Below are 72,089 nucleotides of genomic sequence, written 5' to 3'. Positions count from 1 at the left end.
TGAAAATCCTTACTTATAATCATAAGCAAAAAAAAAAAAAAAACCACGGTTGTTCCTTCTGACCTATATCTATTAACAACGCAAGCAGATAAATTGTAAGGACACAATTCAAATTCCCAAACCACGACTGGGAGGAAAATGGGCTTGAAAGGCCTTTCTTCACAATGAATTTGTAGAGGATGGGTTTGTAATTTAGATTTCAAGGATGACTTAGACAATCACTAAAAGAATGGGCTTTGGGCCCAATGGAATAAAACAAAGAATCGTTTGCAAAAAAGTAAGATTGAGAATTCCTCCTCGGACTGTTTCCGAGGATAGTTTCTAATAGTATTTCTCAAGTTTGGATACAAATATTGATTATCATATACTTTTTCTTTCTCAAAATGCCTCTCCTCTCTTCGTATGCCTTCCCTCCTATTTATACTCTTCCTCTTCTCTTCATCACCTTCCACTTTACGGCTGCAACCCTCATTTTTGGATACTTGTCCCATCCATTCTTCCCTAGAGTCCGCTGGGATTTGGGACCAAGTTCCAAGCTCTATGCTCAGGTCCCATCCTCCCATCTATACTGTCAGCGTATCAATTACAGAGTCTTTAATATATGGGCGGTGGTAGCAGCTTTACTTTAGACATTCCACCGCTCTTTCTACTGTCCTCCACGTGTACTGTGTATCCTCGGCTTAACATTCCGAGGACAAATTTACTCCTCGGACGGTATGGGACACTTAAATACTCCACGATCATTTTGATGTTTTCGGATTTGGGTTTCTAGCCCAAAAGGCCTTGTTGGGCCGTCCATTATAAATTACTGGGCCCAATACCCCTACAATAGCCCCTCGAGATTCTTTATTTTTCTTTCACCTCGGGAGGAAAATAGGATCTCGACTTAAAAGACCCTTTCACCCTGCAAAATCCTGGAATATTACTAACGGAAATAACTTCTGATTTACCCATCGCGCGGTCCCGATGCTTCGGTATGCGAAACGCCCCTGAATTTATTATTGGCGCTTCTATGTCCCCCACGTTTCATTGATACGACACATATCCAACGGTCGAGAGCGATTCCTGTGTTGAGGCGGAAATTCGCCCACTTCAAAACACCTTTTGACATATAAATACTAATTTTCTTCAAACTTCTTCACACTACAGAAACCTGATAACGTACCTGCCACACTTTCCATCTCCCCGTACTCTCTCTTTCTATCAAGTACTCTGTCCGAGGTGACGTGCTTTCTTCTTTTTTAAAAGTAAGTTCTTCAATACTCTTTGCCCTCCTTATCATCTTTTTGTTTCTTTTGTTTCTTTTCCTTCCCGTCTTCTCTTTTTCACTGTGTCTTCCATCCTCGGCGTAGTTAGTTTTCTTCCCACCCCCCCTTTTTTTTCAAAAAAGAATGGGTAGGTTTGCGTCCCTGGTAGATTCAAACGAAAAAATAGAGCAGTTTAAGGTTAAGTACAAAATTCCCTCGGATGTATCCATTAGGTACTGTAACGAGGAAGAGTATTATACAAAAATAAAAACGGGGGTAGTCGTAATCCCGATGATTGTGTTCATCGAAGGGGGAATGAAAATCCCCATGGGAACCGTGACTAGGGATTATCTTAGGGCTTTTAGATTAGCTCTGACCCAGTGCGCCCCAAACGTTTTTAGGATTCTAGGTTCCATAGATGCCTTAAATGAGAAGATGAACTTAGGGCTCACTCACCACGACGTGAACTGGGTTTACAACCTCCATTACCTAAGCAAAAAAGATGAGCATTACCTAAAATCTAGATACCCAGAAGTTAGGCTAATTCAATGTACGCTTTGAATCAAATAAGGGCCTAAAAAACGACTTCCTGATCATATCAGGAAATTGGCACGACGGCCTCCCCTGTCCGACAAGGGAAGGGACTCCAGGTGAAATTTCTTTTACATACTATTATCCTCTGTCTTTTTACTTTTTCTTACCCTCTTTTACTTGGATAACTCTTCAGATCCACACGCCGCGGATCGTCATCCCAATCTCGTTGACTTCGGACGGTTGGATAGGATCCTGCAAGCTGAGGTTTTTGTGCATACGGACGGCCAACTCCGAGCAGTTCATCTGATCCTCGGCTACACCCCAATATCCAAAGCTTTTCAGGCGCCGAAGTGCGTGATCAAAGCCCACGATCCTCGTCTTCCTCGGATCAGTGTTGCTGTTGAAGGTTTCTTGCTACCGGGGGGGACTACTATTCCTCAAGGCACCTTGGTCACCCAACCAATCCAACCACCACAATTCGTTCCGGTTGGGATTCCCACAGTTCCTTTCTCCACAAAATTGACTTTTGGTGAAGCCGCGTCTTCCCACTCCACTGTAAAGGAAGAAGAAGAAGAAACAGTTGAGGTATCAGATTCCGAGGACGAGTTTGAGGTTTTTAATCAACCCTACTCTCCTAAAGATTCAACTTCCATCCTCGGCACCTCTACCCAAATTTCAGAGGCTACTACTGAAGATTTTGACAATATGGGCATTCAACGAAAGGCTAAGCCCAGTTTGAAGGATGTCCTTGAGGGCACTGATAAGGCCCCTCGAGTCCAAGAACCACCCAAAGAGGTGCGCCCTCGGACTCAGGAAAAGGGTGCTGACAAAGGCCCTGAAGCTAGGCTTCCTCCTCCTCCCCCATTCTCCCAAATCCAACGTACCAATATAGCTGATCTCAAAAGAAAAAGGGATCAGCCGAAAGGAAAGGAAGTGGTGGAGGTAGGAAAGGGCTCTGTTTCCAAGGAGCCCGAGGTGGAAAAGGGTGGAAAGCAGGCCCGCACCATACAGACTAGGTCGGAAAGAAGAACTGACCAACAGGTGGCCGTGCGCGCCCCTGCATGGCTCCCTGACATGTCTATGGACGACGAGTTCATTACCGTGGATGCGTCCATTAGAAATTCCGATGAAGGGACAGCTGCATGCGTCGCGGATGCATTGGAGCAGGCGCTGTTACTCCCCGAGGATATGGTTGAGCTGAGAAAGAAAAGGGACCATACCGTCTTCATGACTTTGAAGAAGGAGCTTGCAATGGTAAGTTTTCTTCCTCTAAAACCTTGGCTTTCTTTTTTTTATATACATATGTCTAATTTTTATATGTTTTGTTCGTAGGCCGTTCAATCTGCCCATAGGGCAGAGGAGATTGCCATCAACTCCTACAAGTCTCTGAGGGCCGAGGAATCCAGGCGTGAAACCGCCCAGAAGATCTCGGACCTTCACAAGAAGAAACTGCAGGAGGTCACAGCAAAGTTGGCCAAGGCAGAGAGTGATAAGGCAGGCTTGGAGGCTGATCTGAAGACAACGACTAATCAAGCCGAGGATCAGCGCCTAAAGCTCCGTGAAGCCGACAACAACCTCTTAGTAGCACGAAGGCTCGTAGAGGATCTCAAGAAAGATGCGAACGAGTCCGAGAAGGCCAAAGAGGAAGCCATCAAGGGCAAAGAGGAAGCTATTGAGGAGAAGAAAAAGGCCGAGAAAGCAAAACAAGAGGCCGAGATCTCAAGGGACCAAGCCGAACAAGACGGTTATGATATAGGCGTGAAGGAGGTCACCGAAACCTTTAAGGCTCAGGTTCCCGAGGTATGTAGGCATTACTGCCTCCAAGTGTGGAATGAGGCACTTTCCCAAGCTGGGATTGATGCCTCTTCCACTCTTTGGAAAGCAGAGAGTGTCTACTATCCTCCCGCAATTCGCGCTTCTTCCATTCCTGAAGTTGCCCAAGAAGCTGTCCATGGATCATCTGAGGATAAGGGGGGTGATTTGGTTGAGGATTCAACTCTTCCTGAAGATGCTCCTAAGCAAGCTGATCCAGTACAAGAAAAGGCGCTTGAAGACGTGCAACCCTCAAGTGACCTTCAGGAACCTTCGAAGGATGAGTTGGGTGATCAAGCTAATCCAATACCCTTGATAGATGATCCCAAAGGCAAAGGAATTGCGGTTGAGTCCTCGGTCCAGCTTCCATCTCCTAAAGACCCCAAAGGCCCTCTGAAGATCAAGCTGAAACAATGAATGCCTGCTGCCTTCCTTCTTTTTTTTTTTTTATCTCTAAGTGTAATTTCTAAATGTGATTGAAAAAGTACTTTATTTTGAATTTAATATAAGCACGAATGTTGTTTTACTTGTTTAGATGACTCTTACTTTTTGCTCTGTTTTGATCATATCATTCCATAAATATCATCTCTTTGTCTTTTACCAAAGTTATTAGCAACAACTTGAATTGAAATTGATACTCCAGGAGGGCTTAATTATGCCGAGAACTGCATTAAGTGATGCATTTTGAGTATTTGATTCTTCGTTTTGGATCTCTAGTTTGAACTATGTAAAGATAAGGCATATGGTCTATGCAAATATCTGATGTTTTTGACAAAGAAGAAAAGAAGTATTAATTTTTCCCAAGTAAATGATCTGAGGATCCAGGCATACCAAGCTTCAGCTTGGTACTTAGGTAAATAAATTCGAAATGTTAATTTTCCCAAAGTAGATGATCCGAGGACCAGACGTGACTTTGGTTCTGTTTAACACTTAGTAAAGAGTATCAATTTAGACGAGGTATGTGGTCCGAGGATCCAGGCATACCAAGTTTCAGCTTGATACTTAGACGAATAAATTTAAAATGTTAATTTTTCCAAAGTAGATGATCCGAGGACCAGACGTAACTTAGGTTCTGTTTAACACTTAGTAAAGAGTATCAATTTAGACGAGGTATGTGGTCCGAGGATCCAGGCATACCAAGTTTCAGCTTGATACTTAGACGAATAAATTTAAAATGTTAATTTTCCCAAAGTAGATGATCCGAGGACCAGACGTAACTTAGGTTCTGTTTAACACTTAGTAAAGAGTATCAATTTAGACAAGGTATGTGGTCCGAGGATCCAGGCATACCAAGTTTCAGCTTGATACTTAGACGAATAAATTTAAAATGTTAATTTTCCCAAAGTAGATGATCCGAGGACCAGACGTAACTTAGGTTCTGTTTAACACTTAGTAAAGATTATCAATTTAGACAAGGTATGTGGTCCGAGGATCCAGGCATACCAAGTTTCAGCTTGATACTTAGACGAATAAATTTAAAATGTTAATTTTTCCAAAGTAGATGATCCGAGGACCAGACGTAACTTAGGTTCTGTTTAACACTTAGTAAAGAGTATCAATTTAGACGAGGTATGTGGTCCGAGGATCCAGGCATACCAAGTTTCAGCTTGATACTTAGACGAATGAAGATAACGAATATAATGTAGTTTACAACAAGAAACGGCCGAAGTGCCTTTTATTTAGTAATAGTACCTTCGTAGATTATTTACATTCCAGGGACGTTGTACAACATTTTCGTCCAAATCTTCCAGATTGTAGGCCCCTATTCCTGCTACCGAAGTAATACGATAAGGTCCTTCCCAGTTGGGCCCCAATTTTCCCCACGCAGGATTCTTCATCGTGCCCAAAACTTTCCTTAATACTAAGTCACCTGGTCCAAGAGGTCGAAGTTTCACATGAGAATCATACCCCTGCTTGAGCTTATGTTGATAATAAGCTAGTTGAACCATGGCGCTTTCTCGCCGTTCCTCAACTAAGTCTAAGTTTCTCATTAATAGATCATCATTGCTATCTGGAATAAAGGAGCTTTTCTTCAGGGTTGGGAACCCAGTTTCTAAGGGGATTACTGCCTCGGCTCCATAAGTCATGGCGAAGGGTGTTTCACCTGTGGATCTTCGTGGTGTAGTTCTATACGTCCACAAGACATGTGGCAGCTTCTTCCACCCACCTCCCCTTGGCGTCACCCAACCTCTTTTTGAGTCCGCTCACTATTACTTTGTTGACGGCCCTCGGCTTGCCCATTTCCTTGGGGATAAGCCGGAGTGGAATATCTATTCGTAATGCCAAGATCACAGCAGTATTTCCGAAAGGCTTTGCTATCAAATTGTAAACCGTTATCTGAAATGAGAGTATGAGGGATGCCGAACCTGGTAACGATATTCTTCCATACAAATTTTTTGCTTCCGTGTCTCTGATGTTTGATAATGGCTCAGCTTCAACCCATTTGGTAAAGTAATCTGTTCCCACGAGAAGCCACCGTCTGTTTCCCGTTGCTTTGGGGAAGGGTCCAACAATGTCCAAGCCCCATTGGGCAAAAGGCCATGGGCTAGATAGAGGATTCAGGACTCCACCTGGTTGATGTATATTTGGAGTGAACCTTTGACATTGGTCACATTTCTTTGCATAATCTTGTGCTTCTCTCTGCATATTTGGCCACCAATAGCCCTGAGTAAGGGCCCTGTGAGCTAAAGACCTTCCTCCTGTGTGACTTCCGCAAATCCCTTCGTGTAACTCTTCCAAAAGTAGCTCCGTTGCCTCGGGTGTATGCACAGCAAATATGGTCCCGAAAAGGAACGTTTGTACAATTTTTGGTCCTCGGACAACCAGATACGAGTGGCTTTCCTGCGAACTTTATCCGCTTCAGCTTTTTCTCCAGGCAGGATGTCATTTCTGAGAAATGTTACTATTTGATCCATCCAACTAGGCCCTGTCCTAATTTGAAGAATTTGAGTGGAGTTACCATCCGTCCCAGTGGGTTTCAACAGATCTTCAACGAGGATAACTCGTGGTAGACTTTGTGCCGAGGACGTCGCGAGCGTGGCTAATGAGTCGGCATGGGTATTGCCACATCTGGATACATGCAATAGTAGAAAAGACTCAAATTTAGATTGCATATACCGACACAGGGTTAGGTATTCTCTCATTCGGAATCCCTTGCTTCTAGCTTCCCTTCTACTTGGCCTACCACCAATAGTGAATCCGAGAACATACGCACCGTCTTTCCTCCCATTTTATGAACCATGTTCATCCCCGCGAGGACGGCTTCATACTCGCTTCGTTGTTGGTGGCCGAGAATCCCAATCTCAAAGATTTCTCAAAAGTAATTCCCTCCGGGGATATCAAAACTAGTCCGATACCCGATCCCCTCTCGATTTGCCGCTCCATCAACATGGACTTTCCATAATGGAGGCCCTTCACACGAAATCATGCCTACCGATTTTTTACCCATGCCTTCTTGATAGTCTTCTAACGAAGGCTCGGCAAATTCCGCCACAAGGTCCGCGATGACCTGTCCCTTTATAGAGGTGCGGGGCATATACTTGATATCGAAAGCTCCTAGGACAGTTCCCCATTTGGCAATTCTTCCCATATAATGCGCACTTCGCAGAATTGATTTAAGAGGGAGCCGTGTAAGAACAACAACCGTATGAGACCGGAAGTAATGGGGAAGTCTTCGTGTAGCATGTACCACCGCCAAGATAGCTTTCTCCGGTGGCAAATAACTCGGCTCGGCCTCGTACGAGAGATTTGCTTACATAATAAACCGGTCTCTCGGATGTTATTGTCATCTCGGATAAGAACCAAACTAACGGCATGGTCGGCCACCGCAATATATGCAAACAGAATCTCATCAACCTGCGGTCGAGACATAGCGGTGGTCGCGAGAGATATTCTTTTAGCCGTTGGAAAGCTACCGCACACTCCTCGGTCCATTCAAAACCCTTCCATTTATTTAATAATTGAAAGAAAGGCTCGCATACGTACGCGGACCGAGATATAAATCGGTTGAGAGCGACGGTCATACCGTTAGCCTTTTCACCTCTTTAGGATTCCGAGGTGGGTGTAAGCCGTTTATTGCCTTAACACGAGCGGGATTCACTTCAATTCCCGGTGAGTCACCATATATCCTAGAAACTTGCCCGACCCCACACCGAAAGAGCATTTAGAGGCATTGAGCCGCAATTTATACTCTCTTAGCTTCGAAAAGTGTTGCTCGGATCTTCCGGATGTGCGAAACTTCTTTACTCTTTACCACCATATCGTCCACGTATACCTCAATAGTTTTTCCTAGCTGTGCCTCAAACATCCTCGTCATCATCCTTTGGTAGGTAGCCCCTGCGTTTTTCAAACCAAAAGGCATTACCTTATAATGATAATTTCCCGTAGGAGTGACGAATGCAGTCTTCTCCTGGTCCTCAACGACTAAATGTATCTGGTGATAACCTTGGAAAGCATCAAGAAAACTCATCCGAGGATGTCCAACAGTAGCGTTAACCAATTGATCAATCCGAGGCATCGGGAATGAGTCCTTTGGGCATGCTTTGTTTAAATCTGTGAAGTCTACACAAACTCTCCACTTCCCATTCTTCTTCTTCACCACTACCGTATGGGCTAACCATTCAGGATAAAACACTTCTTTGATAGCCCCTGCCGCTTTGAGTTTGAGCACTTCCTCTTTTACGGCTTCGGAATGTTCTTTTGAGGACCTCCGAGGTGGTTGCCTCCTCGGCACTACAGTTGGATTGACCCTTAAATGATGACATATGAAGTTCGGATCAACCCCAGGGGCCTCATACGCGTTCCAAGCAAACACATCCATATTTTTCTTTAAGAATAAAATCAGCTCCGTCTTCTCTTCTTGCGGCAATTGAACTCCAACCTGGAAGAACTTTTCAGGATCATTGTCTATGATAACTTTCTCCAATTCTTCACATACTGCTTCATCTACCTCGGCTATGGGAAGAGACTTTGATTGCTATGCTTCACCGTTAGCCGGGGACGGGGAGTTTGGTTCTGGTCGACGCAGAATTGCAGCCGTGACACACTGTCGAGCCACAGACTGACTCCCAAGTAACTCCACCACCTGGTCTCCAGAATGAAATTTGATTTTGACATGCAAGGTTGAGGAAACAGCCCCTAACGCATGCAGCCAAGGTCTCGCCACAATAGCCGTATAGGGAGAATAAGCATCGACCACGATGAAATCTACGTCTACCACCTCCGGACCTGATTGCACAGCGATCTAATCTGTCCCTTTGGAACGACAGACTCTCCCTTCGAAGATTATCAAATGTGAGTCATATGGCATAAGATCTTCAACTCTTAACTTCAAGCCTCTAAATAGGTCAGGGTACATGATATCTGCACCACTACCTTGATCAACCATTACCCTCTTCACATCATAGTTCCCTATTCGAGGGTTACCACTAAGGCATCATCATGAGGCTGGATGGTCCCCATCTTGTCCTCTTCGCAGAAACTTAGGATGGCAGGGATACTTGCCTTAATCCTCTTCGGCCGATCCCGTGACTCCTCGGCCAAAGTTCGAGCAAGCGACATTACCACGAAAGGAGCCGAGCCGGTCCTACCGGGTGCTGCAAAAATGACGTTGATAGTACCTAGAGGAGGTACGGATGAAGGACCGTCGTGGTTTGCCACTCTGATTGGTTTCCTCGCCCGTTGGGTTGGTACGAAGCGCTTCGGCTTTCCCTCTTTAACCAATTGTTCTAGATGATTCCACAAAGCGCGACAGTCCTCGGTGGTATGACCTCTCTCCTGGTGATAATGGCAGTGGAGATTTTGGTTGCGTCTCAAAGGGTCCCCTGCCATTTTATTTGGCCATTTGAAAAAAGGCTCATGCCTTATTTTCTCCAACAGCTGCCGCACCGGCTCCACGAAGACGGTGTTGACCACTTGTGGGGGTATGTGACCGGCCTGCTGGAAAAATCCCGCGTAGGCCTATTGTTGTTGTATCGGTCCGACCTGAAATCCCTCCTTTCTTGTGGGATAACCTTCACCTTGCCCTTTCCCTGCTGCTGATCTTCCTCAACCCTTTTGTACTCGTCGATGCGATCCATTAGTCGACGTACGCTTCTGACAGGTTTCTTCGTTAAGGATTTCCTCAAGTCATGCTCCGTTGGTAGGCCGACCTTGAAGGTCCTTATTGCTACATCGTCAAAGTCTCCGTCAATTTCGTTGAACATTTCCCAATACCGGTCCGAATATGTTTTCAGGGTTTCCCCTTCCCTCATGGCCATGGATAATAAAGAATCCAATGGACGAGGAACTCTACTGCACGTGATGAAGCGAGAACCAAATGCCCTAGTAAGCTCTTTGAAAGAATCAATGGAGCCTGCCCTTAAGCGGTCAAACCATCTCATGGCTACGGGCCCTAGGCTAGAAGGAAAAATCTTGCACAACAAAGTTTCATTCCTGGAATGCACTGCCATTCTTTGGCTGAAATGGCTTACGTGCTCCACAGGATCCGTCCGACCATTATAAAGAGTGAAGGCCGGTTGTGTGAAACGCCGAGGTAACCTCCCTTCTTCCAATCTGCGCGCGAAGGGTGACCTGGAGATTTGGTGTAACGCTCTTCCCATTGCGTCATTTCCTAAGCCCCTAGGGGGGTAGTCTCTGCCACGCCTCCCATGCAGATTGTCTTCCTCGGAAGAGACATATTCACCTGGGGGAGTTCTGGATCTCCTCTCGTAATTGTCATCCTCGGATCCTTTCGAAGAAGGGTCAGAGACCGGAGGAGTTCTCCTTCGCCTTTCGTGGCGCAATCTCCTCTTTAGGCCGTCAATCTCCTTCTGCATGGCCCTGGCATTTCTTTCATAAGGATCTCTGCTTCCTCCTTGCGAATGACTTGCACTTCTGATGGTATGTGTAGTATGTACACTTCCCTCTCGGTTCTCTCCGTGATCAGGATGCAAGGAGTGATCCTCACGCTGAGAGCCCACGGACTCCGCACTGCGTTGTGGTCCTGATCCTACCATGATGTCCTAAACTTCCTTAAAGACTAAATTCCCACAGACGGCGCCAATTGTAAGGACACAATTCAAATTCCCAAACCACGACTGGGAGGAAAATGGGCTTGAAAGGCCTTTCTTCACAATGAATTTGTAGAGGATGGGTTTGTAATTTAGATTTCAAGGATGGCTTAGACAATCACTAAAAGAACGGGCTTTGGGCCCAATGGAACAAAACAAAGAATCGTTTGCAAAAAAGTAAGATTGAGAATTCCTCCTCGGACTGTTTCCGAGGATAGTTTCTAATAGTATTTCTCAAGTTTAGATACAAATATTGATTATTATATACTTTTTCTTTCTCAAAATGCCTCTCCTCTCTTCGTATGCCTTCCCTCCTATTTATACTCTTCCTCTTCTCTTCATCACCTTCCACTTTATGGCTGCAACCCTCATTTTTGGATACTTGTCCCATCCATTCTTCCCTAGAGTCCGCTGGGATTTGGGACCAAGTTCCAAACTCTATGCTCAGGTCCCATCCTCCCATCTATACTGTCAGCGTATCAATTACAGAGTCTTTAATATATGGGCGGTGGTAGCAGCTTTACTTTAGACATTCCACCGCTCTTTCTACTGTCCTCCACGTGTACTGTGTATCCTCGGCTTAACATTTCGAGGACAAATTTACTCCTCGGACGGTATGGGACACTTAAATACTCCACGATCATTTTGATGTTTTCGGATTTGGGTTTCTAGCCCAAAAGGCCTTGTTGGGCCGTCCATTATAAATTACTGGGCCCAATACCCCTACATAAATGATTATGAACTTCTCATTGAAATCCTTCCCTAGTTGCCAGTGACATGTTTGCTATGTGATTGTAAATTGGTTTCGAAAAAGTGGTGTAAGATTATTTTTAGTTCTTATTTTAAGGACCTTTTAAGAAAGAGAAACACCACCAAGTTAGAAGAAAAAAATTTAGGCGTAAATGCACTTTTGGTCCCTACATTTTGGGGTCATTTCTATTTTGGTCCCTATATTTTATTTTTACCACTTTTAGTCCCTAATCCAATTAACGCGTGACATTTAAGTCCTTACCGTCATCCAACTAACAGAAAATGCTGACGTGGCTAACGGCACAGTAAAATAATAATTAAAAAATCTATTTTGGTATTAAAAAATTGCCACGTCAGCGTATAAATTAATTTTAAATTAAATAAAAAAAATTAAAAAAAATTGAATATAAACATCATCAACAACAAACCAGAATCAAGAACATGAACATCAAACCCAGAATCAAGAACATTGCCACGTCAGCGTATAAATTAATTTTAAATTAAATAAAAAAAATTAAAAACAAAAAATTGAATATGATCATCAACAACAAACCAGAATCAAGAACATGAACATCAAACCCAGAATCAAGAACATGAACACCAAAGAACAACACCACAACAAATAAAAACAAACCTCTAAAATTCCACACCTAAAACGCACAACACCACAAACAACAATTCACAAACCCAAACTTTAGGAAAAAAATTTAGCAATGAAAACAAACCCAGAATCAAAGAAATATCCAACTAAAAACTTCATCAACAAAAAACCCATATCCAAAACTCAAACAAACACAGTAACAAAACAAAAATTCACTCACCTGAAATCAATCTCATTCACTCACCTGAAATTCACAAAACAAAAATTCACTCACAGTAACCCATATTCAATCTCATACAGAGTCCCAAACCCGAAATCAGTCTCATCCACCTCCAATTTCAAACCTTTCCACTCATACACCTCCCTCACATTCTGAAACCCTCCTAACCCCACAAACCCTAGCGCCCCAAACTCCTCCTTCGCCCTCCTCAAAACCCTAGACTCCACCGCGCTCGAAAGAATTTTCTCCGGCTCGGCCATGCAGTCTCTTCTGATCAATGGGTCCAACGGTTCCTCGTCCTCCTCGACGCGGCTGACGCCGTCGACGATGACGGCTTTGGCCTTGAGAGTGACGACGCAGAGAGGGTCGTTGTCTTCTTCATCGTGACCTGCGTCGAGCTCTGCGACTCCGCCACCGTCGTCGATGTTTACCTTCTCATCCAGTACGACATCTCCGGCGCCCCTTTCGGATCTCGCCTCGCCAAGCTCAACCACCACGCCGGCTCTCTCCACTTCCCTCCCGGCGCCGATCTCTCCCGCACCGTCCTCATGATCCCAGTCTGCGACCTCAACATCACTTTTCTTCAAGGTACTCATTTCTTGATTTTGGGTTTGTTTTCATTGCTAAATTTTGTTCTTGAAGTTTGGGTTTGTGAATTGTTGTTTGTGGTGTTGTGCGTTTTGGGTGTGGAGTTTTAGAGGTTTGTTTTTATTTGTTTTTGGTGTTGTTCTTTGGGTTCATATTCTTGATTCTGGGTTTGATGTTCATGTTCTTATTCTGGGTTTGTTGTTGTTGAGGTTCATATTCAATTTTTTGTTTTTAATTTTACTTTTAATTTTGTTTTTAATTTTTTTAGTTAATTTAAAATTAATTTATACGTTGACGTGACAATTTTTTAATACCAAAATAGATTTTTATTTATTATTTTACTGTGCTATTAGCCACATCAGCATTTTCTGTTAGTTGGGTGACGGTAAGGACTTAAATGCCATGTTCAATTTTTTGAGGTTCATATTCTGTTAGTTGATGTTCACATCAGCATTTTCTGTTAGTTGATGTTCATGTTCTTATTCTGGGTTTGTTGTTGTTGAGGTTCATATTCAATTTTTTGTTTTTAATTTTACTTTTAATTTTGTTTTTAATTTTTTTAGTTAATTTAAAATTAATTTATACGTTGACGTGACAATTTTTTAATACCAAAATAGATTTATTATTTATTATTTTACTGTGCTATTAGCCACATCAGCATTTTCTGTTAGTTGGGTGACGGTAAGGACTTAAATGTCATGCGTTAATTGGATTAGAGACTAAAAGTGGTAATAATAAAATGTAGGGACTAAAATAAAAATGACCCCAAAATGTAGGGACCAAAAGTGCATTTACGCCAAAAATTTATTGGTTAGGCTTCTACATAATTGGGTTAGAACATGCATTTTTACCTACTTCATCTCTGGTTCAGAGGAATACTACAAATCAATGTAAAAAATCCGTTCTACGCAGTCGTTCATTTATTGCTTCTTATATGGTATGTTCGGTAACAAGGACAAAGCCAGGATTCCTAGTTAGGGGCAGAAGTTTAAACCAAAAAAAAAAAAAAATCATGAAAATCCGAATAATCATTTATTTACTATTAACAAATAAAATTATCAATTCTTATATATTATATTTCAATCATATATGAAAAGAGAATTGGACATTCTTTTAAATCTATAAAATCATCAATGATTGAATCTCACGGAACGAATAATTATAATTACTAAGTAAAAATGAATATAAGAATGTGAGCAATATGCATAATGTATTAATTATAATTTTTTTTTTTTACTTTTCTAAAGGTATAATTTCATTACTTGTCAATTTATAATCAATTAGTCTGCAATTTATAAATTTATATGTTATCAATTTATAAGCTACGACTATGAGCCAGTAATGTGGATAGGTGTCACAATTTTATTCAGTTAAGTTTATGTGATATTTTATGCAATTGTTTTGTTTTTTTTTTTGTCTAATTATTCAGCGACACTTGCCCACTACCCCACATCAATTGAACTATTACCCCACTACCAACCAATCAACTGCTTCTACTAACTTTCCACTATTTTTTTATTACCAAATCATCACTAACTTTAGTAACTATCTATATATAATATAAGCTATAAGAGTATTCACATCCGGTATTTTTAGACTATTTTATTTTATCATCTTAAAAAATTACTTTATCAATTATCTCATATCATTTTACAATATACCCAACATCCTAACTTTTATTTTCCTATTCTACTCATTAAAATAATATATTTACATATTAAAATAATATAATGTTGCTACAGTACCATCATATATTTAAAAAAAAATAGCTATAGTACCATTAAAATAATAATTTGTGATAAAGAAAAGTTGCTATAGTGCCATCCTAATATACGATGGCACTCTAGTACTATGCCAAAAAAATTTGGCATATCCCATGTTTATCAGTCCGGCTGTGGGCTGCTTTTGGGCTGAATTGTAAATTAGAGATGTGAGGTTCTGAGGACCCAAGAACCCGAAGACCCGAAGAGAGGAAGGCCGACATGCATTAGGTAAGATGGAGCAAAGGAGTAAGGGAAGTTACCTGAAAATACCCGAAGATGATGTGGCATGGGCATTGCTGACATAAGGGTTACAAATATCCGAAGGTGTTAGGCTAATTTAGAGGGATGCATTAAATGCCCGACAACAACCATTCTGGCCGCATTAATTGGAAGATACCAGTTCAATCCGTTGCATTAATGTGGATATGACCTGAACAGTGTTGAACGCAAAGTTAGAACTCTGCTCATTTACCGACAGACAGGTGTCAGAGGGAAAAACATAGTAGATTGTGAGGTGTAGGGCCATGATGAAAGGAGCAAATAGTATAAATAAGAGTCGGGACACTATAGTGGAGGACTTTTTGTTGTTGAACCCTCTCTACCAAATGTATTGTATGAGGACCTTAAGTGAATAAAGAAGCAGCAACGTTTTTAAGCTGGTTTTATGAGTTTTTGGTCCTTACAATTGGCGCCGTCTGTGGGAACAACAACAACGTAACACATTCCATTTAGAGGTGTATGGCGGAGGTGTATCTAGAAGGGGAAGAATCAGTAAGTTCACGAAGCAGGGACGTAGCTGTAAGTCTCCAGCGTGACAAGGGGAAGGGACATACTTCGGGGGTGGTGAAAGCATATGATGGCGGTCAGGGGGCTGAGCAACGATCGTTAACTGAGGGGCATATGTCTCGCGACGATGTATTGCGGCAGATGCAATCTGAGATAGCGTACTTACGCAAGTGCGTGAATAGTAAGAAGCGAAAACGTAAGGGTAATGCTAGCTCTTCCAGTGACAGTTCGGAAGCAAACCCAGGGGGAATTCATCCCCCAATGTTTGAGCCTACTCGAAGTGTGACCCATGCCAGTGTGTCTTCGGGCGTTAGGGCAAAGCAGCAAAAGGAGACGAGGATGCCCGATACTGATGGGATATATCGCGATGACGGGAGTGATGCAATGGGTAAAGCCCTGAGACAAATTGCCAAATCCCCTTTTATGGCAAAGATAAACAGGGCAAAGCTACCTCGTAGGTTTTCTCAACCCATCTTTACTATGTATAACGGGAGGACTGACCCTGTAGAGCACGTTAGTCATTTTAGTCAGAAGATGGCCGTTTATTCGAATAATGAGGCATTGATGTGTAGAGTTTTTCCCTCCAGTTTGGGGCCCGTGGCTATGAGGTGGTTTGATGCTTTGGCAGAAGGTTCCCTGAGGTCTTTTGAGGAATTTACTAGGGCATTTGGAGCAAGGTTCATAACTTGTACTAGGATTCCAAAACCTTTGGATGCTCTACTGTCTATGTCTATGAGGGAAGGTGAAACACTCAAAACCTATTCTGACTGATACTGGGAAACGTATAATGAGATTGATGGGGATGTGGAAAGTGTAGCCGTGAGAACTTTCAAGGTGGGTCTTCCCATGGAGCATGGGTTAAGGAAGTCTTTGACAATGAAGACCGCGATAGACATGCGTCAGCTTATGGACCGGATAGATAAATATAAACGGGTAGAAGAGGATCAGATGCAAAGTAAAGGCAAAATGAAAGGGTATCTGGAGAGGAAGGATCTTCGGGTAGGGGGGTTTCAAGGTATTCGGCCCAGACGAGACTTTACAAACCATCCGAGGACCGCCGAGTCTCCTCTAGTTAACTCACTGTTTAAGGAACCCGTGCATCACATACTGGAGAAGATTCGGCATGAGCCATATTTTAGGCCACCAAACAAAATGAGTGGAGATGCATCCACGAGAAACCAAAACCTTCACTGCCATTACCATCAGGATAAGGGACACACCACGAAGAAGTGCCAGACACTGCGCGACCATTTAAATCAATTGATTAGGGCCGGGAAGATCAATCACTTATTGGCAAAGCCGAATGGGAATCAGGAACAACTAGATACTCGGAAATATTGGGGTCAGGCCCCTCAACCATCTCTAGGCACTATTAACATCATCTTGACCCAGCTGAGAGGAGACTATGGGAAACCTTCTCGGGTCATGACCGTTCAAAACAAGTGTGGGAAGGAGGACGTGGAAGAAAATCATCAAACAAACAAAAGAATGAGATCCTCGGCGAAGCCTATTTTGGGCTTTTCTGATAAGGATAAAGAGGGAACGTTTCAACCCCACGATGATGCCTTGGTCGTCACTGTTCGTATCGGGGGATATGATGTAAAACAAGTCTTGGTGGATGATGGAAGTGGTGCCGAGATTATGTATCCGGACCTATTCAATGGATTAAAGTTGAAAGAGGAGGACTTGGAAAAATACGACCATCCGTTGGTCGGTTTTGATGGAAACCAGGTGATCCCGCGAGGAATGATTAGGCTGCCCGTGCAGGTGGAGGGTTCCGAAGTATAGGTAAACTTCATAGTTGTTATGGCATATTCTCCGTACACGGCCATTTTGGCTAGACCATGGCTGCATGCAATGGAGGCAGTTTCATCTACTTTACATGTGATGGTGAAGTACCCTATACGAGGAAGCGTGGGAGTATTACATGGTAGTCAAATGGTAGCCAGGCAATGTTTAACGTCTGCCACTATTCATACAGGCTGAGGTTCGTTGGACGGAGAAGTTCTTGGGACATCATAGCAATTAAAGGAGGTTGCTCGGGAAGTCGGCCTAGTTGAGGGTGAAGGCCTAGTTGAGGGTGAAGGCCCTGCCGAGCAGCTAACCAAGGTAATTATTGGGGAAGATGAAGAGAAATATTTTCAAGTCGGATCCAAGCTGCCGGTACAGGAAAGAGAAGAGTTGATTCAATTCTTGCGGGACAATATGGATGTTTTTGCATGGACGACTTATGACGTACCAGGAATTAATCCAGAAGTTATCTGCCACCATTTGAATATTAATCCCCATGCGACGCCTAGACAGCAGCCTCCTCGGCGAGCATCTCAAGAGCACGCCGAGGCAGTTAAAGAGGAGGTTGGTAAGCTAAAGCAAGCTGGTGCGATCAAGGAAATCTTCTATCCTGAGTGGCTGGCCAATACTGTTGTGGTAAAAAAGAAGAATGGGAAATGGAGAGTCTGTGTTGACTTTACAGATCTGAAGAAGGCATGTCCCAAGGATCCTTTCCCTATACCCCGAATTGATCAATTGGTGGATGCAACTGTGGGGCACCCCTAAATGAGCTTCTTGGATGCATTCCAAGAGTATCATCAAATCCCTTTGTCATTGAATGATCAGGAGAAGACGGCTTTTCGTGCCCCTAATGGTAACTACCATTACCGAGTAATGCCCTTTGGTCTAAAGAATGCAGGGTCCACTTATCAACGAATGGTAACCAGAAGGTTTGATGCGCAGTTGGGGCGTAATATGGAAGCGTATATTGATGACATGGTAATCAAAAGTAAGAAGACAGAAGACCATTTGACAGATTTGCAGGAGACCTTCTCGGTGTTAAGAAAGTATAAGTTACGCTTGAATGCATCAAAGTGTTCTTTCGGAGTGGGCTCAGGAAAGTTTTTAGGGTACATGATTACTCATCGGGGAATTGAAGTTAATCCTGATCAAATTAAGGTTGTCTTAAGATTGCATCCCCCTCAGAACCCGAAAGAAGTGCAGAAGTTAGCTGGTATGATTGCAGCCTTGAACAGGTTCATTTCTCGGTCCGCAGACAGGTGCCGCCCATTTTATCGCCTCTTGCACAAGTGGAAAGATTTCCGGTGGACTAACGAATGTAACTTGGCCTTTGAGGACTTAAAACAATACCTATCTAGTCCACCGATTTTATCAACGCCCGAGAAGGAAGAAGTGTTATATGCTTACCTAGCCGTCACAAATCAGTCCGTAAGTCTGGTCTTAATACGGAATGACGATGGGATCCAAAAACCGATATATTATGTCAGCAAGTCTTTACAGGAAGTAAAACAAAGGTACCTGCTTTTGGAAAAAGCGCTTCTAGCCGTGGTGCATGCGACAAGGAAATTGCCCCATTACTTCCAAGCACACACTGTAGTAATACTTACTCAGCTGCCTTTACAAGCTATCATGAGGAAGTCAGATTACACGGGTCGTGTAGCAAAGTGGGGAACCAAACTGGGAGCCTATGACATCAAGTATATGCCCCGAACGGCTATCAAAGGGCAAATCCTTGCCGACTTCGTGGCCGAGTTCATAGAAGGACAGACTAACCACGAAGGTACAATGATGACAGTAATGTCCATTGGGCTGGAAAACGTCACTCCTTGGGAAGTCTACACGGATGGGGCGTCAAATCGAAAGGGAGCCGGGGTTGGAGTTGTGCTAATATCTCCTGAAAAGCTTGTCATTGAAAAGTCCTTGAGGTTAGGATTCCCAGCCACTAATAATGAGGCCGAGTACGAGGCTCTCTTGGTGGGCGCCCAAATGGTTAAACACTTGGGAGGAAGGGTAGTAAGGTTGTATTGTGACTCCCGATTGGTAGTAGGGCAAGTTAATGGAGAATTTGAGGCAAAAGATGAACGAATGAAAAGCTATCTTAAGCGAGTTCAAGGGGTGTTGGGTTTATTTGAAAGTTTCAAGGTACAGCAAGTCCCGAGGGGACATAACTCTCATGCTGATTCATTAGCGATGTTAGCCACCTCATTGGGTTCGAAATTACCACGTATGGTCATGGTGGAGGATTTACTGACCTCTAGTTTGACCAACATCTCGGCAGTATGGGTTCACAGCATCCATGTTGGTCCAAGTTGGATGGACCCAATTGTAGCTTTCTTGCAACATGGAATACTACCTGAAGATAGAACAGTGGCCGAGAAGGTACGAAGAAGCGCTCCCCGATACTGGCTATCAGAGGAGCAAAAACTCTATAGACGTTCCTACACAGGGCCGTACCTGCTTTGCGTACATCCTGAGGCCGTGGAACCTTTGCTGGAAGAATTGCATGAAGGTTTGTGTGGAAGTCATACTGGAGGAAGATCACTAGCTCATAGAGCCATGACCTAAGGGTATTGGTGGCCGAGCATGCAGAGAACCTCTCAAGATTATGCCAAGAAATATGATCAGTATCAAAGGTTTGCGCCTAGCATACATCAACCAGGGGGTACCTTAAACCCGTTATCCAGTCCATGGCCCTTCGCTAAGTGGGGTTTAGATATCGTCGGACCTTTTCCTCGGGCACCAGGTAATAGGAGATGGCTCATTGTCGGCACAGATTACTTCACGAAATGGGTGGAGGCCGAACCATTAGCCAATATAAGGGATGTGGATGCGAAGAAGTTTATCTGGAAAAATATTATAACTCGCTTCGGAGTCCCTCATACTTTGATTTCTGATAATGGGCTTCAATTTGATAGCAAGGCTTTCCGGCGATACTGCGCAGAAATGGGAATAAGAAATGGATATTCAACACCGTCTTATCCTCAAGGAAATGGTCAGGCCGAAGCAACAAATAAAGTCATCTTGGCAGGTTTGAAGAAACGATTGGATGATGCTAAAGGAAGCTGGGTAGAAGAATTGCCTCATGTATTATGGGCTTATCGCACTACACCCTGAAGATCGACAGGCGAGACTCCCTTTTCAATGACGTATGGAATGGAAGCTATAATACCAGTAGAATCAGGCTTTCCCACCCTGAAGTCCGACCAATATGATGAAGCGAGCAATCATGAGAGGATGTATGATTGTTTGAATACTATTGAGGAAAGGAGAGAAGTAGCCAATGTGAAAATGGGCAGTTATCAGCAAAAGCTCAAGTAGTCATACGACAAGGGAGTTAGATCCAGACCACTGGTACCAGGTGATTTGGTGCTAAGAAAGGTAGTGGGGGTAGCAAGAAATCCTGCTTGGGGAAAGTTGGGCCCTAATTGGGAGGGGCCATATAGAATTACCTCATTAGCAGGAATAGGGGCTTATCGTCTAGAGGATCTGGATGGAAGGGTGATTCCTCGCCCTTGGAATGTAAATAACTTACGACGTTATTATTATTAAGAAAAGTGTTTCCTTTTGTGCGTGGTTTCCATTCGTATCAATTCTGCATCACTTGCAAACGTTCAAGTGTTAAACTGACCTTAGTTCTTGTTCGGCTCCTCGGGCCACAAGTCTAAGAGAAATTAATCACTTGCGAACATTCAAGTGTTAAACTGACCTTAGTTCTTGTTCGGCTCCTCGGGCCACAAGTCTAAGAGAAATTAATCACTTGCGAACACTCAAGTGTTAAACTGACCTTAGTTCTTGTTCGGTTCCATGGGCCACAAGTCTAAGAGAAATTAATCACTTGTGAACATTCAAGTGTTAAACTGACCTTAGTTCTTGTTCGGCTCCTTGGGCCACAAGTCTAAGCGAAATTAATCACTTGCAAACACTCAAGTGTTAAATCAACCTTAGTTCTTGTTCGGCTCCTCGGGCCACAAGTCTAAGAGCAACTAATCATTGGCAAAAACATAATCATTAGGCTGACCTTAGTTCTCACTCGGCTCCATAGGCCACAAGTCTAAGAGAAGTTAACCACTGGCAAAATGTAAGTGCTAGACTGATTCTTTGTTCTTCTTTGGTTCCTCGGACCATAACTCAAGAGTTGTAAATCCAACAAGATCACGACTAAGGAATCTCAAATATCTAAAGCACTAGCATAAAACAAATCACTAAGCCTTGTCGCTCAGTAGCATATTGAATCTCAAACCTTCCTTTTCGAACGTAAAAAAAGGTCAAGTGGTGAAATTATGGTGCCCAGGTTAAGTTTTTTTGTGTTTCTTAAAATCACTAGTATAATGAACAACTTTGTAGTGATATTATGATTGTTAATTAAAGTAAGCTTTTATCTAGATGCATACAAAATGACAAATAAATGGCAGCGCATTGTAATAAGACTTGTATATGAAACAAAAGAAAAGAGCTAAGTATTAATTCCTTAACAAATATCTATTACAAAACTGGGGCAACCATATGGCCCCTTACATCCGTAAAATAAAAAATAAATAAGGCAAAAAACTACAGAATGACTAAGCAACAGGTTGCTTGTCCTTTCTTTTTTCTGGGTCTTTTTCTTTTTTCTTCTTTTTTGGCTCTTCAGCCAAATCACCCTCAGTCACTTCGTCCACGGGCTGAATTGGGGGAGAAGGGTCCTTGGTGACTGGGACATCAGAAGGAATAGAAGCAGGGATGGGTACTTCAGGTTCATTTATTGGCGTTGGCGGAACAGGAGCTAAGCGCAATGCTGGGGGATAGTAAATATTGTCGGGAGTACGGAGTACTGCGTCAGCATCTACTCCTGCCGCGTCCAAAGCACGGCCCCACACCTCCGAGCAAAACGTTCTGGCGACCCCTCTAAGTTGGGCAGTTAAGCTGTCAGAAGCTTTTTTCATCCCAGCATCATACGCTGTTTGCTCGGCAGCAGCCTGCTCCTGCTTCTTCTTAGCCAGCAGTTCCTTCGCTTTTTTGAGTTCGACAACGGTGAGGGCAAGCCTGCTTTGAGCCTGTTTTTGGGCCTCAAGAGCAAGATTGGCCTGCGACTCGTAGCTTTTCAGGGCCGACTCAGCATTCTTGTGAGCTTTCTCTACCTCGGACAGGCGAGTGAGGGTTTCTTTTAAGTTCAGCTCGGCCTCTTTTTGTGCCTTCACTGCCGCCTCGGCATTTTGATCGGCTTTTCGGGCAAGATCCAGCGAATGATCCACCCACTCCTCAGCCATAAATGAAGCCTGGACCGCCTATAATATATTCGAGTTAATGAAGTTAGTCATAATAAAAGTTAAACTCATATATGGAATATGCAAAGAGTTAGAGAGTACCTTAGCTAAGTCCTGCTTCAAAGATAAGAAAACTTCCCTCTTACGGAAGGACCGCAACTCTGCCATGTCTTCAGGAAGGCATAAAGCCTTCTCTAGACACTCGGCCACCAGGCTCGAGCTTCCCTTCTTCGGGTCCCTCAAGTTAGCATCATCCATGACAAGGCTACTCGAGCTAAGGGTAAAGTTGGGCCGCCAGGCTGACGCCTTCTTTATAGACTCACTATTGGGGTCCTTAGTCGAACCAGTAGGAGCAGCTTTCTTAGAAAGGGCTTTCCCAGCCCTGGTATCTTTAGTGGAAGGGTCAAGATTCTCCCCTTCCTCGATTTCTATCACATGTTTGCTGCTTTGGCCCCTCTTCCATTTTTTATCTGCCACCTCCGAGGAAGGTGTATGGGTAACAGCCGGAGTGACTGGGCGAGGTGGTACCGGAATCGCCGGTGAAGAGTCGTCTGCGTGCGCCTGTAGTAAGGCTAACAAATCGGGCTCTTTCTCTTGAAAACCCATTTCGCTGGCTGATGGATTGGAGCTTGAAGGGGCGTCTGGACGGTAGAACACCTCAAAGTCCTTCTCGGTCACCTCGGGAGGATTTGGCTCGGGCGTGGCAGCTCTTTCCTCGGCGACGAGGTTGGCAGCTTGGTCCAAAGGGGGATAAATTAACTGAGCGGCAAGAGGAGCAGGAAGCTGTGCGTCTTGAGTTCCTGCAGGAGGAGGTGCGAGCAGTAGGAACCCAGGGGCCGCAACGTCAATCCGAGCTAATCGAATATCTCTTGCTCTGATTACGTTCTTTGGGCTTTGGAAACGTTTGGTGGATGGAGTGTACCCGAGGATGATGTGGGCTGCTCGGAGTTGTCTGTCCCGGTGCACAAATATTTCTGACCGAAGAATCCGGTTTAAGTCAACTCGGTTCACAGCAGATAAGTTCGGAGCGGTATGAAAATCGTCTGCAATAAGGAATGAAATTGTTAAAATGAATAAGTTAAGAAAAGCAGAACATATGAAACTTTTGGTCATTCCTAAGTGCCAGGTCAGTCTTCGGGAGTACTACCTGGCGTCCCTTCTCGGGTAGGGCAGTGTAAGCCATCATGCCAGTTGCCCGAGACGACAAGGTAATCTTCGTCCATCCCTTTACTCGAATCGGGTAAGCAGGAGATCAACCTAACAGAAGGAAATCTACATTTCATGTAGTATTTAGTCCTATCCCCTTTTTGGCAGTTGTACACCCAGTTTACATCTTGCCATGTCAAATTGGTCCCCATCTTTCGGTTAAGCGCGTCTACGCATCCTAAGATTCTAAGGACGTTTAGGGAACATTGTGAGGGGGTAAGCCTGTGGTTTATTAAAAAATCTCTGGTTACCCTACCCATAGGAATTTCCATACCCCCCTCGATGAACGCAATCATGGGAATTAAAACGGACTCAGGGGGGCGAGGTGTGAGTGGAATTTCTTCTTCCTCACAATACGTGATGTTTACGTCATCAGGGATCCTATACCGGTTTTTAAAGGCAGCCTTTGCCTCATCCGTGTTTACTAGCTTAGCGTACCTACCCATTAATCCCCGCGGTAAGAGAAGAGAAGCAAGCAAATAGAGAGAAATGAAAGGAAAAAGAACACACCTCTGAAGATCGCTTAAAGATGGTCCTCGGGAGCTCACTCTTCTTTCAATCCTTCAAAATGCCAAAATGAGCCACATCCAGCCAAAGGGTGTGCTTTTATAGGGGAGGGGTAAAAGAAATAAGAGCGGTAACTTTCCCGCTCATAATTGAAAGCGGGATCTGAACCGTACATTACCCATCTAGCCGTAGAACGTGCGCGGGAAAAAGAAACGCCAGGTTCCATAAATGCTCCATCGTGGGATACGAGGCGCCAAACGCGGGTCATGGGGCAGCGAAAAGACGGCTATACGTGTGAAACCAAAGGGAAGGTAAGAAGCGTGTGTAAGGTGTTAAAACTTGATTATTAACTAATCGTTACTAACTCAAGTGTTAAAGGGGCTGTTGTGAGGTTCTGAGGACCCAAGAACCCGAAGACCCGAAGAGAGGAAGGCCGACATGCATTAGGTAAGATGGAGCAAAGGGGTAAGGGAAGTTACCTGAAAATACCCGAAGATGATGTGGCATGGGCATTGCTGACATAAGGGTTACAAATATCCGAAGGTGGTAGGCTAATTTAGAGGGATGCATTAAATGCTCGGCAACAACCATTCTAGCCGCATTAATTGGAAGATACCAGTTCAATCCGTTGCATTAATGTGGATATGATCTGAACAATGTTGAACGCAAAGTTAGAACTCTGCTCATTTACCGACAGACAGGTGTCAGAGGGAAAAACATAGTAGATTGTGAGGTGTAGGGCCATGATGAAATGAGCAAATAGTATAAATAAGAGTCGGGACACTATAGTGGAGGACTTTTTGTTGTTGAACCCTCTCTACCAAATGTATTGTATGAGGACCTTAAGTGAATAAAAAAGCAGCAACGTTTTTAAGCTGGTTTTATGAGTTTTTGGTCCTTACAAGAGATTATATATGGCATATCCAAGTGCCAGTGCGAATGCTCTAACAGACCACACACGCTTGATACCACATAATTTACAACATATCTCAGCAAAAAAATACTATCACACATAAAAGATAGCCTCTGAGATAGAGATACAAAAGTCAAAACACATAAATCAGTATGAAGAGAGAAGAAATACTTGTAATGATGATGGAGATCTAACTAGAAACAATATTTGTAATGATGATGGAGATCTAACTAGAAACTGTGAATGGGCGAAGTATAAATGCGTGGCAGCTGGCGATGGCGGTGAGGTGCCAGCCAGCGAATTCTCTTCGACTCTTTCTCTCTCTTCCATTGGTATTTGGGTTTTTTTTTTTTTTTTTTTTTCTGATTTTCTTCTTGTGAATTTCGGGATAAGCAACGATATTAAATGGTTTTTATTTTGTTACCATAGGCTAAAAGTGGGCTTACTTATCTTGTTAAGTTTTGGGTAAACTACATATTTAGTCCTTAACCTTTACACCATATTTCAATTTGGTCCTTAACCTTTCAATTGTGTCAATTTGGTCCTTAACTTTTTAATGTCGTCTCAATTTAGTCTTTGCCATTATATATTAGATGAAAATTTTTTACATAGCAAATAACCAAAATAAAATTTTAGTTTATTATCACGTCAATAGAAGCTAATTTTTTATTTTGGCCATTAGACATGTCATTAATTTTCATCCAAAAGATAATTGTAAGGATTAAATTGACACGGTAAAGAAAGGTTAGGGACCAAATTGACACAATTAAAAGATTAGGGATCAAATTGAAATATAGTGTATAAGATAAGGACCAAATACGTAGTTTACCCTTAAGTTTTTTAATATTGTCTGGGTTGAAATGGATTTTATTTGGGCTAATTTATGGTGCTGTTTGGGGCATTTTTGGGTTAAAGGGGCAAGATTTTGGGGCTGATTTGTGTTGTTGTATGAGCATTTTTTTGGGTTAAAGGGCCAAAATTTTGGAGAGGGAGGCTAGGTCTAATTTTTCTTGGGCCTAACTTTTAATTCAAGCCTGTTACATATATATATATATATATAAATTTTTTTTTCAAAATCTCAGGGGGGCAATGTATATATATATATAAATTTTTTTTTCAAAATCTCAGGGGGGCCATTGCCCTCCAAGGTCAAACTGTAGCGCTGTCCTTGTTCGGTAATCGTGACAAGCAAATCTACTATCTTGTAATGCCACAAGTAGTCGAACACGTATTTTCCTTTTCCATATTGACATATTGTCCATGCTTACTCAAAAGCTGTAATGGGATTTCATTTTGATTATGTGACTCAAAAGTTTGTGTATATACAAGTTGCCATGCCAGATCATTTTAAAATACTTCTTGAAGAAATATAGCCCATACCACACCACACTGAACCCAAGAGAGCCATTTAGTTGGCAGACATGATAGCATTCACAGGCCACATCGTGGGGTGCTCACAATTATACACATTCAGTATGAGTGTGCTTTAATGTTTTTATTTTATTTTACTGATATGTAAATTTTTGTTAAATTTTTTTTTATATTTATAAATAGCCCAATTAATTCTAACTTCTTGTATAATTTTCATACAATATTAGAAATATTGAATGTTTATAAAAATTAAATATTATTTTTTAGTTGATACTTATGTAAAAAACATCTTAAACTTAAATATAAACATAATAATATTGTCTTTGTCTTATTTTAAGCCCATAGACATATTTTAATCTTTATTTAAATTTGAGAATAGGGAAATATGGAAATTGAAATGCCAACATATGAATTTATTAGGCTATGTATACTTCTTCATCCTTTATTTTAAAATGTAGATTAGTCTTTATATCTCTTCATCCTTTGTGAGAGGCGCTTAAGCTTCAAAGTCTTCAAGCTCTAAACAAGTTTTGGTATCAAAAGATAATTGGACATTATTTTGGCGCTTTTTTTTCCACTTACTATTGATTTCATTGACTCTTATTTCACTGCAATTCTGTTAGGTATAAATGTAATTGTCCAAACAAACAAATGCGGCTTTAGGAATGTCTTGAAGTGTTCGGAGAGCCAATTCTCTCACACGTATTCAAATACAAATGTATCTTTAAGCAATTTTTAAAATATAAAAATCTACATTACACATTCACTATGTATATTTAATTTTATTTATTTTCTATTTAAAATTTATTTATTATTTTCTTTTTATTGGTAGCTAATGAATTCCAACTTATTGTTTATTTTTCATATATATATATATATATAATTTAATAAAAAAAACTGAACTAAAAAAAATCAAAGTAATAATAATTTTCTAGAATATAACATCAATAATATATGTCTATGAACAACATAATTAGAGCATAATTTTTTTTTTCATCTTGAAATTCTAACAATAACCAACATATTAATAATTGTCCCAACTAAGATTAAACTTGAGGTCACTGCAAAACACTTTCATTGCTGTGGATTTACTTGCCAAGTTGTAGTATCCTTTGAATTAAACAAAATATTGCTGCACCAATTAAGACACCCTTACTCACATTCATGATATGAAACAAACCAACCTTCTTATTCATATTTTTCCCCAATCCCTCTTTCACCTTGTATAATACCTACAAAGGTCTTTAACAATTCAATCTCCATTTCTACTTCCTCTAATGAAAGCAACTAGGAATCTCTTTGTTGGGAGAAATGAATTATTGTGATAGGAAACTTTAAGTTACCTATATGAATTACTCCATCCTTTCTAAATTGTTACTCTTGTTTAGAAAACTCAACTTTTTAAGGAAATATAATTTATTTTCTTTTCTGCTAATTAAAAAGATAGAAGTTTCCAAAATTACTCTTAAACAAAGTTCTCAAAAAAATTTCCGTTTAAAGTGCTTGTCTTTGGTAGGGGCACAATAGAAAACTTAGAAAATTGATGGCTTTTAATTTTAGAAACTAGATAAAATTTTGGGAAATCTCAAAATGGAATACATGAACCTACAATTTGGGATGGAGGGAGTGTTATTTTATATATGATTAATTTTGTCAATATATTTGTAACTATATGAATGTTCTTAGTTGCATCTTCTATTATTTGGATACTAAAATTTCATAGACATAAACATAAACATTAACCTAACAATATATGTTAATTTTTAATTCATATTAAAATGACAATAAATGAAAAATTCTTATGTAAATTAGTGAATTTATTAGGTTTTTTGCACCTCCTTCTCATTTGTTTTTAATATATTAAATAAAATTTAAAAAGTATTTACAAGACATGCGTAAGAATAACATTCTTCAATGTCCAAACAATTTTCGGCACTTAAGATATTTTGGCCTCAGTTTGGAGTGTCATTCTTTGTTGCTTTTATTGATTGAGGTAAAACTTGTGGTAATTACCCGTATCTATTCCTAATTATAAGGATACGTATTAAGCGCTAAAACTTGTGTGTCAATATATATATATATATATAAAATTTTGTGTTTAGATTGAATCAAATGCAGTTTTGGCCATTAAGAACTTTTATATTTGTTTTAAATGAAGAATTTGGAAATCAAATTGTCAAAACTATATCTTTTCTTTATAATACTGTTCTTTTTTTACTTTTTCATGTTCATGTGTTTGTAAAGAATAGAAGAGCATGTAATAACTAGCCCAAAGCATGCCCAGACGTTCATTTGGTTGGGTGAATTTTATGGAAGATAGAAAAAAGAAGAAGAGAGAAAATGGAAGATAAAACAAATTTTGTGGGTGTTTGGTTGGAGGGAGGAGAGGAAAAAAAATTAGTAGGGCCCACGTGTTTTCTCTTTGAGCCTACCAAAATGTTATTTTCCCAATTGGGGGAGAAAATAGAAAGAAGAAGAGTATTTGTAGTCAAATTACTAAATTACCTCTCCTCTCATGTTTTAGTTGTTTCTTACTCCCCCTGCCCCCCCCCCCTCTCCCTTTTTTTCCCCCTGTTTGGTTCTTCTTTCTTTCTTTTTCTTTTTCTTTTGTATTGGACATTTTTTGTTGGTAACAAACTAGGATGATTGCCTTATTTTTTTTGGTTGGTTGTTTGCCTTTTTTTTTAAAATTGTTTTTAATAAAGGCATATGAGTAAATATATACAAACTCTACTTTCTATATTTTAATTTTTCTTCTCAACCAAACAAATTTTTTTTTCATCCTTCCACTTTTCCACCCTTCCAACCAAATATAAATGAGAGAAATTAAAATATTTTCTATTCTCCCACTTTTCTATCCACTTCCCATTTTCTATCTACCCAATCTTCCATCCTTTCAACCAAACGGACTTGAGTGCAGGGGCGGAGTCAGGGGGGGTCGAGAGGGGGCACTTGCCCCCCCTGACCTGCCAAAAATTTTCCTTTGTTATGTGTGTACTAGCAGTAAGATGTGGAGATTTTATTGAAACTGTGATAAATAGCGTGTGAGTAATTGAGTTGTATTGAAAACCCCTTCAGCTACACATTTTAAAATGAAATTGTAAAGTGTAGAGCCACAGTAAACCACGTACATCCTTTTTTTTTTTTCTTTGTGTGTATATATATCTCCCTATCTTTTTGAAAAGTCAAACTCAATTGATATATCATATATTTTCATATCTTTTTTTACTTTATCAATATTTTTTAAAGTTCAAAATTTATAAAACATAAACAATGATAAAAAATAAACTTAAATAAAGAAGAAAAAGTCTTAATTGAAGAGACAAAAATACCACCCAAAAAAGAAGTTCCTTTCAAAAGTATTAAGATATAAAATTTGGAAACAATTACATGACAAATTCCATAAAATATATTAGGGGATTATTTTATTGGCTATATATTAAAAAAAAAACTAATAAAATATACACAATATAATGATATGCAATGATTTTAGGGGATCTTTCAATATTGAATGATCACTTACTATTCATATTACTGGCATTTAATTGTCAAGTTTGGTTAATATTTTTTATATATGATGCATATGTTGCATGTTACATACACAATATGTATTTGTTTATAGATACAAATGTATATAAGTTATAAATTTTGCCCCCCCTAAAGTTGAATCCTAGCTCTGCCACTGCTGAGTGTGCAAGTGTGACACTGATTGAGCTTAAAAATTTTGGGCTTCAACGCTCTCCTCCTTCTATTCTCCACTTTTCCATCCACTTCTCATTTTCTATCTACCCAATTTTCCATCATCTTAACCAAACGGACTTGTGTAAGTGTGACACTGATTGAGCTTAAAAATTTTGGGCTTCAATTCTCTCCTCCTTCTAAATTAATTTTCTTTTGTGTCAGAGGTTCAACTTTACCAAGCCGAGATTCGAACGAAAAAGCTAAATAGCCAAACCTCGCCCCAACATTTGAAACTTAGAAATTAGAATTAGTGTATGCCTATGATTACATCTAATCTAAGTCAAAATGTAAAAGAGACGTGATTGCATATATTCATGTTGCTTTTGCAAAAGTTGAGTGCTTCTGTAACTGATTCAAATGAATTAATTCAAACTTCTTTTTAATTAGCAACATGGCCTATGAGCTTTGTGTTTGTCACACATGCATTGAACATTTTTTAAAAGCAATCTTTAGGGTGATCTCAAGATGTTGGCAAGATGACATGTACATATTACACAATGAATGATATAACCCCACAATTACAACAACTGAACAACACCACCACCATGCACATCAACACATCCATGTACAACAAAGTAAATTATGAATCATCTCGAAAATTAAATCCCAAAAAATAAAAGTAAAAAGCAATTTAATCCCACAATTACAAGACCACCACCACCTTGCACAAACCCACAAAAAACTCAACAGTTGTGTAATTGAATGAAAAGGGTCTACCTGGTTAAGCGGGAGTTGAGGATGCAAGAAAAAGCAAGACGTAGGATAGGCTCTAGCGTAGAAGCTCCTCTATGGTCTTTTTGTGTTAGGACTCAGGAGTAGAGTGCGTGTTCTCTTTTTCCTTTGTGAGAGAGGAATATCATGTTTTTTTTTTCAGTAAAACTTTTTTTTATATGATTTAAAAATAAAACTTAAATTAGAAAATGTAAGTGCACAATTGCACCTGGACCCAAAGACAATCACGGGCTCAGGCCCAATGAGCCTTAAACAATAAAATTTGGAGAGTGTGGGCTTGAAACCTAGGTTAGAAGTACTGGGAGCTTGATAACAGGCTTTTATAAACAAATACAGGTAGATAACGAACAATAATTGCAATGAATCTCCTCGGACTCGAGCCGAGGACTATTTCTTTATTATTTCTCTTTCTTCCTTAAAGATTACAATTTCTTAATTTCTTTCTTAGTTACCGACCCCCCTTCTCTTTGGCCTTTACCTCCCTTTTATACTTCCTTCCCTGATACTTTTTGAACAGTAACTAGAAGTTTCCACCTCACTGTTCAAGGGTCACCTCCCCATTAATGCGGCCAGGGAGGTAGGTGCAGAGCCTTTAATGCGGGGGTGGCAGCCTTTGCTCTTGATATTTTCTTTAATACTGATGCATCTAGAAGATTTAGGGTGTCCCCTTTTAACCATTATTCTTTCCAGAGTTGTGCCTTAACCTTTATAATGAAATCTTGAGTTCTCTTGGATCTGTTTGAGGTGAAACTCTCCCTCGGCTGTATCCTCGGACCCTCGGCATATGGGCCAACTCATAGAATTTAATCCTGGAGCAGGTCGGCCCTCCATGTTACAGCCCAAAGGCCCATATGCCCACTTGAGTCCTTTTACTCCCCACAGAAAATAATAAATGCTGATGTAGAAAATTATGGAGCTATTAAAACTGATGTGGCAATATATTATAAAGTCAACAGAAAGTCAAAGGTTTCGGTTTTATGGTATATATAGATTAGTAAAATTTATATATAACTTTTAAAAATTTTAATAATATGATTTCAATGATAATTTAGTTATTGAGTTCTTGAGTTCAATACTTACCAGACCCACCAGTACCCATGTGTAACATACCAACCAATAGTTTAAAAAATACTAATTATTGTTGCACACAATTAGTTATACACACAGCTGTACACACAACTTGTGAAATGAAAACACAATTTCAGTTATAATTGTGAAATGAAACATGATTTCACAACTTTAATTGAAATTGTGTTTTTTAAAAACAAGATTTCTATATGTGTACGTAAACACTGTGTGTAATAATCATTAATCTAAACTCAAAAGCCCTATGTATTCACCAATCACCATTCGAATGGCAAGGAAGCAGTCTTAAAATTTGGTAAATTAAACACCCAATGATATCAGGCAATACTGAGGTTCAAACATGCAAAGATAACAAAACAAGTCATTGAACTGTTCTCACACAGCTGAACCAGACTCACTTGTAGTGAGCCAATTTATCGAATTAAAGATGGCATATAGAAACGGAGACTTTGATCTTCAATAGATGCTCCTTCTCTTTGATCTTCAATAGATGCACCAGAAGGAGCAAATACAGGCCAGCTCTCTACTGGCGTCCCCTTTGAGCATTGCCGATAATTTGCCTCTCCATCTATAATGAATAACAAAGTTGTTAAGCAAGCATACAATACTATATACAAGTAACAGCACAACATAACAAAAATACACAACCAAAATAAAATTGATAGAAATAGATTTATTCAAAGAACTTAGACTACTGGATCATTGAAGGGATCTAAATTAATTTTGAGAATTGATGACACTACATACTTGTGCTTCAAGCAATTAACCTTGAGCTTGCAAACTCTTCTTCAATATTACCTTTTCTTTTGCTATGTTAAAGTGTCATCATGCTCAAAAAACAATTTATGGTTTTCTTGAAAAATGAATCAAATATTCAAGATAGTGGATTAAGCAAAGTCCTAATTTTAATTATCTAAGATACACACACACACACACATAAGGTTAGATTATTTTGTATTAAATTTTATATATCTCAATGCACTGATCTAAAGAATTTAACAAAAAAAATTTAACTGAAGCCAAATGTATGCATGACTATCAATAACAAGATTCAAGTATTAAATATGTGCTGCTTTTACATATTATTTGGTTTTTAATAATGTCTACCTCTTTGAGTTTTTCTCTTTCTCTAACATATCCCAAAGACTTATTCCTTGTATTTCTACAAGATTTTTAGGGTTTGGTTATGTATATAAATACACCATGAGTACTATATCTTGTATATGATAAGATATTCTACTTTATATGTATATCACATATAATGACCGGAGGAAAACATTAAGTCACATTTACACTATACCCTAAAAGACTAATAAAGTTACACTCAGAGTTCTTCACTTATAGAGCCCAATTCAACCTAGTACACAAATAATGTAGTACTCAACACATGCTCACAAAACACACTTATATAATCTAATCCAATACAAACAACTCAAGATGTCACACTACATGTACTAACCTAATAGATCAAAGTTCAAAGTAACCATTACCTGAGATATGTTATTGAGACCTTCCTTCAAAGAGTTGTATTCATGCTTGAGTCTGGCCATGCCTTCAATGCACCTAAAAGCACAAAAAATTACCTTAATGGAGTATTTTAGGAGGAAAAGGGTTTTAGCTAGATTAATTAAGATAAATGACAAGTTTATAGAGGAAAGAAAACACGAGGAAAAAAGTTGAGAGCACTTAGAGTTGTGTCAAATGCACTTTGTACTGTACATGATAATTTTTTCATTTGGTTGATAGAAGGGGGTAATAAATATAAAATTCTCTCATCATCTTGAAACTTCAGTTCTTATTTCCAACAATGACATGCTAATTAAGGACGTTTCGATAAAGGCATACAATTAGTAAACACATTGAATTAAAGTTGAATGTAAACTATTATTAAACGACATAGAGTATGAGGTAAATAGCACCTTCATGAGTATAGATGTGGTAAACAATATGCAGAAAAATTATATTGCTGAAAATTTCTATACACATGATCCTATTAAGATATTTTAATAATCAAAAATTGGATAGAAACAATTCATTGAAATATGTGTTAGTGTATATCCCCCTTCCTTTTCTTTTACGTTAAGTTTATTTAGTGCACGTTTGGATAATGCTAAAATTAAAACTAAAAGTTTTTAGTGTTCAGCATTTTAGTGGGTCTCGTGCATTGTTCACAGGACCCACAAATCTCTTTTTTCAGCAACTTTTTCTTTAAAACTGGGTCTCACGACACTATTCACACATTTAAAAATTATTTTGTTACAATATTTTCAGTTTTCAGCAATAAGTGGTATCCAAACAGACCTTTATTTGACCAGGTACTTATACCTTTTGTATTTGAATATTATATACATCTTTATATAATTAAGGTGATTCAGTTATTATTTGCGTTGGACATGATAACATGAAAACTCATTTTTTGATTTCATAAATCTATGAGTCCAAGAACTAGTTACAATCAATTAGTTCAGTAAATTACACATATGTTGACACAAGAATGCCAAAATTAAAAAAAAAAAGCTAATGGTTTGAAAATGCATGGTGGTAGATTGTAAAAAAATAGTGCTTGTTATGCATCTAGGTTTATGATATAGCAAGTTGATTAGTATATTTTCCTGAAAATAAACATTCATTTGATGAGGTTATAATTTTGAATATGATGTGAACATGTGAATATTGTAGTGTAATTAGCATGGCAATGAAAGAAAGTGATTTCTTACCCTTGTTTGTTGTTGGCTTCGCTAGCACGTCGGAGATCACGACAGGCAAGGGCCACCCGAATACCACCAATGCTTTAATGCCAATACAACAGAGAAGATTGAGATTCAATCAGAATATAAGTACTATAACAATGGCTTGGGAAAAGAAACATCAATGAGATAAAAAGGGGATAAAGTATTTATAGTCATATTTATTGCATCATATGTGTACCGATGATCACATATCACTCTAGGTGCAGAAAATCTAATCTATGGCTTTGGACTTTCATATTGCATATAAAATTTATGTGTAGCTAGCAGCTTGGATGGTGTACTCATAAGCAATATTATCTTCATAATGTTACTAATAAAATCACTGAGAATCACAACTTCCACCACTATTTTAGAGACTTGTATCAAACTTATTGTCTTTGCATACCATTTTATGATTTTAATACCAAGATGTAACTTCTATTGATGTAAATGTCGACTTACTTTAGGAAAGGGGAGAAATTATATTGAAAGTAGCACTTTATTGGTTTTGTTATACATCACAGATTCTTAGATTTACTTCAAAAATTTGAAGAAACATCATCGTTTACTTATACAAAAAAGCACATTCTACAACAAACTTTGTGTGCTGTAGGAGTGCTCAATTTATGGGAAGGCACCATGAGATCATGATTATAAGAGGAAGGCTTGGTGAAGGCAACAAGGGAAGACACAATTGGTGATAATTTAAAAAAGGATAGTGCCCTAGATGTAGAAGTGATGAGAAAAAGATTAGTTTGTCACTTATTCTATGTAGTTGTACATGTTGGAGCCGAGTCTAAGAAGAAAGATCAGTTGAAGGAGGAAAAAAACTGAACAATGCCGTTTAGGTGGACTAGTTAGATATTTTCTTTCAAAATTTTATATGTACATCTCACTTGCTGGAATTTGCACATGTATGTTTACATGCCAAACAATACATATGCTGAATTGGAGAAGAAATAAAGATGGTTGTTCCTGCCAAAGGAGAGATCTGATATGCTAAATTGGATAATGCTCAACTTATGAATGCCCACAAAGTTTTGGAGATGTACATATAAAAGAATTTATATGTACATTTCACGCGCTGAAATGTGCGCGTCTGCTTACACGCCAAACACCACATATGCTGAATTGGAAAAACCATAAAAATAGTTGTTCCCATTGAATTGGAGATTTGATATGTTGAATTGGATAATGCTCAGCTTATAAATGCCCCCAAATTTTTGGAGATGTACATATAAAAAAAATTATATACACATCTCATGCGCTAATGAAATGCGCACGTGTTTATTTACATGCCAAACAACACATATGCTGAATTGGAAAAGTCATAAAGATGGTTGTTCCCGCCAAATTGGACGTCTAATATGCTAAATTCGATAATGCTTGGCATATGAATGTCCCCAAAGTTTTGGAGATGTAATATGCTAAAACAAAAAAAAGCTTAAACAATGATTGCTCCAAGGTACTGTTTTGGATATGTACCTTACATGTTATTTCCAAAAATGTCTAAATTATAATTTAGACGTATTGGGAAATATTGTACTAAATTAGTACAATATTTATTTCAAAAAAAAAATTAGTACAATATTGTACTAATTTATTACAATTCAACAGTGATCTTTAGTTAAGATTAATCTTAACTAAAGATCACTTTTGAATGTTAAGGAAATAATGCATATATTACACATGCATATGTCTAAAACAGAAGGTCTTAACCAATGCATGATTCATACTGTTCTGTAAATATATATGCAAGCCCTAGATCTACATTTTCATCAGAAAATTCTTGATTAATGATTCATTCATCACATGCCAACTGCCAAGATGTCTTAATTTGAAACTTTTTTAACAATGTTTTTTTTCCTATCTTTTTTTATATGAAGTTCTCGGATTAATTGCATGCAAACAATAATAGGATCAAAATACGTTGCATATATATACTAGTAATTCAGGAAAATAATCAAGATGATTACCTTGAGCTACTTCCCCTTAGAAAGTGAGATAAACCAGTCAAATTGGTAAAGTCTACAACCGGCCCTTCCCTGATTTTAGATCAAATGCATCAAAATTGATTAGAATGTGCAGCAAAGAAGGAAAGAAAGAAAGAACAGAAAACCAAATACATGAAATTACACGCAAAGTAAAAGATTTGGAAATAAAAACTTACAGATATCTGGTCATCTGTGCAATGCCATTGTCAGCATCATTGCAGAACACAGTGATGGTTTCCAAGACAAAGTGAGGATTCTCTTCAGTTTTCAAAGCTTGCACGCTATGAAATTGGCTGTCCAGTATGCCCTGCAAGTAACATGCATGGTGGTCACATGCTCTCTCTAATTTATTATTTTCAAAATTTTTCCATATGATCCACTATGACATATACATTCTTATATATAAAAAGTTAAAACCCCTCCCATTCCAAATAATCTATTTGGCGGCAAGAAAAAAACAGACTTCTAGTTGTATACATCCTCGGTAAAGTTTACTTCTTTCTAGTTCTAGATTAAGAAAATTCAGTTTGGTTCATTCAAATGATCTGGTCTTGTTTTCTTTTGGGTTCTCAGCTAGCTACCAAATCAAGAAAATAACCACAGAAAGCCAGTAGCTGGCTAAATCAGTGTTTTACTGGAAAAATCAAAAGAATCAAACCAAACCCCAGAATCTAAAATCTTCAACTGTATCACACAAAAATAATATAACTATTATCTCATTAAAAAAAAAAACTGGATTTGATCAGAGCTCACCTGATCACGCATGGACTGGATATAGTTATTGAGCTGCTGCCTGAGATCAGTTCCCACCATTTTTTTTTTGCTCTGAAAGTAAGAGAGAGAGAGAGAGAGAGAGAGAGAGAGAGAGAGAGAGAGAGAGATAATAGCAATACAGGGAAGAAGTATTGAGATGTGCCTTTCTCACCTTCTAGGGTGTTGCTTATATAGTAGCAAAGGCTCACTCAGTTTGAACCATTTGTCAGTCACACACTCCATGCACTTGGTGTACAGTGTGAGACTGAGGATAATGATGGTCTCAGTTCGAAAAGAGTGGCATGCCATCGTCATCACCAGATTTCAAAACTGGCAGTTTCGTCCATCTTTGGTAATCAGAACTGCATTCTTCCATTCGTGGTAAGTACTATATTCCTATCAGTTACAATGACAACTCTCTCTTGGAGAACGTGACTCTTGCAATAAGCACTCTCCAATATCACACGCGCTCACACTCTCTTTTTTCAAAAATGTATGTGAAAGTTTTTTAAAAACACAGATAATTCAAGTATTTCCAGTTTTATGATTAATAAATATTTTTTTATACATTTATAGCAGGAAATTTGAACTTGGATATTTCCGTTGAAAGTATTAAAAAGTGTCAGTTAAACTATAAATTTTTTTAGTACAATAAATACATATATTTTTTATACATTAATTTATAGTTGAGGGCGGAGGATTTGAACTTGTCTAAAATATCGGAAAGTATTGATTGAGCTATAAGTTCTTAGCATGATAAATACTGTAATTATTTAATAATATAAATAATAATTATTAATCTTCGAGTATAAAATTATCTTATCTCTAACTATTCATAGCCTATTCACATCAGGATAGAGTACATTTTTTTCTTACACATATCACCAATAAAAGGACACTAATGTACATACTATAGTACTCAATTGTCAATGTCCCTTCTAGTAGGCATTAAAAGAAATCATTTCTATGTTTATATACAACCCATTGGGATGTGTATATCATATAGATAGGGAACGGTTAGAATGTTAGTTTGACATAAACTAAGCTAAAGCTTAGTTTGTATATTTATTTAGAATATATATATTAAGTTCTTATGATTTCTTCACCGTGTAATAAAAATATGTGTTGATAATTAAGTTCTTATGTCAAATATGAGAATGTGAGATTAATTACAATGAGGCTAAATGGTCTCCATAGATAGAGTAAAGAAAAAATGATGACAAAATATTCAATGAACAAAGGTTTTTTTTTGTTGTGATGAATATCTTCAAACTCATTAGTTGACTATCATATCAAATATTCACGTATACCAAGGTTATCGGAACCAGACCGGACCGGCCGATCGGACTAGGTTACCCGTGAACCAGTCACAAATTCGGTTTTTATATGTGAAAAATAGACATTTAAATATTTTAAGTGAACCTCTTGAACCAGGGTTCCACTCGAAAAATCAACCGAACCGCTATGAAGTGTATTATATTTATTATAGATTTATGTTAGTTTTAATTTTTTAACTTATTCTATCACATCTCTCTCAATTTATTAAATATTGCTAAATTTTTTTCCTTTGATTAATTAAATTTTGATTAAAGAATAATGCATTTGCATGTGAATTTACTAAAATAATCAAAATTTTTTATTTTATTTAATCAAAATAATTTAGACTTGTAGGATTATTATGAAATATTTTTTTAATGCTTATTTATGTTGTACTATTTTATATTAACCTTATAATATCAATAAATTTTATTCAAAATTTTGTTTCAACTATTTTTAGATAATTTTAGTCAATTTTGCTACTATTTATATATTTAAAATATCTTTATTTGTATTTTAATTAATTATGACATCATCACGGCTTGACCTTAGTTGAATCTCAGTCTGACCTTAAAAACCTTGAACCTCTCCCGTTTTCGGTTCTTTGAATGGTCCGGATTTAAAAACCATGATGTATACTTGAATTTCATGATCAATTGAATTACCACTCATAAATTAAAGGAATTATGTTCTCAACTAATTTAGAAGAATTTTTTTTTTTTTTGGGGATGAATATCTTCCAACATATTAGTTGACTATTGTGGCAAATATTTATGTACACTTGAATTGAATTTCATGATTATTTTTCTCAACAAAAAATCATGATTATTTGAATTACCACACATAAATTGTTTGTATATTCCATTATATTTATGTACATTTATTTCATGATTATTTTTCTCAAAAGAAATTTTTATCTATATTCCATTATAATCCATTATGTGAGAATAAATGCAATAGTCCTTATTAAAGAAAGAATAAATGCAATAGTTAATACTATAATTAAGGGTCATAAATGTTCTTAAATGTTCTTATAAAAGTCACTAAGTCTGGAGGACATTTGTTTATATTCAATTATGTTAGTAAAAAGCAATAATTAATATCATAACTAAGCTTCCATAAATTAAAAGATGTGACTAAATTAATGTTTTTGACTAGTCAAAGCAAGCTATCACATTTTGAACTTTTCTTAAATGGGATATGGTCTATAGTATCATCACCACATTTTGACGCTTCTAGGTTTTTCGGAGTCTCTCAGTTATATTTGAGACAATTTGAATCATATTTTTAAATCAATCATATCTCAAAATTTACTAAAAGTTAATTTGTATTGATTGAACGGAGAAAAACTTCTTTGAAATCCAATTGTGGTTAAAGTCAAAACACATCCATTTTTGTGAAGAACGCTTAAGGGTCCGTTTGGATACAACTAAAAATTAAAAATTAAAAACTGAAAACACTGTAGCAAAATAATTTTTAAATGTATGAATAGTACCGCAAGTCCCATTTTTAATAAATAAAAAAAAGTAGTTGAAACAGTGCATGAATAGTGCACCACTGTACGTGAACAGTAACTGCACAGTGGTGAACAGTACCTCTTGTCCCCTGGTTGAAACCCGTGTGCAGAAAAAAAAAGAAAAAAGAAGAAGTCTAAAACATGAAAAACCAAATCGTGAATGCAAAACTCTCTATCCAAACCCACCCTAAGAATGGCGAACTTGACCAATTTCAGGATGAACCCTAGAGTTGACCAAGTTTTATCGCATTTTAAGTAAAAATTTGACGGTTTGATTGAAGTGAATCTATCCTATTGCAAGAGCATATAAATACCTTTCAAGTTTCAAATGACAACTTATTAACTGAAATCAGACCAAGGATAAGTACGATATCAAATTTTCAAAATTTTTAAGGGTAAATTGCAAAATATACTCTTAATGTTTAGGGTTGCTTGGATTTTATACCCTGAAATTTGAAAAATTAAATTTTACACCTTGAAGTTTACTTCCGTTAGTAAAATCAGCCCCTCCATTAGTGGTTTGTTGACATGTCCATTAAGTGCCACATCATACTGTGACATTTGCTAGTTGGACCAATTAAATGGTGACATGTGTTATTTACTATTTAATGTCTTTAACTAAAATTAAAATAAATCTTTAACAATATTTTTTTAAACCATTTTTGATTTTCTAGTTATTCGAAATTTCCCCAAGAAAATCAAGAATCTCTTTCCAAACAAACACTAAAAAATGACAAAGCAATGCAAAAATCCAAATGAATCTAGCTATAAACAAACAGAAAAAAAAAAATCCCAGCATTTTCTTAGAAACCAAACAGAAATTTTCTCAAGAAACCCAACACAATAATGAGCAAAACTAGGGGTGGCAATTTGTGTTCGCGTGTTGGATTCGTGTTGTGTTGACTAATGAATATCCGACTATATGGATTAACACTAAGTCGACATGTTTATTAAACAGATCAAAATTCCTCAACCCTAACACGACCCATTTACTAAACGGGCCAATCATTTCAACCTATTTATCAGATTTTATCAAAACAAAAGAAAAAACAAATTTTATTATGAACCAAATTGATATGATTTATGAAAAACCAAACATATAAATATTTTTAATATAAAATTCAGTACTAACAAGTAATTACATCACATATAATCATTCAAAACTAAAACATATATCAATATTACAAATAATCAGTCATAATATGTCAAAGAAAGTAAGCTACAACAACTAATAAGTTTATATATCTAGGGTTTGAAAGGTAAATTAATAAAATGTCATTTAATTAAACAAGTCAGAAATGTCAAATAGGTTCCATGTGATGGACACTAACCCAACCTATTTATTAAACGGGTTAGTTGTGTCAACTCGAATATGATATGAACCCATTAAGCCTCAACTCATAACTTGCTAATTTCGTGTCGTATCAGGTTCGTGGGTCATGTCCAATTTTGTCACCCCTAAGTAAAACCAACAACCACAATACTTAAAATACAATATTTAGGGCATTCAAAATTGTCCTAAGAAATCAAGATTTCTATCAAAACAAACACTAAAAAAAATTAGGGGTAGCAATTCGTGTTTGTGAGTTAGGTTCATGTCATGTTGAGTCATGAGTATTCGGCTATATGGGGTTAATTCGAACCCGATTTGTTTAATAAACGTGTCAAAAATTCTCAGCCCTAATCCGACCTGTTTATTAAACAGATCAACCCAACCTGACACATTTAATCCGTTTGATTAACAAGTTATGTAATGGTCAATACAAATGACCTATTTAGTAACCCTAGGTCATACCTAACTTGAATAACTTATTATCAATTCCCATACATCTAAAGCTAAAATACAATTACAACCATAAATATAGTAATAAACATATATTTATAACAAAAATTTAAGCAATAATAACAAAAGCTAATACATTTATAAGCTATACAAGTCAAACAGGTCAGACGGATTCACATGTTGAACACGAACATAACCCATTTATTAAATGAGTCAACCGTGTCGACTCGAATATGACCCGAACCTATTTAGCCTTAGCTCATGGCCTATTTTTAAACGGGTTAGTTCTGTTGAGTTCGCAGGTCGTGTCAGATTTTGTCACTCCTAAAAAAAAATTACAAATCAAATTAAAATCTCATTATAAAAAACACAAGCAATTTCAACTGGGCACATATCAAAACCCACGAATTTATAAGCCCTCTTTCCCAAACTCAAATGAAATCCTCAAGCTTTCATAACCTAATGACCAAATCAACCAAAGGATAAAACGAGAGAGAGAGAGAGAGAGAGAGAGAGAGAGAGAGAGAGAGAGAGAGAGAGAGAGAGAGAGAGAGAGAGAGAGAGAGAGAGGCCATCAGTGGTGGAGACCCTTTTGACTTGTGCTGCCATGTATGGTGGTTGTACTACTATGGCTCATGGTGGTCAGTGGGAGCGACTAAGGTTTGGCTGCATGAAGCTTGGCCACCACCACTTGATTTGCTCCGTCACTAGTTTAATCTCCTCATCACTCTCTCTCCCTCTCACTCTCTGTTGAACACATCAATTTGTGGTTTATTGATATTTTATTGGTTTGATTGTTGTTGTGAGAAGTAATTGATGTTAACAAATTTTGAATGAGCATTTTCTAATATTTTTTCTACCAACAAAGGCTTAAGCTTAACCGAAGGGAAGAAGACATTAAGAAAAGTGGATAATTCCCATGAGAAACCCAGCACAATAGTTGCTAAGGAAGTGAATTATTATATTTTTAGTTTTTATTTAATTAATTAAAAAATTTGTTTATTCTAATTATTTAAAGTTCTTAAGTTATTTGTTTGACGTGGATTTGTTATATCCATGTGTCATATTTTAATTTGATCAACTAGAACACTTCATTAGCTTATGTGGCACTAAATGTACACGTCAGCAAACTACTAACAAGAGAGTGATTTTGCTAACGGAAGTAAACTTTATGGTGTAAAATCCAATTTTTCAAATTTCAGAATGTAAAATTCAAGCAAATCTAAATGTTAGGAGTGTACTTTGCAATTTACCATCGTTTTTAAAGTACAAATATACTTTAACACACTTTCAGTTAGATAAGTTATTTCCAAACGGACACTCCATATATTTTTCCACTTAGATTATGAGAGAAATAGATGATTTTTAAGCAAGGCTTGTGTGCATCATATTTGCTCCACACTACAAACTATGAATCCGAAAAGCTGGAACTTTCTCAAAGTAGAGGTGATCCTCTACATTGTGGAACTCCAGATTCATCTACCGTAGGTCCAGATTAGGATTGTTAACAATGTTACTGTCAACCACTTATAACTTACCAAAGGGTTGCAGACAAAGTAATGAAAAATAATGTTGATAGACTTATAAAACATCAGACTTCTTGTGACAGCTGATGCTAACGGTCCAAAAACAAAATGGGAATTGTGATTAAAGAAAAAAAGTCCATTCTTTCTAAGGGTAAAACCAGCATTTGGAGTCAAGAAAATACACAAAAGTAAAAAAGGATGGAAAATTCTCATTTTGGTCTTGCAATTCTATAGCTGTTCTCAGCTCATCATAGGTTAAATATAGCCTAGAAAATCAGAGATAGATAGAAAGAAAAACATAAGCTATCATTCAGATGCACAATCTATTCATGAATTTTGATCCACTGGATCTTTCTTCTACCATTTTTTTAATGATTAAAATATTCTACAAATTACAACATACAATTATCTTTTAAGTAAAATGATATAAAATGATAATAAAAGAAAAAGTTTATCTCATGCAAAACCTCCCTCACAAATTCGGGAAGCATTAAGATAACATTCCAACTACAGGTCAACTCCCTATCAAAAAGAAAACTAAAATTAAAATCTAACAAGAGAAACTATTCGTACATAGACAAGATCCCAAAATAGGTTCAGCAAGGCGTTTTCAGCTAAGGCTACATATTCAATAATGTTACTCTTTGATTTCCTTTCATACGCAAGCACGGCATACCTGGCAAAGGAACATAATCTGCTGTTAGCTATAATAATGATTGCAGGCAATATGGAGGGAGAGGAACAGTTGCACATTCAATGGAATGGAAGTTTTAGGTGTTAAGCAAAAATCCTTAGTTTCAAGATCACTATTTGAGTGGTCACGCTTGTTTGGAACTAGTGTTACGAATTCAATTATAGAAATTACAAATCCTCTCTTTTTTAGTGTAATTCTTCCAAAATGTAATTTTAGGAGTACTTTATGTACACGTGGCTAACCCTGACTTATTTTTTTAACAATCTGTAGTTGACTACAAAAAAATTTGGGACTATGGCTTGCTTGTTCTTGTTGTTTGCGTATACATTTTTTGTATACATGAGGTATCTCCTCTTTGTCAATAAAAGCTACTAAAAAAGGTTGTACTCAATATACCCACAAAAAAAAAAAAAAAGCGTAAATGGTAGCTTACAAATATAAACAAAAAATCTAGGTAGTAGGATCCTTTTTTTTCCCCTAAATATTTCTAAAATAATAGAAAATGCAGTTATGCAGTCAGCCAGTCACATTGGTAGCAGATTTCATGCTTCCTTTATAGCAGTGAAGTTTCCTCACAAAACACAATGGAACTTTACCCCTTAAGGACCTATACGCCATCAATGGGCAGTTTTCCATTCTTCATTCAATCCTTTAACAGTTTTTAACTCCCATCTTCCTCTACTTTTCCTTAAAAGTTACAATGACTTGGTAACTTTTAAGTGAATTTTGTGGTGTGTCTTTGTGTAAGAACCCCATCACCTCTCCCCTGTGTACGTTTGTTTCTCAAAAAAAAAAATATACACACACACACATACTCTTATATATATATATATATATATAAACATAGAACCTCAAATATAGTCCCAAGTGAACTGCAGGTGACTGCCAAAAGAAGATAGACAAAGCATTTACCTGACAATCTTTTGCAGCCAAAGGACATTAATGAGGACCACAAACCAGATCTTGACAGATCAGCCATCAGAAACGAGATACTTTAAGACTTGGGAACAGTCACATTTAGAATTTTCACATCTTGGTATGGCCTATCACCTTTATCTGTCTTCACTTTCTCTATAGCCTGTCAACAATGTTCAAGAGTTTCAGACATTGGTCAATCTTTGATTTTTAGATTCTTAAAAGGAAACAGAGAAATGTACAAAAAATATGTAACAATAGATCTTGTATATATACACATGTAACATGTCCTTGTGCCTTACATGTGTGAATTGGTATGAGCTTATAGACCCAAAGAATTATTGGAAATTCCCACATCCAACAGCATGGAATCTCTCTTCAGTTTTATTATGGTATTGAAGGTTATCAAATAAATGGCCCAAAGTTGGAAAATATATGTAGCAATAGGTGCCAATCATTCCAATTAACAATCATGTTTTGTGAAGCTTTATTGCATGCGGGAAGGGAGGGGGAGGGAACAATATGGCAAAACAAAACAGGGAACAAAAGAGGTAAAATACTATTTTGGTCCCTAAATTTTACTAAAAGTTTGTTTTTCATCCCTAAACTTTAAAAAGTTCTTTTTTTCATCCTTAAACTTTGTAAAGAGATTTTTTAACAGTTTAGAGACAAAAATAGGGAATAAGAATTTTTTTTTTTTTTTGATAGGTAAGAAAAAGTATATTCAAAAAAATGCTAGATGCAAATTAGCACCAGCATAACAAAAGTACAAGAAAGATGAAAAAGCGAAAACATAGAAAAACATTAATTACAAAGAAGAAGAGAGCTAAGGAATAGAGGAAGAGAGTCACTAGATGTGAGTCCCCAAGCCCTAGCCCAATAAAAAAGGGAACCAAAAAAGAGAGCAAGCAGTTGGTCCTCAGATCTATCCAAATTCTCAAACGTCCGCCGATTGCGTTCCCTCCAAATACACCACATCAAACACAACGGAACTAGGTTCCAAATGTAAGATGAATGCTTTCCTAACCAGTTCCACCAACTAAATAGAAAATCTGACACCGTACATGAGGGAACCCATGAAATTCCAAAAATCCTAAAAACAAAACACCACAGCTGATAAGCCTTTCCACAATGTAACAACAAATGATCCACTGTTTCACCATAGCACCGACACATAATGCACCAGTCAACGAAGTCAAAGCCCCTAAGCCTCAAGTTGTCTCCCATGAGGATCCTATCCCATGCAGCTGTCCAAACAAAGAAAGAGACACGCCGGGGTGCCTTAACCTTCCAAATATCTTTCCATGAAAAGACAACGGAAGAAGAGCCATGTAACTTATGATAATATGAACAGATAGTAAAATCTCCGGCTTTTGTCAACTTCCATCTCAACTAATCACCATCATTCACTGAAGGTAAATTGAATACCAAGAATCGAAGGAAATCATCCACCACATCTGCCTCCCAATCATTAGGACCCCAAATGAAACGAACATCCCAAGTTCTCCTATCCCCTGTTCCTTGCCATATCAAAGATGATTCTACGGATACCTCTCTGTTTGCAGCAAAATTGTACAAGACTAGAAAAGCCAAATGGAGAGGAAGATCTCCGCACCATCTGTCTGTCCAAAATTTCACTCTATCCCCCACTCCAACCTTATACTGGACATTTTTGTTAAAAACTTCCCAACCCATCCGGATACTTCTCCACAAACCACACCCATGAGCACCCCTTCCCAACTTAGACGTCCACCCCCCCCCCCCCATTCTTCCCCAAATTTCAAAGCTACCACCTTCTTCCAAAGCCTATTCTCCTCGATTCCAAAATGCCAAAGCCACTTTCCTAGTAGGCTTTATTGAAAGTGGTCAATTTCCCACTACCCAAACCTCCATTAGCAATAGGCATACACACCTTATCCCAACCCAATAAATGTGTCTTAGGGTCACCCCAAAAGAAGTCCCTTTGCAGCTTCTCAATTTTGTTTGTCACGTGTAGGAATGGTGAACAGAGATAGAAAATAGGTGGGAAGGCTAGATAGCGTACTTTTAAGCAGTGTAAGCCTACCACCTTTTGACAAATACAACTTCTTCCACCCTGCTAACTTTCGTTCAATTTTCTCCAAAATAGGATTCCAAATAGAAGGAGATTTATGGGACGCCCCCAACGGCATACCAAGATAAGTCATTGGCAAGGCCCCAACCCTACAACCCAATATCTCTGCCAAAGCATGCACATTATTTACCTCCCCTATAGGAACCATCTCACTTTTAGCTACATTAACCTTCAAACCAGTCACAGCCTGAAAACAAAGTAGCAGCAATCGAACATGAAGGACTTGCTCCACCTCTGCATCACAAAACAATATAGTATCATCCGCAAATAGCAAATGTGAAACACATTCCCCTCTACCTCTCCTACCATCCACCCTAAAGTCACTAAGTAAACCTGCCCCCTCCATTCTCTTCACCATCCTACTAAACACCTCCGTCATAACTAAAAATAACAAGGAAGATAATGGATCCCCTTGTCTCAAGCCTTTAGAACTACCAAAGAAGTCAGCTGGAGACCCATTGACCAACACAGAGAACTGCACTGTAGAGACACAAGTTCGAATCCAGCTACACCATTTCTCCCCAAAGCCCATTTTCTTGAACAACTTCAGAAGTGCCTCCCAGTTCACATTGTCATAAGCTTTCTCAATATCTAACTTACAAATCACCCCCGGAATCTTACTCTTCATTCTGCTATCAACACACTCATTGGCAATGAGAACTGAATCAATGATCTGCTAACTATTTTCAATAGTTTAGGGATGAAAAACAAACTTTTGATAAAGTTTAAGGACAAAGTAAAATATTTTCAATAGTTTAGGGACTAAGTAAAATATTTTCAATAGTTGAAGGATGAAAAAAGAACTTTTAAATTTTAGGGACTAAACCCAAAATTTTGGTAAAGTTTAGGGACCAAAATTGTATTTTACCCCCCAAAAAATCATGTTCTGCACATCTTGGACAGGTTTTTTGGTGCCTTTGTGTGTCCGAGCATACTGATATGCAAGTTGAAGGGAGATATACTACAATATTCCAGGTAATGAACAGTGACCACATAAGTGCAAACTCAACTATACCTGTACAACATCCATTCCCTTTATAACTCTAGCAAAAACCGTATGCTTGTTGTCCAGCCAAGGAGTAGCCACTGTGGTGATAAAGAATTGAGACCCATTAGTGTTTGGGCCTGCATTTGCCATTGACACGGTGAAAGGCCTGTCATGTCGTAAACTGCAAAAAAACACAAATGATTCATCCAATGTAACTTCTACTTAATACACACAGAATTAACTAAATAACAGTATCAATTGCAGAAGCAAAAATAAGTATCAGTTAGTACTTAGTAATGCAGTTTTAATCAAAGAACCAAAGATTTATTATGGTTCCACTCATACCCAACCTATTGCCAGTCATCCAACATACTAGTAAAACCAAACTTTTTCTTCCAAAACATCTAAATTCATTGAAGGTCCATCAAAAAACCAAACAAAAAAAAACACTTATAGGAAGGCAGACCAGGGCCATTCTTTTATACATGCAAGATTGCAACAGCTTCAATCACAACAGAACTCAGCATGACATGAGTTAGGGACACAGATACAAGATCTATTCCAGTGGCCCCCAAAAAAATGAAAGATAGGATTATCAACAAAGACTAAAGGAAACTCAAGTGCAAATAAGTGGTTTAGCTCAAAGGAAAGCAGGATATTTTCAACAATAATGGAAATTCTTACAAAAAATGGTGCTCAAAGTTCACACCCTAACACTTAACACACCAGATAGACTCTCTTTACAGTGAACTGTCTCACTTGTCACACAGGATAGACTCTTTATAATGAACTGCCTCATTCCTTTGTGCATATCATAATCTAGTGTAAATTAGGGTTGCAAACAAACCATGCCATTAATGAACAGCTTGGAGCTCAGCTTGATAAATTTTGTTTGCGTTTGTATATTTATGCTTGTGAACAAATCAACAAACTCAAGCTTTAATTTCAAGTTCATTTAGTAAACAAGCCAAGCTTGAACAGTTTTGAGCAAAATTTGTTAAGGCTTGTGAAAAAGCTCACGCATGGGCTCATCATGACTCATTAGAGCTACAATTGATGGAGGGCCTTCTTAAAATCTTTATAAAGATAGTTTGGTAATTGCTATTATTATTTATTTTTTTTTGTAATTAAAATCTTAATAAAGATATTGATGACTAAAGATGATAATATTTGAAAAGCCCAAGGAAGTGTAATTTGATTCTCTTAATTTTATCATTTGATGGATGCTTGTAATTTGTGTTATTGAATGTTTTGATCCCCAGCTGTATACATCATTTATACTTGGGTGACACTTTTTTAATGATTGAATAAAATTTTCATTACTTATCAAAAAAACAAAAAATAAAAAATTGGTCAAACCCACACTGGTAGCCAATGTTAAAGAGAGGAAAAATCTTATTCTATGAAAAACACTCATTTTTCCATCCATTTCAAAACTTTAATAGGGTTAGGACAGTTAAGTCGGTAATTGGGGCATGTACTACTATGCAGGCCCACGACCTTGATTTAGTAGGTTTATTATTGGGATTGGATGCTTCATGGTTGGTGCTAGTTTGTTGTTCACATGGTGAGCTCTAGTCAGCCTGCAAGCCAGCTCGAGCAGGAATTTGAGGCTCGGATTGAGCTCAAGCCAAGCACAAGCCTGGATAATTCCTTACCAAGCTGAGCCTGAATAATGTGAAACTTGGTTTCACTCAGCTCATTTGCACCCAAATGCTAATGCTTGTCAAAAAAAAAAAATGACAAACCTCTTGTGAAACTCATCCTCAAACTCCCTGCCCCAAATAGATTGCCCTCCAGTGCCATCTCCCAAAGGATCTCCTGTCTGTACCATGAAGCCTTTGATGACGCGGTGAAAAATGAGATTATCATAGTAGCCATTCCGGCAGTGTGTTGTAAAGTTCTCCACAGTTTTTGGACATTCCTCTGGGTACAATCTCATGTGAATATCACCCATTGTGGTATGCAGAATCTGGGAAAACAAGAAATGGAGCAGAAAAGATAAGAGAACATATCACACAAAGGAGAGAGATCATGCAGACAAGGTAAAGTGATGCACAACATGGCATGAAAGTAGAAATACTACATCCACCCATCTTGAAATGAATTATACTCTCTACAAGCGGATAGTAGGACCAATAAGAGGCTAGGATGGATAAGATATAAGATCCAGTGAAGAGATCTTGACACCCAACAGTTCTCCCACCATCCAGAATGAACAGAAGAACTACATACAATTTGACGAAAAAACTTATAAACAATGCTTTGTCTCTCAAAGGGCTTTTTTTCAGGATTGCAATTTAAATTTATTTTTCTAAATATAGGTCATTTCAGAATCAGCAACACAATTTTGGAAATGTAAAATATGCAGGCCACTTAACAGTTAACAACTCAAAAGAACCAATAAAAAAAACATCTAGAAATGTTCCATAGTTTTCAACTACATAAAAAATCTTGGCTGGAAAAATGTATACTTTTCCAGCAAATGGCCCATAAATAGTTTTTAACTTTTATTTTATAAATAGTTAATAAAAATATGATTTTTATGCGCATTTTTCATTCCACTTTCAGTTTTCTGCAACTTTGAAATCCACAAAATTGTTTTTGAGACAGGAAAATTTCTAGTAACAGAAATTCTTCCTTTTTTTTTATTTTTATAAATACCCAAAAAAAAAAAGAGGTCTGATACTAGAAAACAAAATAATTTCCAATGGAGCTCATGCACATAATTCAACTACAATTTTTCTTTAATTTGATTGCAAGTAACAATTTTAATCTAATTTAATAGGAAATACAGAAAGAAAACTCACCACATTGTCAGGAAGAGATGTTGTCACAGACTTTCCAATATCAGACACGGCTAAAAGTTCATCAGGAGGAGGCTTCTCATTAAACACATCTCTTCCCTTAGTTGCATCTTCAGGCTCCTCTGGTTCTCTTTGACTATCAGGACCATAGAAAATATCAGAATTAAGACTAAATGGAAATATAGTTCTTAATATTTATTAATAAATAGCAATAAAATGAAACAGTACTCTGAATGCATTTAGGAAAACAGTTATACTCAAACACGCTTCCCAATGTTAAAGAGAGTACTTGCTAAACATCTCACAAATGATACACCTACACCCTTCTAGACAATTCTAAACTTCATTACAATTAGGTTCATGATATGTAATTTGATGGTCATCGGTACGAACCTGTAACCAGTTGAACATACTAGTGCATGCTTTCAAGAAATAACTAAATTCAGGCAATGGTAACATTATCAGTCAATAAGTGCAAACTCTCATACCTGAAAAGATATATTCTGTGCTTCTTGAAAGCACAACATAGAAGAGTGGGATCTGTCAAAGGCTCTTTGCTCTCATTTACATTTGCTGCAGCTGCAGGAATTTTTCTAACTTTTTTACTGCTTCGGTCACCTTGATATAGTGCAATTCTCAAAAATCTATCATTGTTCTCCACCTTTCCAAGAATTCGGGCAACTTTATTGGTGTGCAAGTTTACTACCTAATAGTAAAACAAAAATAGGAGAGAGGAGACAGAGAATGATGTGTTAAAAATGACAATAAGATTATTCAGCAAAAAAAAAAAAAATGGCAATAGGACCAAAAAAGAAGCTTTTTTCTTGGTAAGAAAAATGAATTAGAATATGAGTTGTATTGCCAATTACATGACAATAATATCTTACTTTTATCCCAAGGAGGGCTGCATATATGACAAAATTAGAGCTTTCATCAAAAACTGCATTTGGTTGTGGTGCGCTTTCTGTTTTCTCAATTTCCTTCTCAACAGCCATTCTTCGCCCAAAATCAATAGCTTCCAATCGATATAAGGGAGCATCACTTCTCTGAAGATCTTGTGCCACCTTAACAACAATAGAGACATGATCATCATAAGAGCTTCCAAGACAAATGTAACCTTAATGAAATTCCAATAAAAAACTACATTACCTCAAGGGATTCATCATAAACTCGTCTTAGTTTACCCGTTCTGAACCAAAACACTCTTATCCTACGATCAGGTGATGTAATCACAAATTGCTTACCATCTGGACTCACCTGAAGGGTAATACAAAAAAGGTCACCAGTGAATTTTTATAGATAAATCAATTAAAAAGAAGAATCAAGAAGATTAAGCATTCACAAAATGCATTAAATCCAACAGTAGACCAAAAAAGTTAAAAGCACATGTGTATATAATACCTCAATAGCAGAAACAGAAGTTTTGCATTTCACAATTTCAAAGAGATTCGTATCACTTTTCAATCTAAAATTCACCCTGCAAGAACCATATAGTAGAAGCACGATTAGAACATCCAAGGCACTGGACAGATTTGAATATCTAAAAATGAAGCAACAATAAACAATGATTCCAATATTAGGTTGTAGTAATCCATTCCAGACACAATCAAGCCATTTAAGGAAGAAAGTTATTCAAGAAACATAGAGGAGTACATAAGTAAAAACACAACACCAATATTTTTTTAAGAGAGAGAATAGAGCAATACTCATTTTCTGGGAACTGAAGTGTAGCGGGGCTCCAATACTCAATAATTCCCTTCACATCGGCAGATATCACAGCATCAAATACAGGGTTGTACTTCATAACTTTTACCGGGCACAAATGTATCTGAAGAGGATATAGAAACCAAAAATAAAATATAAGGGACTAACTAAACAAACTTAACATGTATAGTGAATGAATATGTATATATAAAATCAGAAAATTTTGAAAAGTGTGCTGCTTTGAAGGTTGCTAACACACCTCTTTGGAGATGATTGGTTCATTTGAACCAGATCTAGCATCATATATGTGCACAAATGAGGAGTTCCGATCACTAATGGCAACCCTCGCTTTGACATCACCTTGTTTGTAGACCCATTCAATGGCACCAGGAACAAATGGTAGGCCAATCATGACCATCATATCATAGTTAACCACATCATATATCTTCACAGAACGATCATTTGAAATGGTACCACAAAGCAACCCATCAACACTAACCTGCATAGCTGAAAAATGTCATGGTTGATGACAGCATTCACGAAAAAAATTTGACCACTAGCTAATCAAAACACAAAAATTTCAAATAGATAGATACTCTAACAAAAACTGCACACATCAGCACTATCCAGCACTACTTTGAAGTGAATGCCTCTTTTGCCTATGACCCATACATGAGGACTAGCACAAAGAGTTTTGAAGGCAAAATATTGCACTGGGCCAGCAATGATGGTATAGTTGCTTTTTCATTTTCTTTTTGGGGGTTAAATTTTGTAAAACATGGAAGTAGTAGTTAATATGCCATATTTGCATGTTACCATAAGAAGCTAAAATGCAATTGGGCCACTTATTTTTTTGATAAATGTGATTCGACTACTCTAAATTGAACTAATCTGTATTTTAAGATTAAATGAGAAGTAGATTGAAACAGTTTGTAGTTCCCCAAAATACCACTTTGCATGCATTTTTATATTGAAAAATGAATACAGGTCATAATCTGCATTTCTAAACGAGATGAACAATATTTAGGATACTGAAACCCAGGTTGTGTGGGCATATGTGCCTTGTCCATGCCTAAACACAAATGTTCACTTTTTAAATTAAAACAAGTACTTATTGTGGTTGTTTTAACACATCACCAGTAAAGATTTTGAATGTGAAAGTAGCCTATGATGTTGCAGACTCACAGCTAACAGCAATCCAAAAAGAATGACCAATGGCATGATGCTATGAGCAGTACAAACTCCATGAAACAAAATCACACATATGCATAAAAGGAAGCACGTGCAATTTATGCATATCCATAATTTATAAGAAATGAATTGAGAATCAAAGCAAGGATTAATAATAAACAAGATTCCACATGCTTAAACAAGGAGTCATACAAGGAGAAATAACTCACAGCTATTCCTTCAATTGGACCGAGATGGGATCTAAAATGCTTTGCAAACTCAATACCGATAGGCTTTTTCTTCCAGAACTTCAAATGCCCTAATCAGAGAGGGAAGGGAAAAAGGGTGAGAATAAAGCAATCAGACTGATAAGTTAGAGTAATTTCATCACACACCCATCCCATTAGAAACAATAACCCAACGTGATCTGGCTGTATTGGATGACAATGTTACGACACATATTCCAGTAGACTGCTTTGATCCAATAAGCATATGATATAAAGGAAAATTAAATTAGGGAAATCACCACAACAACCAGGTTCATTCCACAAAGCGATAGTAATTGATACTCTTTTTTTTTGTTGCTAAAAATAGAGTAATCGATACTCCATTCAAATAAGTTAACTGACAAACTATGCCGCAAGTATAAAGAACTCATTCACTTCAAACTACGGAAAGTTCAAATAAGTATTGCGCTATTGCTTCATTTCAATTTTTTGGACAATTAAAACAATACCATAATATTATCTAGTATTAAGCCAATGAACTCCTGCTTATATAGCACCTCTTCCCCTATAACTGTGGAGGGTAAGGTCATGGCTTCAAGATCATTGGATGTGTGTAACATACCAATAAATAAAAAATAATAAAAAACATTGTCTCACCAGTTCAAGTCATCTCATATGGCCAAAGGAAATGTCTAGCATAAGAAATTCTCTTTTAATAGGTAAAGCAACAATTAAGGTAGCAAGAAAAGTCACTTTTCCCTTTCTTGACTATGCAGCTTCTTATCTTGAAATAACTAAAGGCTGCAACAACTTGTCCCAATCAGAACCCAATTTTTTTTTCTGCCACCCCTTCTACTCGTTTCACATGAACAAACACCCTCAGACAACTTTTTCACTTGTCTCAAACATTACAACCTATAACTACATATGTTGGCACCACATATTTTACCATGAAATCTCAAAAATGCTCATCTATCTCACTTAACATTATGCACAAAACCATCTTTGAATCCATCCTCCGCTCCATTTGATGGTTGACTTCAAGCAAGCATTTGCTGCCATCTCAACTACTTTAACTTGAAAAGGAAAAAAAGAAAAGAAAGGAACCTCAACTACTTTAACTTAATAACACATCACACATTCTTGAGTGTTGCTTACATTGGAATCAATCAAAAGCATCTTCCCATATATTGTACCTCACATTCAATTTGAACAAAGTTGCTAACATGTATATCCTTACTGTCAATTCTTTCCCCCCTATTTTTCTTCTAAATAAATAAATAAAAGCAAAGTGTAAAACACACAAACACATGTTCAGAAACTGTTGTCAGTTCATGGAATAGAATTTAGTATTATTAGCTATCCCCACCAATAGCCCCACCGAAAAAAACTATTGTCAAATAAATTGAGTGCTACTGTGAGAAAAACAAAGCAGGTTCAATCAATCAAATAAACATAAAAACTAATGTAAATGAATAATATCCTAAATGGTTAAATAATTTGGTCCAAGACTTTGTATTGTTACAGCACCCAACATAACTTAGAACATAATTTCTTTCAAATTCCATGAAGTAAATTGACTTGGTAAAGAGAAAGAGGATGATTATGACTACACATGATACTGCCCATATTGTTTGGACTGGGTTATATTGTATTGGTGTGGTGTGTGTATGTTGTGCTGACATGTGTTGAGACCCACATCGGGCATGTGCTAGGTTGATTTGGACTGTATAAGCCATTACGAGAACTCTTAATTGTAACATGACTAGTCTTTTTCAGGTACAAAACAAATGAGGATACTGCTTTACTCAATTCATGAAAAATGGTATCAGAGGCAACCTAGTAATGTTGTATGGCTTGGAGACAGTGCAGCACAACATGAGACCTGAGAATTTACATCAGACATTTATGTGGGGAAGATTGTTATACCCTAATTTGGATTGGATTGGATTAGATTCTATGAGTGCATGTGTTGCGTGGGTGCATGCTGAGTCTTAGCTCTTTTCTCAGGTTGTGACACTATGAGACTATGAGTGATGATCACAATGACAGGACAACCAACTTCAAAGGTCTTCTCCCCCTCACCCCGCTCTGCCCCTTTTATTTTCCATTTAAAGATTATGCAGTCTCAAGATACAAAAGTATTTCAAGTTGGAGAATGCAAAGTGCAAAAATCTGAAACATTTAAAGACTTCATCGTCACTTTCGTAACGACTACTCTCAAGTCTCAACCACTCATTAGTCACCGAGGTTCACCTAGGTGATTCATATATTTTTTTTTTTATGAGTAATAAAGAAGTATATTCAAAAACACTACCTTATGCAGAAAAACATAAGGCAGAGAGAAAATTACAGAGAGATAAGAAACACAAGAGAGGGAACAAAAAAAAAAAGGAAAATATACTAATTACAAAGGAGAGAGCTAAGGAACATGGGGAGAGAATCACTAGAGGTGAGTCCCCAAGCCCTACCAGTCAACCAGAGAGCCACTGAAAGAAGCCAATAGCTAGTCATCCGGACTTTCCATGTCCTCAAACGTCCTCCTATTTCACTCTCTCCAAAGACACCACATTAAGCACAATGGAGCTAAATTCCAAATGCTAGACGAATGCTTTCCAAGCCAATTCCGCCAACCAAAGAGCATATCTGCAACCAATCTTGGCAAGACCCAAGAAATCCCAAACGATCTAAAGATCAAACTCCACAACCGATAAGTCTTACCACGATGAAGTAGCAAATGATCCACCGTCTCTCTGTTACAACAGCACATAATGCACCAGTCAACAAAATCCATCCCTCTACCCCTCAAATTGTCACCTGTAAGGATCTTATCCCATATAGCAGTCCACATAAAGAAAGAGCAGTCCACACAAAGAAAGAGACATGCCGAGGAGCCTTAACCTTCCAAACACATTTCCAAGGAAATATAATGGGTAAGGGACTTCGTAACTTATTATAGAACGATCGAATATCAAAATCCCCATTCTTTGTCAACTTCTATCGCAAATATCTCCATTCTCGGTGGGAGGTAAATTTGAACCCAAGGTACAGAGAAATTCATCCACCCCACCCATTTCCCAATCATTTGGTCTCCGAATAAACCGAACATCCCAGCTTCTTCATTCCTCTATCCCCAACCAATTAAGAGAAGAGACCACCGATGCCTCTTTATTGGAGGCAATCCCATACACACTCGGAAAAATCAATTGAAGTGGAGAATCCCCACATTAATTGATCTATCCAAAGCTTAACTCTATCTCCCACCCCTACCTCAAACCGAATATTTTTGCTAAATTCCTCCCAACCCATACATATACTTCTCCACAAACCGCACCCATGTACCCCTCTATCTACCTTGGAGGTCCATCCCCCCCATTCTACCCCAAACTTTAGAGCTACAACCCTTCTCCAAAGCCTTGTCTCCTCAATTCCAAACCGCTATAATCACTTCCCTAGTAAGGCTTTATTAAAAGTAGTTAATTTCCTTACTCCTAACCCACCATTTTTCAAAGGTGCACACACCTTGTTCCATCCCACCAAATGAGTCTTGGAATCCCCCCACAAGAAATCCCTTTGCAACCTCTCAATTTTATTAGCCACATGCTTAGGAATGGTAAAAAGAGATAGATAATAAGTAGGAAGACTAGCTAAAGTGCTTTTAAGCAACGTCAGTCTTCCACCTTTTGACAAATACATCTTCTTCCATCCGGCCAACTCACGCTCAATTTTCTCCAAGATAGGATTCCAAATAGTAGGGGACTTATGGGATGCCCCCCAATGGCATACCAAGATAGATCATAGACAAAGACCCAATCCGATAGCCCAAGATCTCTGCCAAGACATGGACATTAGGAACCTCCCCAATGGGAACCATCTCACTCCTCAGAGCATTAACCTTTAAACCTGTCACTTCAAGGAAACAAAGAAGAAGCATCTGGACATGTAGAATCTGTTCCTCATCTGCATCACAGAACAGAATCGTGTCATCCGCAAACAACAGATGCGAGACACATACCCCTCCACCCCATCTACCATTAGCCCTAAAACCTCGTAGCAAACCAGCCCCTTCAACTCTTTTCATCATCTTACTAAAGATCTCCATCATAACCAGAAACAACATGGGAGATAGTAGGTCCCCTTGTCTCAATCCCCTCGAGCTCCCAAAAAAATCAGCTGGGGACCCATTAAACAAGACAGAAAATTGGACTATAGATATGCAAGTGCGGATCCACCTACACCACCTCACCCCAGATCCCATTCTCTTCAACAAATCTAGAAGAGCCTCCCAATTCACATGATCATAGGTTTTCTCAATATCTAATTTACAAATAACCCCCGAAATCTTACTCTTCATCCTACTATCAACACACTAATTAGCAATAAGAACTGAATCAAGTATCCGTCTACCACCCACAAAACTATTCTGAGACTCAGATATCAATTGATCCAAAACCTCTTTCAGGCGGTTAGCCCACACCTTAGCCAAAATCTTGTAAACACTCCCCACCAAACTAATAGGTCTAAATCACGAATATTGGAAGCATCATTCTTCTTAGGGATTAAGGCTATGAAAGTTGCATTAAGAGATTTTTCAAACTTATGGTGTTGATAAAACTCTTCAAACACAGCTAAGACATCTCTTTCCACAACTCCTCAACAATGGTGATAGAAGGCCATGGAGAAACCATCAAAGCCTGGAGCTTTATATATGCTTTATATATATAACTCAGGAACCCTTTGTACTTGCCTCTAGCTAGTAAAACCTACAGGCACCTCAGTTGCCGAGTAATCCAGGGGCATTCACACTAAACTTGTATCCAATACAAACTAAACAGCCACATAAAAGAAGTAACACTATATCACATAATACAAATTTCTACCAATTAAGAGAAAGCACAAAAACAATGTGTGTGGTTTTACCATCAGCGCTTCCAGTGATGAAGAAATCTGCCGGAGAGACAGCCACATGCGTGACCACGTCGCGATGCATATAACTTTTCTCATACCTGTAAAAGTGAAAAACCCCCAAATTCAATCGAGTTTCTGAAGCATAAACCCTAAACCCTAAACTGTGTTCGAAAGAATACAGAAATTGCAGAGAAGCTGAAGCTTACATGTTAGCGGAGGGAAGCGCGTCGAGATAGGCCTGCTCGAACTGGAGGGGTCGCTTGGGTCGGGCGCGCGGGGCAGGACCCGGCCCGACTATGGGCTCCTCTTCGGTCTCTGCTGGCGCAGAGCCTACGGCGCCGTTTTGTGGTTCCTCCATTCTTCTCTATTCGCTTTGCGTTTTCTGGAAGGAGAATTCAGAGCTCAAAAAGTTTGGGGATTTTGATTTTGTGATTCAGATCAGAGCTACAAGCTGAACTGGTTTACAGTACAACTATGAGAGCTTCTTCTTCGTTTTATGACTGTTGTTGTACTTCGTTGACGTTTAAACTTCAAATTGTTTAAAGTTCAGACGACAAAGTGAACTGTCGTCGTTTTGCCGTCCACGACGACTACGTAATCAAAGGTATTGTTTTGGTAGAAAACTAGATATAGAATGGGCCGGCCCGAGACTTTTTGAGGCCTAAATTGAAAGCTGATTTGTCATAATGATAATCGGAAACCTAATGCTTCAAAGACCAAAGTCAAAGGCAATGAAAATTTTGGAAGAGCGGAAATGAAAGTAGGCCCAAAAGATATTTCTACCATTTCGGGAAACACAAACAGCTGCCTAGCCGAACTTTGGGCCTTGAGAGATGGGAATCTGTACTCTTTATATATATATATATATCTATATATATATATATATATATATAAATAAGTGATGGGAATCTATCCATACTTAATTGTTGAAATGGATGCTTTGTCTACTCTTCAACTTATGAAGAATTTTCCTATCAAAAAAAAAAAAACTTACGAAAAATTCTACTCCTAACCATCACTTTGAACCTTTACTTACTAATTGCAGTTGCAGGAACCTTTTGATGGGCATGCCTTGGATTTATATTAATTACGTCTATAGAGAAGTTAATCAATGTACTGATATATTGGCAAAATTTGGTATTAATTTAAACTATTTTTTTATAACTTTTGATCACCCATAGAATGTGGTGGAGAACTTATTCGCCCTAGATAAGGCAGCAAACGTTAGGCTTATTTCTATTTCTATTTAGTCTAACATATTATTTCTTTTAACAAAAAAAAAAAAAACCGTGTCAAATCGAGTCGATTTGTTATGACATGAGTTGATTTATACTAAACATTACATTCTTGCAAAAAATGTTTCAAGTTCAATAGTTGCGTCAAATATTGTCATTCTTAAGTTCGAGCAAGGACAATAATTGAGACCAGGTGTTTATTTTAAAAGACAATTCTTGAATTCATATGATTAACTCAAAAAGCTCTAATCTTTAATAATCCCTTTCGAACTGAATTTTGATGATGAACATACACCCCAATGTTTGACTTTTCTATGGACTTTATATATAAGGATTCTATTGATATTTATTAAAGCTACGCACACAAAGATATAATAATCAGAATCTCTCATTGACACAACTCAATGATCCTCTTTCTTTTCCTTTGTCATAGGTGTCCACCAATCAAAATCTAGTTGTTCAATCAACTACTACATCAATAATTTCTATGAAACTAGAATGTATTAAATTTAAAGCTTTAGCAAACAGACTTGCATATCATTATGTATGTCTAAATTGACTACTAGTTTATCATCTTCTTGTTTGCATCTTTCCCTATCAGGTTTTTTTCCTCATATGTTTTATTTATTTTAAATAAAAAAAATAACAACTGAATTGTTGGTTGAACTCATGCCTCAATAGTCAAATCAATTAACTTTTATGCCAATTCCTTACCATGTTCAATACAGTTTCAATAACTATACAGGAATCATTAAATAAATAAATAAATAAAATACACACACACACACACAACACACTACCCAGGAAACGTTAATTTTTACGAATAACATCTTATTATTATATAGCTTATCTTACAAAATCAAAACTCAAAAAGTCCGGAATTGCATAACTTGATAGAAACAATTATGCACCAAATATGCCCATTGACTCCTACCAAAAAAAGAAAACATTGGTGGCTCCAAGCCTCCAATATATTTAATCACAACTCACAAGGGAGATAATTACCGATGAATCCCGACCCAAGGTTTTAATTACAAAAACCAAATAAAAAGGCATTGTCAATCACCCGAAAATTAAGCAATGTAGTTCAATTTACACTTCTTAGTATCTTCCAAGATGACCCAGATCTTCCCAAACCCAGCAATCAAATTATCACACAATTTTTTTTCTTTTAAACGATACTACAGTGAACGAGGACAAGTATCATGTGTATCCCCAAAAAGAAAACAAACTAAGAGTGTCTATCCTGAGCAGTGAGCATTGTGCCCAGCCCCACATTTTTTCCTTGCACAAACCAGATCACGTGGTGGGGGCCTGTTCATCGCAAGCAAACACACAACCCAGCACGATGCATGCCCATGGCTCCGCCCCCGCGATCGGTGGACAACCAACTACGAGGTGCCACCGGCTTTTTCAATATCATCCATCCCCCAAAGTCAATATCATTGTTTATGTTTTAAGTTGTCGGGATCCAAAGTTTCCACACTCTAGCGTTGACAATGATTTCTATAGCCCTATTAACCACAAAAAGGAATTTTATTTTCCAAAGACACTAAATATTAAAACAAAATGGAAATAGGAAGTTGACAATCGGTTGTAGCTATTATCATGTGAGATTGAGAAACCAAAAATATTCTTGTTCAATTTTATCTGCTACCCATCAATTTCATGCCCACCTTGCTTATCGCAAGTCTTTCAATACCTATCTGTATGGTAGCAACTCTTCTAACCTCCCAATAATTCATCCATTTCTCACTTCCTAGTAAACTTTCTAATCTACTATCAAATCAAAAATTGGACCAATCAAGTCATTAGCTGTACTTTGTATTATTAGATATTTTTTTCTTAATAATATTCCACTGAAGTCTCAGGACAACAAGTTTCATGTGACAGAACTTCTTTACTAAATGGGGGAGGGATATAAGGTGGGGGTGTACATCTTAACAATGCCCAATTGACCCCTTGGAAAAAGGGGTGGTGCTTGATGGCTGAGGCACCCATTGTGCACCCTAGTCGCCTTGCCGGGTCTTTAACCAATAGTTGTGATATGAGGTCCTTAGCCGTGGCAGGCACGGCAGGTTCTTTTGGGAACTCGAGGGCTCGAGCCACGATATTAGCTAAGGTTAACTCGTTGTCCACGCCCCTAAAGGGCGTAACCCCATAAAATAGTTCAAATATAAATATCCCTAATGTCCACCAATCCACAGCACTACCATGCCCCTCACCAGACACAATCTCCGGAGCCAAATACTCGTGGGTCCCAACGAAAGACATGGACCGAATATCAATGGGCTCGGCCACAAACTCAGGCCCACCTCGATGGCCCAATTTCTTCTTCTTTTTGCGTTTGGGGTGGAAGCACGATACAGCGGGGACTATACAATTGGGAATAATGCACGAAGATGAAGTGAATGGAGGTGGATCCATTGGGTAGTAGTCCTTTTGTGGGGCCACGATTGGTGGGTTTTGATTGGAAATTATCTGAGCCGTTGATGTAGAGTTGTCACACTTTAATGATAGGTCAAAGTCGGTAAGCATGATATGGCCGTCTGATCGAATCAACACATTTTCTGGCTTTAGATCTCGGTATACAATCCCCATCATGTGAAGGTACTCTATAGCTACCACCACCTCTGATGCATAGAATCTGGGGACACAATTTATAGTTTAATATTAGTATTATTAAAGTATTTATTATTAACCGACAGACTCATTATAAGATTAATCACTTCGATAAGTCAAACAAGATTTATATAAGAAGAAGAAGAAGAAGATAGAATAGGACAAGTACAATATTGTTTCCACGGGGTCCCCATGGTTTTTGGACAGAGAAGCATTTACCACCCAACATGTTCAATTAAATTGCAATAATGTCGCATGAAAAAACAAATTGCAACAACGCCAATAACAGTGATTTTCCTGATAGGTCACTCATTGGTCCTCTATTGGGGCACGGGGTACCATTAAAAATAATAATAAAAAAATCTATGCACCCATATAATTGTGATCAACTGATTTATTATTATAATCTAAGGGCATAACTGGACAAGGAGATGGAGGCTTCAGAAACCGAGTGAGACCATGTTGTGTTCCACTGTTCCCAAAAATTCTTTGACCTTAGATTAGCCAGCTAAAAAAATTTAATTAGTAAAATACTAGCATATTAGTACGAAACTAAAATTCTAAAGATAGAGAACAATTTTCAGCCCCAATAATATGATTTAAATGATGAAATGGATTTGTTGTACCCCTTTGTTTTAGAATGTTGGTGTGTGTCTAACTTCCATATTTTGTTTAAAAAGATGAGATTTCACAACTTCACATCAACAGAAAAATTCATTACAAGGCGTTGTGCGCCTTTGTTTGTTACCATGTTGTTGTTTACTTTCCAAATGTGTTTCATCAAATCTTATGGCAATTTGCAAGGCGTTGCCCACGTTTGTCATCATATTGTTGTATGCTTTCCAAATATGTCTGAACAGTTGAAGAAAATCACATAATTCATTCATCAAAACCCATTGCAAGCAAAGCAGCCCATGATCCACATGAAATTCTCAAGAAGAATAGGAAAACAAGGCAAAATAACAAAACAAAAGTAGCAATAAAATAAAATTTCTAGAAGTGGCGGGAAATAAGGCAAAGAAATATATTTAATATCAGCCAAAAAAATAAAATCAACATGGGCCCAGAAATTTACCCACAAAAAAAAAATTCCCAGAAATCCCGCGTAAGATAACGGAACCCAAAACCAGAATATATGATATACTGATTTCATGGACATATTTAATAATCAATCTCATCGAAAATAATATATATACTTTCTGTTTTTTTTAATCTTCCAAAGTGATTTCCATGAAAAGACATATATGCCCTCCCTGTTTCTAGAAAAGCACAACTTGAATTATTAATCATATAGCTTTATTTTTATTTTTTATGGGAATAATAATTCTATTTAGAACTTTCAATGATAGCAGTAGCACTATACAGGTGTACCACAAACTCCTACAATGTTCAAACCACAAGCAAACCTATCCATCCCAACCACCTGTTTAATTAACACCGGCCCTTAGTGCCTATCGCCTACTGCCTACTGCCTACTGCCTACTGTCTAGTACAAAATCTAATAAAACCCAACCCGACCGTACCCCTAAATGCCTAGTCAGGCTCAATTCCAAAATCAGTGCGTTTCATTTAAAGTTCAAACCTTTCTCATTCTACCTACAGTATAGCCCAACGGTTGCATATTTATTAACCAATGTGAATTTTAATGTCTTTGTTTGCTCTTTCTATCCAAAAATATATATAAGTTACTTGTTTGCTCAACTAACAATGACACGAATTACATGTAACGCAATGACATATGTCTATGCGATATTAATGGCCTAAATTAAAGGAATATCAGTGCACTGGTTGAGACAACCTCCACATTAAATTAATACGGAATTGGAAACGACTAAAAGTTAGTGATATAATTAATTATTACTCCATTAATCGCAATGGGAAGCCCTACGTGACTAGATTGTCCATTTGGGGGAGTAATTATTAGGTGCTAACTATGTCCGCCGCTAATTAAATTCAATTCATAACAAGAGAAGGTCGAATCACGTTACTATATTCCAAAAATACCTAATAAATTTTTTTCTTTTAACTTTCCAGATTTTAATCCATCCTTATAACTCGGACCAACTACATAACCATCAAATGATTAATGACACGATTAGATAACATAACTACATAACCATCAAATGATTAATGACACGATTAGATAACGTGATTTTTGTTTTTGTGTATTATCGGAAGTTAATATCATGGGTCAATTTAACAAATTAAAAAATTAAAATTTATTTTTGTGCGGAGTGACTGACGCTAAACAAATAATTGGCTGCATCTAAGCAAGAACTGATCAGCCAGCCAGCCAATACAGAACTGACACAGCTTTGTCGGTGGGGCCATCTCCGATAGGCATCAGGTGATGGTGGACCCCACAGGTGATCGTGAATGAGCACACAGGGAATCCCAGCTTCAAATTTTCGAAATATTTAAAAAGAGGGGGCAAATGGAAAATGAAAATTAAATAAATAAATTAAGCGCCCGTAAGTTGTACTTACTATAATTTTAGTTTAGTTTACTTAGTTATTAATGAGAGGGAGAGAGAGAGAGTGTGTGTGCTAACGTGCGCACCTGACGGCGGATTCGGCGAAGCGTTTAGACGGTTGGCGTTGACGGTGGACGTGGAGGTCGCCGCCGGTGCAGAACTCCGTCAACAGGCAGAGCCACTTGGGCGCGTCGATGCTCGCGTAGAGCGTGGGCAAGAAAGGATGGTCCAGCATTTGGAGAATTTCCCTCTCGGTCCTCGCGCGACCTTCTTTGCTTCGGCTCGCCAGTTGCTTCTTGTCCATCACTTTCGCCGCGAAGAGGCAAGAGTTCGTTTCGGTTGTTTTTAGTTCGGTGAGGTGGACGGAGCCGATGTCGCCGGAGCCGAGTCGGGCGACGAAGCGGAGGTCCGAGAGGGAGAGTTGGCGGGCCGGGTGCTCGGAGCGGATCCGGTTGATGGCGGACCAGCAAGGGTCGGAGGAAGGCGCGTGGTGTTTCGTGGTCGAGGTGGAGCCGAGTGAGCCGAAGGAAGCTGTGAGTGTGGCTTCGGAGCCGGAGCTCGTGCTTCGGTTGATGTCGGCGGTGGTGTTTGTGGTGGCTGTGGAGGTGAAGCTCAGGCTTTGAAGGTCGTCCGTGAAGTCGTCTAGCCATGGCTCCATTTTGCACAGAAAGCGAGAAGAGAGAGAGAGAGTTGCGATTGTTGGGGAGAGAGAGAGAGAGACAGAGAGAGAGACAGAGAGAGAGAGAGGGGGGTTATGAAGGTGGAGAGGGGAAGTTGGAGGTAAGGGGTGTTGGGCCGAAAAGGAGCCTTTTGGGCCATGTGGGGTTCGGCTTTGTGGTGCACGGGTGGGCCGGATTTTATGTGAACATTGCTTAATCATAACTACCTTTTACGCTAAACTAGACAAAAATTAGTACTCTTTGAACAATTAAGGGAAGATCATGCATACTAGTCTTCTAAGTTAAGGACTTAAAAGGGTTCTAAAATAAAGCAAAGTTGCTTGTGATTAGATTGAGTTTAACTCAATAGGATGGTTAGTTACATACAAATCAAATGTGTACTCAAGTTTAAAGTACAATTAAACATATATTCATAAACCGAAGAAGATGGTAGATGATTACGTTTATTAGTAAACATTCGCATTAATTTGTGTAAAAATTCTTGTCTATTCTAGCATAAGAATCCACATTTTTTTTATTTTACACAACTAATTTTCAAAAACATTTATATTAGATTATCTGTTGTACATTCTATTTATTTAAATAATTATTTTTTATTATTTGTTTATTATTATCTTCATAAAGTCCAAGACAGAGAAAGAGAAAGAGGAATTTGATGAGGTGAGAGAAAAAAAATTTGAAAAACGATATATAAAGTTGAAGTAATTGTCTATATTTACACGGTTCCTATAACAACTTTGCAAATTTGTACATCTCTAATTTGCCTGATGTGAGTGATTTTGGAGATTGAATGTGTTAATTAAACATATTTTTCTATTATACACATATTGATGCAAATGCTCTTAAGATGTATAAATGTAGGAAGAAAGTACATTTCTTAAGTAATAAGTATAAAAAAAAAAATTGTTGAGAGAAAAAAAATAATTATCAAAAGTTGCATCTATATTCTTGAAGTTCATTAGTAAATTTTCATTATACTATAATTGCCAATATGCCCTATGAAAAGTAATAAAAATAGATCATAGCTATTTTAAGTAAATTTATCTAATCAGCCTAATAAAAACTTGTAAATAAGCTTGAGAAAATGACCTCCCTTTCTAGGGGATGACAATTTCTATCCAAATCTATAGAAAACCACTCTAATGAGGCTAGTTTTCCCTACCTTTGTTTGCCATCCTATTTGGTGTGCAAGCAAATAAATCATAATTTCACTTATATTGCAAGTTTTGTAGTTATATTAGTTTAGGGTTTAACCTCTTATATATATATCATGTTATGAGTTTATTGTGATACATAGTTTACTATTAATTGTAAAAATGTAGTTATCAAGAGTTTTGTTTAATAGATGTAAGCTATCATGTCGAATCACAAGAATCCCCTCTATTCCTCTCTATCTCTCTCTGGCTTCTGCTTTGTCTTTCTATTTTATTTAATTTTTCACAAGGCATTAGAGCCACAACTTTGCCCTTCTAGTGTCTCAAATAGTGTTCATGACTTCTTCAACATGCCTTTGCTACCTTTGCCTTCTTCGAACTACTCCTATCGCACCGTCAAAACTTTCCGGTGTAGCCATATTGCTACCAAAAGCCTCTCATCAGAGCAAGACCACTGTTCCTCAAGACAATCGTCTCAGAGTTATGTTTTACTTTTCATGGTTTCCATTGGATTTCAAGCAACCCTATACAAACCATTGCTCGACTCGGCCATTAAACACCATTAGCTGCTGTTTTCCAACCACTTTTGACAACTAATTTTCTTATAACACGGCACTATCTCTTTCCATTTTTTGCTTAGATGATAAATTTGGGGCATGTTTTTCCATTTGAGGCTCATAAGTCACATAGATTGGCCATCAATCATCCTTTTTTGGATTCAATCTATATATGAAAAATTCACCAACTCATTCATGTGCATCATTTCGACATTGTCTTTTGCCAACATTCCTTAGGACACTAGTGTAGCCATCCTCCAACGATAGCAGCCACTTTTTGGTCACTGTTGCAACCATATTCTTAAGCATTTGTAGTTGTCTTCAGGCGTTCATTAGTTGTTGCTGTTTGCTGCCATCACTAGTGTTTTGCACGATTCATTCCATATTGTGCCTGGCTCATTCTACATCTAATCCGGTTGCTTATTATCATCTTCTTGAACATATATCTCAAAGTCGAGTTATCTTCAAGCTTCCACTGTGAGTTTGAAGGAGGATGTTAAAGATATCAAGGTCCAGTAGTAATCAAGCCCAAGTCCAATCCATTTAGTGTGCAAACGAAATCGTAATTCTACTTGTATTGCAAGTCTAATGATCCTGTTAGTTTAGGGTTTAACATTCTATAAATACATTGCTTTAGGTTCTTGTGATATACACAAATTTTAGTAGAAAATATATGTATAGTTTTTAAGCACTTTTCTATATTAATGTAGGTCATTAGGCCAAATGATATAAATTAATCATTTATCATTTTATCCTTCTCTTGCTTTAATTTTTTTTTCTTAATTTCTACATTATTTTAATTTTAGTCTTTCTATTTTCACATTATCGCTTGCATAAAAAAATTAAATAAAAAGTATATAAGAAAAAGAAAAGAAGAATAGGAAGCATTATTTTGCATAATATGTTATAATAAAGGAAGCTTGTAGTTTTCAACAACTCCAATGTCTCTTTGGTTCGGGCCATTGTCGTAAAAACTAATAACGCAAGACGCAACCACATATGCCAATGACATGCATCACATGCACCCACTCTCTGCCATTTCAATTAATTACTAGCTAGCTTACCTGGTATTTAAAACCGCCATTGTAGTTGACATCAAACTTTTAACTATCACACAGTGGGCTAACGCAACCATACTTTTTTTTTATAAAGCTATAAGATCGATTCTTATTGTCCATGTCAAATAAAGGAGCTAGCTAGCTGTTTCGCTTTAATCTCACACTTTGTTAATCAAAGTCCACTTTATACATGGATGATGGAGCTACCTGGTTGTCTGCTATAGTATCACTGTCTTCACCATTAATAAATACGTCAACAAGGGACATAAGCAAGCATCTGTGTCATCACCATATCCATTTGTTTTGTTCGTATGTCGAAACCTATTCATGAATGCTTGCCCAATAATAAACAGTGATTAACATAGGATTACTTGATTTCAGGCTGAAATAGCGTTATATATGTCACATTTCAGCGGTGGGCCTATATAAACGTGTAATGTGTTGCTATCACATTGCATTAATTCATGCTTTTCTAACTGCGCTTTTACAAAAAGGAATTATGTATTGACTGCTTATTAGCCTAAGAAAAGTAACTTTAAGTTTCAACTCTATTGAAATTGTATTTGACAACTGGCCATGCAAAGCAAATATTTGAGTAAATGATATATAAATAAGAGTGATGACAGTAAAAGAATGAGAATTTAGTGAGTGGTGTGTAACCTTTTTTTTTTCCAACTTTTCCCTTTTTCCATTCTTTGTGTGTTTCAGACCAGCTTATAAGCTAGCTATTTATTTTTATATTTTGTGTGTGTTTAAGCTTATTTTTACTTTCAGTTTATTATTTTTGTTATTATTCATGGGCTATGTTGCACTTTTTGATACTATTCATGAGTCCCACTGTTAGGACATATGTGAATCCTGTTAGGAACATATGTTATTTAGAATTATCTAATCCTTTGACAAAATGCACTTTACTTGTAATTTGGTAAATTTAGAATGTGTTTAATACTTCAAAGAACAAGAGTTCAAGTCCAAGTGTTAAAGTTATACAAATCTGTCTAAGAATCAAGTGAAGAAGTGCTGGATTTTAAAGCTCAACAGATAGCATCTATCGAGATTTAAAAGAGATCTTCAGTTCGATACTCAACAGCTGCTTGATAGATAACCTATTTATCGAGATTTATGAAAATCAGTTTTTCATATCTGATTTCACACATATCCTTGTATATATGTTTAGACTTTCTTTTCTCACAACCCTAAACATATATAAGTATAATTTTAACGGCCGTCACAGGAGACATAAGTGAGTGAAACTTGATGCAAAGGTTTTTTATAAGCATAGTGTGATCGGGAACATATGTCCTAATTCATCTTTCTCTTGAAGAAGCTGCTACATTTGTACGCCGTAGGGTTTTGTAACTAAGGAGTTTCGCGATCTTTATCATGTTGATGAACTGAAGAACTTTACAGCTAACATCCTTCTCAAGTTGGTGGTTAGTCATGTACTTGGATCCATGCATCGATTAGTTAGTCACGTACTGGGAGCCATGCATTGAAAATGAGAGATTATCACTGTAAAACAAGTCTAATCGTGTATTAGGGTAAATGTTCAATTGTAAGTTGGTATAAAGTACTGGGATTTCTTTACTTATAATCGCTTGTTGTAATAATAGTGAATTCTCGGGAGTGGTGACCTTAAATTCACCCGAAGAGGTTTTTGCCTTGAAGGTTTTCCTCATTCATAAACAAATCATAATGTCAACTTTATTTTCCGCTGCATATTAACTTAGTTGGTGATTTGTTTGTGTTACCACGCGTATTGCATGTTAATTGAATTAATTAATTAGCTTGGCTAATTATTTGGTTAATTTATCATAAAAAGTCAATACATTCTTAGTCTATCACCCATTATACTATTCAGCTTATTTTTTCAATATTTTTTCTACACTTTCAGTTAAAAGTTTTCAGTTTCAACTAAATAAACTATTCCAAACAAACACTTTAACACACTTTCAACAAAAAGCTAAAAAAGATGTTTCGGAATCATGGAACTGAAAGAGCATCATTTCCTAATAGTAGTTAAAGAATCAAATCATAGTTATAGCTAGGTCTCAACTTGGAGCACTATTAAAAATAATGCTTTAGTGACTCAGAACACCATTGGTAACGTAGTTATTGTCCTGCATGTTTTTATCATATTGACTGAGATAGACATGTAATTTTGTACGCACCCAAATGATTCTGTTGGCGTTGCCTTTTGCATAAAAGTTTAAACACTAAAGACTTGTTGAAAGATTAACATATACTTTCTCCTTGTCGGCATGGGGAATTGACTCGAATCCGTAGTCGTCGTTAGTGATCTTTAGTACATTATAATCATATCATGTGATGTTCAGTACACCTTTGTTAAGTACTTCTTTTTTGGGTCATAATAAATGGGCCCTAATCCCAACCAATTGAATGGATGAGGCTACGTTAGACAGGCCTCCAAGTCCACAAACGTCCATATACATGTGTATGTATTGATTCTTTCAGTCAGCAATTTCATTCATGTGACACAAGCCCACTACATTTAAGCTTTATGTAAGAGCGATACTGTCTGGTGTGTATAGAAGGGGACAAGTTTTGGAAGGAGTAATATAGTGACACCCTTTTATTATACACTAACCTCTCACACGCACTCACTGCCACAGGCCCACGATACTCAAATTGGGTTTTAAAAATATAATTTTACAGTTTTAACCAAAATACATAATTTTAATAGAAATTGTGTTTTAAAAATACAATTTCAAAAGGTAGTTAGTAAGGGGCGTGCAATTGAGAGTAATATAGTTATACACTTTTATTATACAATAACCTCTCACACACACTCATTGACACATGCTCACATTACTCAAATCGTGTTTTTAAAATATAATTTTACAGTATTAACTAAAATACACAATTTTAATAGAAATTGTATTCTAAAAATATGATTTCAAAAGGTAATGTGTATGGAGCTTGCAATTGAGAGCGTGTGTATATAATAAGATTTTTCATTTTGGAAAAGAATTGATGTGGCACTTATACACCTTACACATGTATTCTTCGATGTATGTAATTCAAGGATAACACCCACGTTCCAACCAAAAGTGCATGCCTTTTTTGATTTTGATAATACTTTTTCTTTCTCTCTCCACATGATTTTTAGCCAATTTATGCAACTAGCCCAAGCAATGGCCATTCTCTCTCTAGCATAAATCTTGAGTAAATTAATTCCAAATGCTCAATCTAGGCCTTAAAAACC

The 72,089-nt window shown here is 37.6% G+C and overlaps 2 protein-coding genes across 3 annotated transcripts; both read right to left on the bottom strand.

Moving 5' to 3' along the window:
- Positions 1-43,882: 43,882 nt before the first annotated feature.
- Positions 43,883-59,576, bottom strand: LOC142605609 (peptidyl-prolyl cis-trans isomerase CYP71). Of its 2 annotated transcripts, XM_075777033.1 has the most exons (14): positions 59,291-59,576; positions 59,097-59,182; positions 54,180-54,268; positions 53,039-53,278; positions 52,782-52,903; positions 52,477-52,552; positions 52,225-52,332; positions 51,963-52,139; positions 51,564-51,781; positions 51,079-51,211; positions 50,017-50,240; positions 48,296-48,449; positions 45,165-45,330; positions 43,883-44,234 (listed from the first exon to the last, which is right to left on the bottom strand). In XM_075777033.1, the coding sequence occupies exons 1-13, from the start codon at positions 59,440-59,442 to the stop codon at positions 45,247-45,249; spliced, it is 1,863 nt and encodes a 620-aa protein (XP_075633148.1). In that variant the 5' UTR covers positions 59,443-59,576; the 3' UTR covers positions 43,883-44,234; positions 45,165-45,246. The 2 variants fall into 2 exon arrangements, with proteins under 2 accessions (XP_075633148.1, XP_075633150.1); XM_075777035.1 differs by lacking the exons at positions 59,097-59,182; positions 59,291-59,576 and having other exon boundaries at positions 53,039-53,286.
- A 2,540-nt stretch (positions 59,577-62,116) lies between these two features.
- LOC142606661 (protein kinase G11A) lies at positions 62,117-66,139 on the bottom strand. The gene is made up of 2 exons (XM_075777988.1): positions 65,501-66,139; positions 62,117-62,966 (listed from the first exon to the last, which is right to left on the bottom strand). Exons 1-2 carry the CDS (start codon positions 66,070-66,072, stop codon positions 62,165-62,167), a joined length of 1,374 nt encoding a protein of 457 aa, XP_075634103.1. The 5' UTR covers positions 66,073-66,139; the 3' UTR covers positions 62,117-62,164.
- Between the last annotated feature and the right edge of the window lie 5,950 nt (positions 66,140-72,089).

Source organism: Castanea sativa, chromosome 8, assembly GCF_040712315.1.
Source record: "Castanea sativa cultivar Marrone di Chiusa Pesio chromosome 8, ASM4071231v1".
NCBI lineage: Eukaryota > Viridiplantae > Streptophyta > Magnoliopsida > Fagales > Fagaceae > Castanea > Castanea sativa.
This window is presented reverse-complemented; position numbering and strand designations above follow the sequence as displayed.

Bases quoted from the DNA above. Each gene is read 5' to 3' on its own strand.
- LOC142605609 (XM_075777033.1), bottom strand. From the start codon at position 59,442: ATGGAGGAACCACAAAACGGCGCCGTAGGCTCTGCGCCAGCAGAGACC. The intron at 52,140-52,224 runs GTAATGTAGTTT...ATTGTTGTTAAG, and splicing joins TTTATGATGAATCCCTTGAG to GTGGCACAAGATCTTCAGAG. The intron at 45,331-48,295 runs GTATAGTTGAGT...CATTGTTGACAG, and splicing joins AGGGAATGGATGTTGTACAG to GCTATAGAGAAAGTGAAGAC.
- LOC142606661 (XM_075777988.1), bottom strand. From the start codon at position 66,072: ATGGAGCCATGGCTAGACGACTTCACGGACGACCTTCAAAGCCTGAGC. The intron at 62,967-65,500 runs GTGCGCACGTTA...TTGTGTCCCCAG, and splicing joins TTCGCCGAATCCGCCGTCAG to ATTCTATGCATCAGAGGTGG.